The sequence below is a fragment of the Sceloporus occidentalis genome, unplaced genomic scaffold (genome assembly GCF_023333645.1).
Source record: "Sceloporus occidentalis isolate IW3139 unplaced genomic scaffold, rSceOcc1.0.p SCAF_4, whole genome shotgun sequence".
NCBI classification, from domain to species: Eukaryota; Metazoa; Chordata; class Lepidosauria; order Squamata; family Phrynosomatidae; genus Sceloporus; species Sceloporus occidentalis.
Window position 1 is genome coordinate 20363961 of NW_028316984.1, and position 72089 is coordinate 20436049.

Here is a 72089-nt window from a genome sequence, read left to right on the forward strand (position 1 = left end):
TAAAAAATAATAAGGTAGGGTAAATCTTGTATATCTGAGGATGGAAAAGTTTGGTTTTTTAAGACTATGGGTGCATCTACATTGTAGAAATAATGCAGTTTACTACCACTTTAACAGCCCTAACTCTATCCTACAGAATTCTGGGATTTGAAGTTTTGTGAGGCATCAACACTCTTTGACAGAGAGGGCTAAAGAACTTGTAAAACTGCAAATCCCAAGAATGGAGCTACAATACTTAAAGTGGTGGCAAACTGCATTATTTCTACACTGTAGAAAATCCTACATCACAACTCCTGGACCCAAAGCAATCTTGATTTACTTTATAGTTTTCTTATTATAAGTTGTTTCAGGATCCAGAATATGAAACCCAAAACAGAACTGTATATATTGGAAAACCTGTGATCAGCAGAGCTTCAAGCTAAAGGTCTGAGTATATTCCCTTCGTCTCAATTGGGTTTGCTTCTAAAAAAGCTGTCACCATTCTATAGAATGCCTATAATGTGAGTATTAGGAATTGTACTTGTGCAGAAGATATTTGATTTCTCTCTGTATTCAAACAAACTGCATTTGAAATTGCCTTGTGTTTTCATACACTATTTTTTTCACAAGAAGTCTTTTAAACGCAAGCAATTTTTTAAAACAAAAAATATGGTTGCACACAAAGACTTTGAGTGTAACAGTTGCAAATGGTAGACTCGAATACTCCATCTTTATTGTAAGCAAATCTAATTGTAATTATTGCAACAACAAAAAAAAGCTGGTTTTGGACTGTGATTCCTACCAGCCCTAGCCAAGGAGAGATGATAAGAGTTGCAGTTCAGGAACATGGAATGATCAAGTTGGCCATCTTTGCTGTGAAATAATCTAATTCTCATGTTGGATGAAGATCTACTTTGTTTAACTGGTGAAAATATATGAAGGGTCTGTATGACACCCTAAAATATTTGATATATAAAAATAAAAGGGAATGGTGCTTGAGGAGTTGGTTGATCTTCTCCACTTAGCATTAGAAATCCAGTCAGGGTATTAGGCCATTCTTCATGGTCACAGATAGTATTAGGAGCATGGGGTACAAATTTTGATTAACAAAGGAGATGAACATGGGGATTGCTATTATTATTTATGTATGCAGCATTCATATATGTATGAATAATCAGTTGGTCTATATTGTTGGGTTGGATATCTGGAAAAGGATTATTAAGGATGTCAGTTGATTCTTATTCTAGAATTTGTGTTGCTTAGAACCACAAATTTGCTAGTGCCAGCATGGTGTATTGGTTTGAGCATTGGACTCTGGAGACCATGGTTTGATTTTTCCCATTTAGCCATGGAAACCCATTGGGTGACCTCAGGCAAGTCACACACTCTCAGCTACAAAAAACTCCATTATAGGTTTGCCTTAGGGTTGCCATAAATCAGAAAGGACTAGAAGGCACACAACAACAAACACAGAGCAGCAGGTTCTTCTTTCTTGCCGCAGTCAATACTTTTGTTGATACTGTTGTGTGAGCTACCTGAGAAACAAGGATAAATTAATTTCTACCTTGTGAAGTAGATCTTATTACTCACAGGAACCTGATGTTTACTCAGGAGTTTTCTGCATCTTAGGTGGAATAAACAGGACACTGATAACAGAGTGTAACATTGGAACACCTGTGAGTAATGCAAAAGGACGTGGTCTTGGATTGCTCTGGGACCAACCATAAATCTTTCAGCTCCTCAGATATCATTAAGTTATTGTTCATATGAGACAATGTGGTATAGTGGTTTGAGCCTTGGACTATGACTGGAGACTAGAGTTTGAATCCTGGCTCAGCCATGAAAACCCACTGGGCAACCTTGGGTAAGTCACACTCTTTCAGCCTTAGAAGATAGCAATGGCAAATCCCCTCTGAAGAAATTTGCCACAAAAACACCATGCTGAGATTGCCTTAGGGGCGTCATAAATTGGAAATGACTTGAAGGCACACAGCTACAATAATATTTATACAGCACTATGGAGTAGTTAAAGGTCATTTTGAAAATCATTTTACTTTACTTATTTAGTTACAAAATACAACAACAGTATCTATTGTTCATACAATTCTGTTCCTTAATTTGAATAGATATACTCTAGCTACATCGCAGGATGAATCCAGACTGATTAAAATGAGAAGACCCAGATATGTTTTACTGTTCTTTCTGATTTTATTTTGGAGATCTATGTACATTTTGTTTATCCAAGAATATCTTCTGTCAGCTCCCGGTATGACAAGAGATTTCTTATACCGGTTCCTCAGGTCAGTTTATTATAATCCAGTATAAAATTGGAAAGGAACAAAATCTGGAACTTTTCAGTCAGTCTGGATGCACCCTCAGATGGTGCGCGGAAGCAGCTACTTGGGTGTCCAAATCTGAATCCTATGCCTAGCTGGGGAAGGAGTTGAGCAAGAACAGAGTAAAGAAAATAATCTTTAGACAACCAAATCCAACCCTTGATTCTGAATCATGGATTATAGTTCTGGGAAACAACACCTTTCACAAAGATCAAAGAAAGCCTCCAGGGACAACAGTGATGGAGTTTCATCTGGATTTTATTTATCTATTCTGTTGCTATCTGTGATATAAAATGATACTCTTAAGATGACATCACTCCCATCCTCTTGCCACTGTAGTCTTCCAGCTCCCACCCTGGTGTGCCACAAGCTTCTTATGGTGTTCTAAGTAAATGCCCTCATTGTTTTTGCTGTTGTTAACTAACCTTGAGTCAGCCCCAGTTCATGGCAAACCTGTTGATGAGACATCTTCAAAACCCTCTAACAGCAACTGCTCTGCTTAGCATCTCTGGGGCTCGACAGACAGGCAGCTAAAAGCCATTCTTCTTTTCCCCTGATCAGTGCCACAGCAGCCGCACTCTGCGGGACCAGTGCGCTCCCGAAAAGAAGCCATTGGGCACTCTGATGCCTGTGCATCATCATGGTGTGTCCCGTATGGATGGGCGCACACCAAGATGACACACAGGTGCCGATAGTAGGGCTTGGAGCGTGTAAACACTGATCCCTACCTAGCCCTACTTTCGGACCCAGGCCAGCACAAAGTGCACATCTGTACCAGCCCTCTGTGGCCTCCTGAACTGAGTCCAGCCATCTAGCATTTGGTTTTCCTCTCTTTCTACTGCCTTCTATCTTCCCTAGTCTTATTGTCTTTTCTAGTGATTCATGGCCTCGCATGATGTGACCAAAATACAACAGCCACAGTTTCATCATATTGACTTCCAGGAAAGGTTCAGGCTTAATCTGTTCTAGATCCCATTTGTTTGTTTGTTCGTCCACAATACTTGAAGCACTCTTCTCCAGCACCACATCTCAAATGGATTTATTTCCTTTCTGTCAGTTTTCTTTACTGTCCAGCTTTAATATCCATGGTGATGGGAATATAATGGCCTGGACAATTCTGACTTTAATGCTCAATTGTATTTCTTTAAACTTTAGGATCTTGCCTAGTTCTCACATGGCTACCCTTCCTCTTCCTAGTCTTTTTATTTACTTACTTACTTACTTACTTACTTACTTACTTACTGCAGTCTCCGTTCTGATCGGTGGTCAGGAAAAAATGGATATCCTTCTCCCAGCCTTCACTTTCTTTTCCCAAAATAGATTCAGCACCTTGGATAGCTCCTTTAAACCCATCCAATACCCAAAGTGGAGTCACTTCCCTGTTGACACAGGGGGCTTCAACTGCCACTGGATTCTGCTTGAAATGGGAGACATTCTTGATGCTCACTCTATTTATCAACTGCCCAACAGGATCCTTTTGTGCCTCAGATGAAAACAGAGCCATTTTTCTCTATCCCCTTGGACACCCACTTGATCACTTCATCCCAATCCTTATGTACCATTTTCCTGAGCCAAAGCAAAAAAAAAGCACATACATGTTTTGCTAGGTAAGGAAGTTTAGAATAAATTCCCCAGAATGACACAAGAAAAAGGAACAGATATTGGACTGGTTGCTTGGCACTCTTCTGTGATGCAGTTCTTGCACCACTTGTCGGTTAGAATATAAATGCCAGCATAGCATGGAAAATACATTATTCATTCATATATATATATATATATATATATATATATATATAGAGAGAGAGAGAGAGAGAGAGAGAGAGAGAGAGAGAGACTTAGAAGTATTACAGGCCTGCAGAAATTGTCATCTCAGTCACATCTTCAAGCAGATTTAAGTCTTCTAGCTCTTCGGTCCCTTATTAATCAACTCAGAAAACTGGATTAGATTTTTTTTTCCAGAAGCAAGTGTTAAGAACTGTGTACATACACACACATGTCTACTTCAGAGCTAAAGAAAGAACAAATCTTTCCACTTTCAGCCTGTTTATAAATGGAAAAAATGTGTTTGAGATGACTCATTAGACTGAGGTGTGATTTTGCTATATATCACCATCACAAGGCAGGGCTGAATAAATGGACTTTAGATTCTGTCCAAATTCTTTTTCTTTCCTCCCTCGCTCCCTCTCTTCCTTCCTTTTTTCTTTCCTTTTCTTTGGGGTGGGGTGGGGGAGGGGCGGGAGGGTTTGTGGTGTTTGTTTTTTACTATACTGACTGACTAAAAATGTTTTTTTTAACAGTGCTAACCAATTTGGAAGTCATACCTAAATCACAATCCCATACAAAAGATCTACTAGCTGGGAAACAATTGTATATCATAGAATTTGGGTCTTCCTAGCATCCCAATCCATCCCTGAGGGGTTCCCCCAATGGCAGCATACAATCCTTTGTTGGATTCACATATAATTATCGTAGGTGATTTCTTTTCACTTTTGAGGAGGCGGTAGTAGGTTCTAACTCTCTCCTCCCCATATTCTAAACTGTTGAAGTGCCTTAGTAGCTCATAGCATGAGCCATAAATAAAATATTGGGGTTATTTTTGGTCTTCCCCTTTACTTTGCCTAGCACTGCAAATCTCACACACATTGCAGAATAAATCAACATAGTACAGATAATCAAATTTACTAAAGATAAAGATAAATCAGTAGAATTCCAATGAGGTCATTCATATAACAGATACATGGTCCTTTCAGTGGAAGAGTCTAAAACAGATTTGTTCTGTATATTGTTTGCAATGTACACTCAGCCCTTCCTATCCACAGATTCCTCATCAATGGATTCAACCATACATGGCTTGAAAACATTAGAAAAATCTATATAAATTCCAAACTGTGAACCCTGATTTTGTCATTTTATATAAGGGACACTATTTCTAGGCCATTGTATTTAATGGGACTTGAACATCCACTAATTTTGGTATTACAGGGAGTTCTGGATACCGAGGGCCCACTGCATAGTACTGATGAAAAACCATTGCAGAATGAACTACTTTCCATAAATAATGCTTGAATATTGTGTCAAATGGATGCCAGTCTTGACTGAATTACAAAATTGTAAACTACAAACTGTATGTTGCATAATTCAAGTATAATGTTTTATATGTATAGGCGGAACAGAATTCCAACTTTCACAACATAATTTGGTCAGATTTCTATTGTGGAAGTTGGAATTCTGTTCCACCCATACAATGACCCAAAATCCTCCCCAAAAACCCACCTTGTAAGCAATGCAACCACAAAACTTACTTTGTAAGCAGTGCTGCAAGGGCATCATCTGCAAAGACCTTCTGAAGACCCTGCTGATGCTTGTCACAACTTGTGCAGGCTACAGCAAAATAGCTGGATCCATCCCCATTCATCCCCTTTCTTTCTAAAAATATGGAAATAGTCATGTTTTGTGGCCTGTGCTGCTTACAAGGTGAGGTTTTGTGGGCTAGCATCAGCAAAAATGGCTACATGACATATATATGCTTCCTGGTGCAGGATCTGGGCCAACATTAAGAACAGGTGAAGAATCCTACTTCACTATAAATTTCAGTACACTTATCTTAGGGGTTCGACCTGAAAGGGTGGGCTGGAACCACCCATTTTTGCTCTTGAGGGAGGCTGCAGCAGCCAAACCATGTGGCCTCCCTCCACAGCAAAAAGAACCCACTGAAAGTGTGTTCTTTTTGCAGTGCATGGGCCACCGCCATGAGTGCACCATTGGTGTACTGTTGCTTGTCAATGATGCAAGAGTGCCACTGTGACGTAGAGATGCTGCACCACGCTTGCATCATCATAATGGCACCACCGCAGCGCACTAGGATTCAGAAGCGTGTGGATACTGCACACTCCCGAAACCTAATTTTGGCCTGAGACCGACGCATTGCACAAGTCTGTACCGAGCCTTAGTTGTCAGGAGTCTCAAGATTCAAGGGCCCTTGGTATCTGCTGGGGTTTGGTTCTATGACCCCCCTGTGGGTACCAAAATCCGTGGATGCTCAATTCCCATTATATACAAAAGGTTAGTAAAATGGTGTCTGTATATAAAATGGCAAAATCATGATTTGCTTTTTGGATATATTTTTTTGAAATACCTTCAAGCTGTGGATGGTTGTCAGTTTGTGAATATGGATGGCAGACCATACACCAAACATGCCTTAGTCAGCGGTGGGAGGGCATTCAACCATGCATCTTGCACACAAGCATGTTTACATTTGGAAATGAAACAAGCAAAGAAAGGTATTGGTTTTGTCCTAGAAAAAAATAAAATGGTACTGAGCACACAAGACCAAACATGGATATGGGAAAGGAAGGAAGTTTTTGGACCTAGACTGTATAGATGTGCACATCTGTTCTGAGCATAGCTAAATATAGTGTGAATAAATGTATTAAAATAATGATATCCCTCTGAAAGTCTTTTTTGCATCTCTGCCAGAAGCTGCCTCAGATTTGCACATCCAGAATTCCCTCTGAAGATGGATCCAGCTGAGCATGTGTGCTCCAATGCCTTTAGCCCTCCTTTCCTTTTTATTTTTGATATACAAATTGAAGAGTCCCTTATGATTTATTTATACTGCAGTCTTTAACTAAAAAAACTTTCAGTCAAGGCAACAGTTGGATGCATGCTTGAATTCTGAGCTTCCAGTTGGAAAACAGTGATTGTGGGAGGAAACTATTTTCAAATTCAGCATATTCAAATTAACCAATAAAAGTGCTTTTCCAAAAATGTACAAAAATGCATCTTTCCCCAGATTTTCTTCTAACAAATACAGCCTAAATTAGCTTTCCTCAACCTAGTGCACTGAAAATATGGTCCCATGCAACACTTTGGGAGAAATAAATAAAAATAATAAGTAAATAAAATAAAACTGGCCTAGACTAATATGAGTACAATGTTCTTGTGTATGGTTTTTCCCTTTCACCCCCCTTTTCAGCATTTTGTACCTCAAAACCCAGGTCTTAGGGATGCTTATAATGGAATCATGATTGGATATGCCATTGCAACAAATATATTATCCTAAAATGCAAAGCTATACAACTGAGCACATCATTTAGAATCATACAAGCCATTGTTTTTCCTATTACTATGCATGGATGTGAGAGCTGGTCAGTGAAGGAAGCAGATAGGAAGAAAATCAATTTATTTCAGAAGTAGTGCTGGAGAAAAGTGCTGAGGATCCCACAGAAAGCCAAAAAGGCAAACAAATGGGTCTTAAAGCAGATCAAGCCAGAAATCTCACTGGAGGCCAAGATGACAAAACAAGATGAGGCTGTTGTACTTCAGACACATCATGAGAAGGCGCAACTCACTGGACAAAACAATAATGCTAGGAAAGATGGAGGGAAGTAGAAAGAGAGGAAGGCTGCATGCTAGATTGTCCCGTCCCTGTTCCATCCTTCCCACCGATCGCAGAAAGGACTTTCACACATGACAAATATAGCCAAGAAAATTCTGTGATAGCTTCACCTTAAGGTTGCCATAAGTCAAAGGAGGAAGTTTTCACACCAATACACTTTCCACACCAATACACAATTATTCTGATCCAAACTGAGTCCTTCCAAAAAGAGGGGGAGAAAGCAAGTGATCCAAAACTACATGCTTTGCATTTCCTCCTTTTTATGGAAAAGCACCTGTGAATTCATACTCTTCCCATGTTTATTCTGCATTTAAAATAGTTGATACAGTGTGGTGCAGTGGTTTGATCACTGGACTAGGACTCCAGAGACTAAAGTTCAAATCCTGGCTCAGCTATGGAAATTCACTAGGTGATGTTGGGCAAGTTCTCTCAGCCTCAGAGGAAAACAAAGATGAACCTCCTCTGAATAAATCTTGCCAAGAAAACCCCTTGATAGGGTCACCTTAGCATCACCAGAAGTCAGAAATTACTTTAAGGCACACAGCAGGAACAACAACCACGTTCTGTCTTCAGATGTGTGTTCGTAATTTTGAGGGGAGCAGATGAAAAAATCTATAAGTTAGGTGCAGAGAGTTTGCAAATTCTGCAAACAGGTGCTGTGAGGAAATGTCAGATAGATACAAGCAGTGCAGACGGTGTTTGTTGTCCTATTGTTGTGGCTTTTATACAGTGCAGATGGCATGTGGAGATTACCTAAAGAAGGCTAAGCCTCCGGTGATCTCTCTTTTGATATCATCTACAGTCATGGAAGGAAACGTGGGTGTTACCTGAAGCCACGTAATGAAGATGAAGAGGGAGGAGGGAAGCATTTGTATCACACAGACCATGGCAGGGAAGAATAGGCCCAGACATTTTAACTGATTTAAATGGATGATCCTCATCTCTATTGGTCTGCAACACTGGTTAGCCTCGCCAGAGTGAAAAATTGAGATGGCTCCCATACCTTTAATAATTGTGTAGAAGAGGAATTTCAACAGGTGTTGTTTGTTGGGTAATGCTGAAATTCCTTTTTCTACACAACCATTAAAGGTATCAAAAATAAAAATGGTGAACAGTTCCCCATTCCAGGTGATGCTTAGGGTGCATCTATACTATATAAATAATGCAATTTGACATCACTGAAAGTGTTGCAGTTCCATCCTATGGAATCCTGGGGTTTGTACTTTTACAAGGTTTATAGCTTTCTCTGCCAAAGAATGCTGGTGCCTCACAAAACTACAAATCCCCAGGATTCTGTAGGATGGAACCTTGGCAGTTAAAGTGTTATAAAACTATGTTATTTCTACAGTGTAGATGCACCCTTATATATCTAGCATAGGCATATTTTGAATAACCAGTAAATAAACCAATAAATGTGTTGTAGGCCAAGGCTACACTCTGTAGCAAAGCTTACTTGAAGGCATGCTTCACTGTAACCCATTAAGCTTAAATCTGAGTAGACAAATGTACCATTGCTATTGCCTTTTTTATGTGCAAGGAGACAATGTGATTTATTTATTTTGTTTTAAAAAGGAAAGCATTCTTCAGCAACTCTGGGAACTTCTGTTTCCGCTTTGGTGGGCTCTGTGTTTACCACTTTGAAACCTCTGGCCTTAACTGTTTCTACCTCAACAATGTGTTTCCCCCTCAGTTCATTTTTTTAAATGGCTTACAGTGACATGAAGGAAGGGGGAGATGAAACAAGTGGCTTCTCTTACTGCTCACCCCAGAAACCACGTGTGATCTTTTTTTCATTCAACTCTTCAGCAGGATTTGCTGTGGCCTGAATAAGGTTCACAAATTGCTTTGGGTTTGTTGTGGTGGAAGAGGATTACAATTATATTGGTCTCTGAGGCTCAGATCACTGTAGTAGCATTGTTTGAAAAGGCAAATGACCAGTTTAATGGGGCCAACCCCATAAAAACTCTTCCTATCCAGACTCCTTCTATAGGATCGTTCTTTATTTGTAATTTCTTACATGTCTTATAAAACTGTATTTTGTGATTTCTTTCAAACACATGTAATTACCAAAGAGAGAGAGGATGAAGCAGTACAGCAGAAACAGAAAAGTCCTACTTCTGCATTCTTGCATTGATGATGGCATATGGGCACATGCTTCCATCTATTTATGTGGAATCTATATCAAAAATGGTCTCAATTGTATATCATTAGCACCACTAGTTGGAAAATTGCAAGAATTTAGGTGCAAATACATCCTGTCTCCCACCTCTGGGCCTCACTGAGGGTAGAAGGAAGGAGCCACAGAAGGCGGGGATGTACATTGGATTGAGGCTGCAGCATGTGACTGGCCACAAAAGCAAAAACATGTTAGCATAGTATGGGTTGTACAATGACATCATTACTCAGACCTCTTTGGCTTCATGGTAATACTTTTTCTTTTGCAATCCCAGTCTGTGTTTCCTGCTTCTGCTACAATGGGCCCGTGGTTTGGTTCCAGGAGCAGCCATGGATATCAAGTCTCATTATATGCAGCGGCATAGCAAAATAGCATCCTTTATATAAAACAGCAAAATCAAAGTTTGGTTTTTGGATTTTAAAAAAAAATATTTTCAAACCAAGCATAGTTGAATCTGTGGATGTTGAATCCATGGATATGGAGAATCAACTATACAAGCTTCCATTTCAAGTTTTCCATATCATATTTCTTACCTGTATTGGACTGTTTTCCTGTTCCCATCCAAACCCATCTCTGCCATCATTATTTCAGAGCTCAGAAAAGCTTATCCAATTCTACTCCATCTTGGGCCTCCAACACATTTGCACTGCCACCTTATAGGGGGCACATTCTCCCTTCACTTTTGCCCATCTGAAAATCTCCAGATATTGCCTTCTTCTGGGCCACAAAGAAGCCCAACGCAACAGTGTATGTGAAGTGATATGGTCTTTATGTCAGTGTTTTGATTTAATGGGTGAAGCTGTGGGACCATAGTGGCAGGAAGACCTCACAGTCAAGGAATCAGCAATGTGAAATCTACATATTTTTAATATCAGATAAGCAACTGGGCTTTAGACAGAAGTGAAGAAAAGATTCACTTAACTGTTACCTTGTATCCAGGCTTTTTATGTAAATTTCAACGCAGTATTATGTCTGAACTGTTAACTGGTCCTCAGGGTTTAAACCAACAGCAAAAGATTTAAGATGCAACAGATTTAACCTGCAAAGTGGTAGGAAATGTGGCACGTATATTATATACTTTGTCCCTCCTAGCCATGTAAATAATTTTCCCAGTGAAACAAGCCATTCTATCTTTAACCATTTTCCTTTATTTGAACCTGTAAGCATTTGTTGGCAAACAAATAGCTAGACATAAGCCAGCTACATGTCTTTTGGAAAGAAGAGCTTACATTCTCCTCCCCTTACAAACAGCATGTGGACATAACAGACATCAACGAATTCAATTTGCCTTTCCTTGGACAATTGTTTTAAAAAGACAACTCTATTTCAGATTTGGAGCCTCTTCATTCAGCCATGCTTTATGTTTTCTTTGCTTGCCAAGATGTAAGATAGTTTTTCACAGAGCCTACCAGTAATAACATAGCACACTTAAGTAAACCATATTGCTTCTGCTTGTTGTTGTTGTGTGCCTTCAAGTTGTTTCTAACTTACGGTGACCCTAGGGCAAACCTATCATGCTGTTTTCTCAGCAAGATTTGTTCAGATGAGGTTTGTCATTGCCTTTCTCGGAGGCTGAGAGTGTGTAACCTGTCCAAGGTCACCAGTGTGTTTCATGGCCAAGCTGGAAATTGAACCCTGGTCTCCATAGTCATAGTCCAGCACTCAAACGCTACGCTACTCTGGCTTCTGCAGTTCTTGCCTTTTCCTCAAATGGTAAACAATCCTGGCTGCCTTTCACATCATTTGCTTTTACTTTGGAGAACAACAAATTCCAGATTGTCATTCTCTGCCTATTTTTGAAAAAATTAATGCAATCTACTTTGCTTGGAGTTTTATCATTAACATTTACCTAGAATTTGGTTAATAGCCAATAAAAGCCATCAAATTTGACATTAACCAGTTCATTGCCCAAAGCCTACTGCCCTTGGATTTTTTTTTGCAAAATTACATCACAGTTGTTTTGGTCCTTCAAGACTGAGGAATTATAAGGTTATAATTATAAGGTTTATATCAGAAGTAGCAAGAGTTGCCAGAGGAGTGTGTAAGGGAAAGCAAAAGAAAGGGTTTGGTTTTGTTTTTTGTTTTAATCATTTTTTTTTCTGTCAAAGCAGCTGCATATAAAAATAAGAAAGTTAAAAAATAGGACTGAGTACATTTTTGCAGAAGACATTTTTAAAAGCCCCACATAATACAAATGCACAAGAATGGTGGAATGCATAAAATGTAAAACTACATAGCAGGTGAAGAAACTGTTGTAAAATATAGAGGATCTGCACAAAATAAAACCATGGAGGTTGGTGGGGTGGGGGTAATGAATACACAGAGGGTGTCAGTATAACATTGGCAGACACAGAAAACAATATGGCAGTTTTAAATTAAGCAACCCCCTCCCCCCAGTTTTATGTTTTTATCATTTAAGAGAGAGAGAGAGAGAGAGAGAGAGAGAGAGAAGGGTTTTTGGTGGGCTGAGTGAAAAATTGGGTCTTTAAAAATCCATGCAGCTCTTTCCTTCTTTCCAAAGCTAAACATGGGAATGAGGCATGAAATAATGAATGGGATTTTTAACCTTTATTCTGGTAAAATAAACATTAAAATTAACCTAATTGTTAAAAACACCCCTCTTTACTCTTCCAATGTAAATGCAATAAATATAGATTTTTAAAAAAACTTAATATTACCTTGTTAATCTTTTGCCACTAATGTCCCCCTTTCTGCATGTCTCTGAGCAGAATCATGTTTCTAAGAGCAATGAAGTGTACATTCCCTGTGTGCCACATATACAGAAACTGTGTCAACAAATGCTACTGGCATTCCATGTTTAGAGATGTCTACAGTCATGGGCGCCCTGTAAAAGGAGTTGAAATTTGCTGGCCATTTTAGCCAATAAAGATCAATTTCTCCCCCTTCCCACTTGGGGATCTTCCCTAAAAGCCAGTCAAACTGAGCCAATTATATTCTATTATATTCTACATGGATAACAAGGGTACGTTGCTGCCTAAGAGTTGGCTTTTTGTATATTTTTTCACCATACGGCAGTTACCACTTACAACTATTTTTAATACAAAGCTATATGCATGTACATAAAAACAAAAAACAAACTTACAGCATAAAACTTCATCCTAGTATCAGCAATTCAGTAGCACAAAGTAGGGAGAATTATTTACACTCTTAAGTTAATTTGCTTTATATGTCAAAATGGGAGAGGAAACACGTTTCTACTACCTAGATTGAAGGAAAAAGAAAATATGAAATTCAAGACCAAGTAGTGACTGCTTATGCCCAGAGCTGCACAGCTCTGCTGGAAATGAAATTTTGTTCTCAAAGGAAGCAACAAGTAACTTCATCGGTTCTGTCCCTTTGCAAGAAAGTCTTCAAAACCTATGGAGTTTTCATAGACGATTCACATTTTGGGACTTATTCTATACAGAACTGTTTTCACACACACAAAAAAGAGCAGTTTCTGTTTAGAAAATAATATTTTGTGCAGAACTATTATTTACTGTGCAAAACGGTTGTTTCATGTCCAGAAAAGTCTGGTTTGGCGCACACACGCACACACACATAAAATCTCATGGGCCCAATTTTGCACAGAATAAGTCCCAAACTTAAGATTATCATCAGTCCAGGTTTCTTTTCATCAGTATTTCCTGTCACTCAAAAAACATTTTTCAGGAATTTATTTAAATATATATATATATTTCTAAATATCCTTTCCATCCCTACATTCTGCTCAGCGAACAAAAGCAGAATCATTTGTTCAAGAGATAAGGAGAATCTGAAGGATGGACTGCTACATGTTGCGTACATTCCTCCTACTTTCATCACAGATGAATAGGTTTAGCAGGCTTTTAGTACTATTTTAGAAACTTGCAAACCTGTTTAACCAGATGCAACAAAGAAGACAAAACATGTATGTATATAGTGTGCAATATGGGAAACATTTCTCAAGCGCTTTCAAACTAGTGTGCCTGCACTGAGCCAAAAGAATCTGACAAAAGATACATGATGCACTCACTGACATTCAAAGGGGGCATCTGGCTGTCCCCTAACACTAATCTCTGAATGAAACAAACCACATGGCTCTTCCAATATCCACATGGCTACTGTAAATGTCTTAAGAGAGAGCATGCAATTGATAACAGGCTCTGAAAGTGAAGGGAGTCTTGTTGAAAACAGAGAGGAGGGGTGCTGGAAAGCTTTCAAAGAAGATCAAACTCTATTATCAACTGTACACTACTTCCCCACCACATACTGTACACACACACACACACACACACAGAGGGGGAAGTAAATGAAAGTGATGTAAAATAAAGAAAGCCAAGCTGTTCAGGGACATCCTGCAGGGCACTGATCAGGAAACTAATCAGGCAAAGCAAACAGTAAGAACCTACAATATATATGCTACCTAAATAATCAATTAGGCTGTTAGTAATGGAATTGCTATTAAAAGGTTTTTCTCAATACACTAAGAAAAAGATACAGTTGGAGGAGAAAGAAAAGGAAGGCTCATTCTTCATCAGATCAAAGGCTGATCTGGGCCAGCTGTCTAGGCCAGCTTCCAAATATACATACAGTTGGCCCTCCACATTTGCAGCTTCGACTTTTGAAAATTTGATTATTTAAGGTTTTGATTAATATGTTCTCTGTAAGAATCTCTAGGTCCTCCACCATAACTCTGCCAGAAGTTGACAATAGAGTTGTGCTGGAGAACTGAGATGTTCCTAGAAAAACACTTCCCTAGGCATTTGTAGGTCCTCCAGCATGATTTTATGGTCAGCCTCTGGCAGATGTTGACCACAAAGTTGCACTGGAGGACCTGGAAGTTCCTAGAGGGCTGTTATCTTAGGGGAAAAGAATAATGTGTTTTTTCCCTGCAGTTTTCCCACATTTGTGGGAGTCCTTTACCACTAACCCCAGCAAATGTGGAGGGACCACTATACATTTAAATTGGGAGCAATTACAATAGCAACATCTTTCTTCCCCAGGTAGAAGATGTGGCATATACAGTGTTAAAATATTATATTCCCATTAGAAAAGCACTAGCTAGAGCAGGGTGGGCATGTTGCGCCACCCATCTCAATGTTTTTGGAATTCAGTTCCCATCAACATCAGCCACCTTAAATAACACTGAATTGCAATCCAACAACATCCGCCACTGATCTAGCAAAAAGAGGCATGGACAATGTGCCACAGATCCCAAGTGGTACAAGAGAACCCAATTACAATCTTGGCTGGTGGCACCTCACACATGTCTTGTGCTATCTTGTCCTAGCATTGTCCCTGCTGCACCTTCTCCTCCATATCCATGCTGAGTAATGAGTGTTTGATTTCTGCCCAGTATTTTCAAAGGGCTGTGTACAGCGACCAGGTGTTTCAGTGGTCAGTTAGCAAATGTCTTGAGAGAGCATGAGCTAATGAAATTACAAACCAAGACTGGAAAGATAAACAGCCAAATTATATTCATAAACTGCAATTCATTAGCAGAGGTATGGACACTACGTATATCAATAGACGAATCCTCACTACTGTACATATACCTTCTCAGAGAGAGTTTTGAACCCAAGGAAACTGTCTTTTGGTAAGCAGATATATTGTTTTCACACATCAACACTCAACTGGCCACAATAAAGATATGGAAGACCTGGTCAGGTCATCTTCTGCAGCCCTTTGAACATTTAGGACAAGTCATGACTTGAATCTTTCTGGATCCTATTCCCATTCTATCCCACTCTGACAACTGTGTAAATATCCTTTATACCTGAGCATTTATTATCACTCTGCAGTGCATCTACCTGAATATTTATTATCCCTGTGCAGAACTCAAAGAAATGGGTTTATATCCACAAAAGCTCGTGCAAAAATAAAACCAGTTAGTCTTAAAGGTGCTGCCACATTTCTTTTCTCTTTTTCCCCCTCCCCCTTCCTTCCTCCTTTTTATGCTGCAAGAGACTAAGAGGGTTACTTCTTTGAAAACTACTACTCTGTCTGATTTCTCTCTGAAGCATCCCTCTTGGCTGGGTTTGCTGCATTGAGGCTAAGCATGTGGCAACCTGAGTTAGTTCCAGCTTGATAAAGTTGTCCAAATACATGCTATTCTTTCAAAAAAATTGTTCCATCTAACTAATGCATAATAACAATCACAAAAATTAAAAATAATAATAATTTGAAGCTTGAGTTTTTAAAAAATATCTTTATGTCAATATGGATGCAACAGAGCAAAACAGTGCTAGGTTAGATGTAACTGGTCTGGCACAGAAATATAAACGTTGCTTGTTAAGCCTAAATTTTTCTTTGCTCCAGCCATGTGTCTGCCATCATGTCAGTGTCAAGACTGTACCTAATGCCAAGAAACGAAAGTACATCCTGCTCTTATCTTATGCATTTTATTGGGAGTCACTTTGATTGTCAGGGAGTTAATCGCTCTCCTTGCCAGCGACTTCTTGTCTGCCTCTTCGTCTATAACTTTTATCCAAACTTTGATGAAAGTATGTAAATCTCAAGAGTGTTTGCATATGGATGTACATTCCACCCTTACTTTAAGGCTCTTCCAGAAAGACTTACAGATTGATTGTCTTACCAGTGTGGAATTCATTCACCAAGATAGAGAAAATGGTACTTTCTACAGAATTACATGGCAAAGCTATATCATGCTAATCACACATTTTATTTACAATACAAGGAGTTCGTCATAGGGCCAGCTAAGCAGGATGTTTGTGATCTGTTCCACACATGTGTTGAACTCTAAATTCCACATTTCCCCATCGGCATTTAAAAATAAAGGACAGATTTTTACCTCTGAACTTTGGGTGGTAGATTTACCAGAGTCTGGGTACAATTTAAACATCTGCTGTTGAGACAAAAGAAGTCATGAGAGATCTAAAATGCAGATGGAATCATTGCATCAAACAAATGACAGGCTTACATGATTATTTACAATTCGTTTTCAGATTTTCTTCTTTCCTATCATCAATATGAAACTTATTCTTTGTGGTGCTGAGTATCCTTTTTCTTTTGTTGATATCTGTCACACGATATGGTCCAACAGCCCCATACAGCAAACGGTAGAATCTCAACTGTAGGGAAAGGTCATGTGCATCATGCATCATGGCTCCCATGATCGATATGCGGTGTAGTTCCTTACTGGGACACTCAGCTGAGGTTGCCTCTTCTTTGCACCATTAGACTGCCAAGGTGTCATGTTGAAATAATCATTCCGAACAACCTTATTCTTCTTCGCTTTCCGCTACAACAGGGGAAAAGATGGGAAGGAATACTCTATAAGATGAGTAAGATCCACTTAGCATATTACTGGAAGTAGCCAAACAAGGACCCTTGCATTCTCTTTCCATATTACTGGATACCAGAAAGCAGGGGCATCAGTAGGGGTATGCAGACTGCACCAGATGACACCTCAGAGGAGGCTGAACACCCAAAGGGTGGCCATTTCTGTCCACCCAAAGACACACACACCCAGCTACCCTCTATGCCAGGCAGGATGTCTCTGCCACCGACTAGCTACAGTCAGTGGTTGGGATGGGTGCTGCTGCCACCAAACAGCCCCTTCCAGGACTGGTGTGGCTGCTGGGCAAGGGGGAACGTGCATTGCCTCACTTCTTGCTCATCCAGCAGCTATATTAGATCCAGGATGTGCTGCTGAAAGACAGCAACACACACACACACACTGCCCCAGCATCAGCTACAGGTGTGGGATGTGGTGCCTTCTGGGCCTGATGCAGCTGCCGGGTGAGCAAAAAAGGAACATCATTGCACTGATCAGGCATATGGGATTTATAGCTCCCTTCCTAGCTCACCCAGCAGCCATACCAGATCAGGAACGAGCAGCAGCAGCTGCCATCAGTAGACAACAACAGAACTTCATGTTATCAAACCACACAAAGATGGCATAATGTCAAAAGATGGCCTAGACAAGAGCAGCCTTTGCCAACCTGATGCCATTCAGATTGTTGGACTCCAGCTCCCAGAATCCAACATATCTGGTGGGAAATTACTTTTAAAAGTTTGAGCATGAACAGGAGAGAGGAACCTGTAATTCTCCAGAAATTTCTGACCATAAATCCCACACTCCTGAAGAGTGCAACTCTGGTTAACATTGATGGGCATTACAATCCAGCAAGATGTGAAAAGTCACACACACACACGCCATGCACATAGGAAGATGGCCGGATCTTCATGAGGCAGAAGAGGACATAACATGACAAGTCTCTCGGGAGGTTGGGGGTGGGGGGGTGAGAGAGAAAGGATTTGGCCTGCCCTCTGATTAAATTTTGAATGCCCCACAGCATGTAAATGTTGCTAACATGTAGAGAGTAGTGAGAAAAAGTGGTTCCTTACCCAGCAATAGTAACAAGCTGCTGTCACTACTACACCATAGAAAATGAAGATTCCAATCACTGTTATCATCAGCATGTATTCCAGTCTATGTTGGTGGCACTGACATTTGGGGGCTTCAGGCACACCTGCACAAACCATAATCACAACAAAGTAAATTGCATACTGTCTGAGGACCAAATTATAAGTGATATCGCTCACACTTTGTACAGAGCATCCTTAAATCACCCATTTTTCCTTTGAAGGAAAAGGAGGTGCAGAGCCCTAAGTGAAGACTGTGCCACAGAACAGTGGTGAAGCACACTTTTCATTTTGGAACTGGCAGAAGGATCCAAACAGAATCAGGAGCAGAGCTTAGAGATAATGGATTTCTGCCTTGCAACTGCCACAATAAGACAACATGACAAGTGGATTCTGGAAGTCATCAAACAATACATTTTCCAAGCTCTGATGAGGTCCTTGCGAGAATGTTCTGGATTGAGGCTTTAAGCTACTTTTTCTTTAAAATAAAAGGTTCCAGCTTAAGCACATTTTTAAAAATGCATATTTCACCCCTCACTACATCAGGGATCTTGCTTTTCTGAGAGAAGTTTTACGTTTGTACCAGCCAAGGTGTATTAAGAAGGGCCCTGGATGAATCAGATGATCTAGTTGAGAGTGGGCAGCTGTGAAAGGCTAGGGGTACGTTAGCTCTCCAAGGGAGTCTGGAAGGCCACACCCTTCCAATACACTTGCCTACAAAAAATAATAATACTGTATATACTGTTGTATAAGTCTAGAAATTTTAATCAAAAAATTGACCCCAAAAACCTGTGTCATAGGTCAATATAAGTACTGTACTTTAACTCTTATTTTAAAAAGGAACCCATTCCTGGTGAAAGGCAAGAGTGTAATCTGTTCTGGAAGCACTGAAACTCCTCTACTCTCATTCATCCAGCCTTTAGAGTTTGCTCAAACCATTAGTGTCTGCTGTAATTTTGTAAGCTTTCTGGCATTGTTTTCCTTTGCTTCATCCTTTAGACCTTATGTTACATGTCCCTACATTTTAGCCTTGACTTATCCACAGGTCATATCAAAATCCATCATTTTGGCACCGAAACCTGCCCTTGAGCTATACATGAGGTCAACTTATAGTCGAGTATATACAGTAATCAAAAAGTTTATTTTGCTCTCAAATGCCCTCTCGGGCGTACAGGCGTTTTCCTCATGTTTTAACACATAGATCTGGGCCATTTTAAACCCAGGAAAGGCTTTTTTTTAAAAAAAACTATTTCTTTCTTTAGAAAGTGTACAATACACTTCACTGTCAATCCTCTTACTTAAAAAACCCTCTATTACATTATCTATTTTCATTGATGTTAATTTTATCTTATACTAGTCATTTATCCAAAATTTCACCTGATCCAACTGTGGTTTGAATCGACCATTACTGTGACACATATAACTGATAAATGGTTTCCATATGACTTTGAATAAATTTTCTTTTATTTCTCCTCTCTCTACTCTTACTCTATATGTTATTTTTTTTTAGATAAAACTATGACCCATATTCTGTGTAACCAATTCTGTATCGAAAGATTCTGCAGTTTTTTCCATACGTGCAGCACAGACCAAAAATAATGTAAGGTCTTTATTTGGTAAATTCTCATTTTCATTTTTGAATAAACAAATAAAAAGTAATGCCCCTCTAAAGTATAGCAGGAACCTTAGTATCTCCTGGGGTTTGGTTCCAGGCCCCACTGCAGATACCAAAATCCATGGATGTTCAAGTCCCATATAATACAATGGTGTAGTATAAAATGGTGTCCCTTATATAAAATGGCAAAATCAAACAAAATTGAATTTTAGAATTTATGTATATATTTTAATATTTTCAAGTAATGGATGGTTGAATCCGTGGATAAAGAATTTGTACATACAGAGGTCTGACTGAAGACCCTTTCCCTTAATATATAACTTATTCAAGTTGGGGACTCTTCCTAAAATTTTTGTTTCTTTGGACATCTTTGGAAATGTTTTTTTTAAACAACAGGAAGTAAGTTGAAGTCAATTTCTATTTCCTTTGTTGTTGTTTTTTAAAAGCCTCTCCTGGACCAAAAAATGGCTGGGGAGGGAAACACACGGAGAAATGTGTTTGCCTCCCTACAGGGCATTTGGAGGCACTTGGAGGCAAAAATTTACCCTGAGGGTTCCTGGGGGTCACAGAAATAGCATTTTGCACACCCCTGATCTAGCCTACCATCCAGTTTCCTTCAGCAGTCAACCAAATGCCGTCAAACAGGAAATAACAACAGGAATAAACAGGAAATGCAACAGCACTCTACCACTTGTGTTCTCCAGTCTATTAGCTAGTATTGAAAGATCTCTTATCTCTGCCACTGGAAGTAGAAATAACTGTTCTAAGTAGCAACCATTAGTGGACCTTTCTGTGTGTGTCAGCACAATTCAAATGCAGGTGAGGATATGCCCCAATGGGGATATATTCATATAGATAAGGTAAGAGGGAAAGCATTTCCCTTGACAAGATTGTCTAGTCCTGTCTGACTGTAGGGAGTGAGGCTCATCTCCGTTACTAAGCCGAGGGAGCCAGAGTTGTCAGAGACAACTCTGTGGTCATGTGGCCAGCATGACTGCACAGAACGCTGTTACCTTCCTACCCAAGTGGTGCATATTTATCTATGTGCATTTGCATGCTTTCGAACTGCTAGGTTGGCAAAGGCGGTATATAAATGAAGCTGCTATTACTAGAAGCTAGGACTAGTGATGAGAGCTCACCCAATCATGTGGAACTTGGGTCTCGAACTGCTGATCTGCCAGTCTTGCGATCATCATAGTCAGCGTCTTAACCACTAAGCCGCCACTTTAAATAGGACTAATCAGAAACTATGTCTATGTTTTTACCTTTCACATGAATTAAAGTCCCATTAAAGCTTTCACTAGCTTCATGTGGTGGTGGGCGTACAGTCTCAATCTGGCAGACATAAATGTCCGTCTGGTTGACGTGTAGGTTCTGGAGGTAGAATCTTATTCTATTTTCATTTTTGGTGAAGTTCACATGGCAGTTAAATCCCAATTTGTTTTCTGCAGGATGCCAGGTCCCATTCCAGAAAGATGAGCAGACACTGTGTCTCTCCTCCACTCCTTTCAGCAGCTGGATGTTGAATGCCTTTAACTCTTTCTTGGCTGTGTAGTTGCAGAATATCTCTGCGCTTTCGCTCACTGCTACATGCAAAGGAGTTTGTTGCAATGAAATTGTTTTTGCTGGAGAGACTTGAAAAGAGAGGGTTACATTTTTAATAAGCACCAGGAAATGGCAATAGGATACACACACACACACACACACACACACACACACACACACAGAGGTGTGTGAAATGAAGGACCAAAGTAGTTTTGATGGCGCAAATTGAGTTTTACGTATCAATGCTTTCCAAAGACAAACACTGTTTTATTTCACATAAGAACAATAAAGTGCTGTGAAATTAATTACAACATAATAAACAATGTCCAGGATCAGGAGCTATGGTTGCTGACACCCTGCAGAATGAATCCCATTTAACACCACTTTGACTGTTATGGAACCATCCTATGGAATTCTGGGATTTGTAGTTTGTTGTGACACCAGAGCGCTCTGACAGAGAAGGGTAAATATCTTTCAAAACTACAAATCAAAGAATTCCATAGCATTGAGCCATGGCAGTTAAAAACAGTGTGAAACTCACTAGTTCTGCAGTGGCCATACAGACTAGGTGGGGATAAAGTCATGGAGAAAGGAGCACGGAGACGCCACCCCTTTCTGCCCCACATGGAGGCCGCAGCAACCAAACGGCACAGCCTCTGGAATCCCTAAAAAGAACTCGCTCTTGGCGGGTCTTCTTATGGCGCACGCACAGCACCATTGACACCCTTGCGCACAATGATGGCATCCGCACAACACCATGCATACGTCATCATGGTGGTCCCCATGTAGATGGCGGCGAACCATTTTGGCACTGTAGGGCTTGGGAGCGTGTGGACACTCCACTTTCCCAAGACCTAAAATCAGCCCCAGGCTGGCACTTTGCACCAGTTTCTATCGGGCCTATGTCTCCATAGGTATACTTCCCAATACTAACCCTCCAAACCCACCTTAAAAGCAGCACAGTTTTCCTAATATGACCAGTTCCATGCAGTCAGAGCACAGGGGGGTGAGTGAGGTTCGACTTCCATCCAGGTATTTTCCTTTAACTGAATATGTTGCATCAAGCATCTTCAGGGACCTCTGGGAACTCTTGCAGAGTCTCTTCAAATGTTGTTCTTGCAGCATGTCCAGCTACAGGAAAATAGATGCATGCATCCCTTACCTCCAACAACATGAAAATGGCTGTACTGCTAAGAAGGTGGGTTTGAAGGAAGATTTTGGTATGGCTGTAACAGTCTTATGACTGCTTGTTGTTGTTGTGTTGTTGTTGTTGAATGAATTACGGTCAAAGACCAGCATACAAACAATATATTAAAGAACTGTTGAGTAAAAATAATGCATTAATAATAATGCATTAATGTCACATTAAAAGAATGCAATATAATAATGCATAAGTGGAGTAGTATACATAACTAATTGTTTTGCTTTTAAATAGCAGGAGGATAAAATCTGCCCACTGAAAAGATAAAATAGTACAATTCCACAGCAAATAAAATGAATATATCTAAAAATAAGGAACAATTACTGTCAGTTGGACTGAAGTAACTCGGACTCAATGTGCTCTGCTAACTTAGAATTGATTTTGTTTTTTCTACAAGTAATTGCAAGATCACAGACTTGTGCCACTTTACAGGTTATTGTGGTTGTTGTTGTTGTGTGCCTTGTGGCAACCCTATGATAGAATTTTCTTGTCAAGATTTGTGCGGAGGAAGTTTATCATTGCCTTCACCTTAGGTCATTGTCCAAGTTCATCCAGTGGGTTTTACAGCCGCATGGGAATTGAATCCTGGTCTCCAGAGTTGTAGTCCAATACTCAAGCCACTACATCACACTGGCTCCCATTCTGACTTCTACAACTACCAAAAGAATGAGCTGCAGAGTTGTAAATCCAACTTTCATGTTGTAGTAGTTGTTGTTGTTGTTGTTGTTAACTTCCTGTGATTCGACCCTGACTCATGGCAGCCCTGTGGATAAGACATCTCCACAATTCCTTATCCTCTACATAGGTCCTGCAAATTCATGCCCATGACCCCCTTCATGGAGTCTAGCTATCCGATATGTGGCCTTCCTCTCTTCCTACTATCCTCTACGTTTCCTAGCATTATTGTCTTTTCTCCTCATCCATGCCTTCTCATTATGTATGACAAAGTACAACAGACTCAATTTGATAATTTGAACACACTTCAGATGAGTTGATTTTCTTTCTGTCTGCTTTCTTTACTGTCCAGCTCTCACATCTGTACATGGTAATGGGAAATCCAGTGACTTGGACGATTCTGATTTTAGTGCTTAAATGTATATCTTTACTCTTCAGGATTTTTTCCAGTTCTTTCATAGCTGCCCTTTCCATTCCTAGTTTTCTTCTTCTTTCTTGCCTGCAGTCACCATTCTGATCAGTGTTTCAGCCTAGGTACCATAACTCTTTAACTATTTCAATTTCTTCATTTTCTAGGTTGAATTTACATATTCCTTCTGTGGTCATTATTTTTGTTTTCTCAATGCTCAGCATTAAACCTGACTTTGCATTTCATCTTTGACCTTCCTTGTAATTGTTCCAAATCTGTGATGTTTTCCATTAGTATTATAGTGTCATCCAGGTATCGTAGGAGATTATTGCAGCCAGAAATCCCACAAGGATAGTGTGGGATTGAAAAGGCAAGAATGGGTGTTATTGCACACCCAGGCAAGAACAACCCATATGCAGCCCAGACCCCAGCTGCACTTATCCAGTGGCTTTTCAAAAATGGCAAGCTGCTGTTTTTGAAAAGCCATTCAATAAGCATGGCTGGCGACTGGGAGGCATATGGGTTGCACTTGCCCAGCTGCAGATGTGTACAATAACACCTGTGTTTGATTTTTCAATCCCACATCTATCCCAGCGGGATTTCTGGGTGTGATAATCTCCTTAAATAGCTGATGTTCCTTCCTCCAATCTTCACTTGCCCTTCTTCTAAGTCTAACCTTGATTCTCTTATGATGTTTTCTGCATACATGTTGAACAAATAGGATGACAGCATGGAGTCTTGCCTGACTTGGCAGTTGGGAACTAATCGGTTTCTCCAAATTCTGTTGTAATCTATTGTAATCCATTATTACTACCAATATGAGTACCAGCAATAATAACTTGTTATAATAAATGTGTTAGTCTTTGTAATTTTTGCTACAACAGGTTAACATAGCTACTCCTTTGGAGTCTGTACAAAAATGTGTGATTGAACATCTGTATGACAGAAAATCAGCTTTGTTTCATTTTGTGATGGCTTGGAAACTATTATTAAAAATGCATAGTTCCTGGCAAACAAATAATAGCAGGTCTCTGGAGAAGAAGGAAATGAAGCAGAAGCAAAGAAACATGGTGAAGGAGGCCAGAAAGAAACAGAATTCAGTGCTGATCTCAATGAAGAGACTCTGGTGAAAGCACCAATTGCTGCTCCTGAACCAGAGCTCAGAACTGAACCCTCTTTAGATCTTCACTAACTTAGCAGTGTTGAAACATAGCCTGCTCAGAAAGACAGGAGAGAAGATTAAGATCCAGAAAACAGAGATTGTGGAACTAAGGAAGAAGCTGAACAGGTGGAGTGATCTATTATAGAAGAAGAAAGGCAACACTAAGGTGAAAGCAGACAAAGAAGTAAAAAGTGCTCAAAAAAGAACAAGACTCAGACACAGCAGGCACTGCAAGATTACTGTGTTGGATGACACACCTTTTGAGTCATAAACACGTCAAAGTGAAAGAGTATGTGTTCACCTCAGTCTTTTGGAAGAAAACTATTTTGGGCTGGCCATATGGGATACTCCAACCTCCAAGACATGGCAGGATGCTGCCAAAGAGATTAAAAACCAGGTTCATGGAGGCCTATGGAATTTCACCTTTAATGTCAAGTTTTATCCTCCAGATCCCACACAGCTAACAGAGGATATAATTAAGGTACTATTTGTGCCTCTAACTGAAAAAAACAACAAATGATAGAAACCATAGATAACCAAGGATCATATCTGTGTGCTTTGAAAAATAGTTCAGTAAAACCACTAAAGTCATGTGAGTAAGTAAGCAAGCAAGCCAACACATTGCAGCCCTAAGACGGCTATTTTGCAAGACATTCCAGTCTGAGTGATAAAGCTAGAACAGATGTTAGATGTCCCTTGTCTAACCCATATCTGGTTGTTGTGGGGGTTTTTTTTTGGGGGGGGGGCTTCAAGTCACCTATCAACTTATGACAACCCCGAGAATTTATTGAGTTTTCTTGGGCAACAAATATTCAGAGGTGGTTTTGCGAGCTCCTTCCTCTGAAATATAGCCTATGACACCTGGTATTTATTAACCTATTCATGTGGAGGGGGACAAAAGCATGTATGCCTTATCCTTACATACCTAATATGCTAGCACAACCTCCAACATTTCACAAATGAAAAATAGAGCATATGTGGCCAAGCAACATCAAAGTGTGATCAAAATGGCAAAAGCTATTAATGAGAAAGAACACACAAACTGGAAGAGGCTGCAATATGTCATCCCAGGGTTGTGCTATGCCTGCTTCTGTTGTGCAGGGCTGGCATACTTTTCCAGCTGTTCCAGTTTGGCAGGGGCTGTTCCAACTCTTCTACTGCTGTCCCACTTTTCCATGTGCTTTTAAAAGAGTGGCCCCCAAACTGTGCTCTTTAAGAGATTTTGGACTTCAGCTCCCAGAACCCCAGACTATTGGGCCAACATGGCTCAGGCTTCTGGGAGCTGAAGTCCAAAATCTCTTAAAGGGCACAGTTTGGGGACCACTGTTTTAAAATGTCCCAGTTAATCTCTCCTCCTCCCACTATCGCTTTTCGTCCTCAGCTTACTTCGGTTGCTGGAAACTCAGTTCAAAGCGCAAATGCAGTTTGCACGCACTCTACCCATATTTAAAAATATATTTTTTTTATGTCTTATCATCACGGATACATGTTGAAAGTGCTGGCAACTTCTCCAAAAGTACACCCACTCTCAGAAAAGCAAAATACACTCCAGAGTACTACAGAGAGGAACTTCCAGTGACTAGGGGTCCCGGATTTCTTGATGAGGTCCTTTTTTCCCTTCCAAAGCTATCCTCTGGCATCTCTTTCATGCTACATTATTATTGCACTTCTATACGACATTAATCTCCATGGCTGCATCCTATGGAATCCTGGGATTTGTAGTTGATGAGGCCATTGCTGTTACTAGCTTCGGCATCTTCCGGTGCAGTAACCCATAGTGTCACAAACACCCCCATTGACCTCCTCCTTAGTAAGGTTTTTTGAACTAATATTACTCATTAATCATGTACTAATGTTACACAGTAATCATAATTCCTGTATATTACTGAATGCAATGGCAATAGCTGTGGCATAAACAAACAAACAAAATTAAAATTCTTCCTTTAAATTACAAAAATCATACACATAGCCTAAATATATTTACATACGCATAGTTTCATGTGGCTGGAGTAAAAAATTGGTAAAATGTGATGGTTTTAAATATTTTTTTATTTTAATTTAAAAACTTTTTAATTACATTTTTTAAAATTAAAAATTAAAAACCTGGGGCCTCTCCTTTCTCCTCCCAATAAGCCTCACCTCACTCACACTATCTCTTCAACATTTTAAAGGGATGCAGGCAAATGCCACAGTCCATTTCTGCCCAAAGGCAGATGTTTGAGGAGTAGTGGTGTCACCTCCCCTTAAGGTGTCACCTGGTGTGGTCTGCACACACACACACACACACACACACACACACACACACACACACCAAACCTCCAAGTGATGCCACTGGGTGAATCATTACAAATCTCTGGCAGAAACATTTAAATACTGCTGCCAAACTATAAATCATAGGGGTTATTCAGACTGGTTTTCTTTTTAAGCACGTCTATAAGAATAATCTCACTCACCCATTCTGGTTTTGTTCTTCATGCTATTTTTTATAACCATGGCACTTAAAGTGGTATCAAAGCGCTGTGAAAATGTTAATGTGAAAGAGACCAGAATGTAAAATGTATTCAGTGATTTTAGCAACTAGTTTTTGGATTTTGTTTTAATGCTGTAGGCTTTTTCTGTTCTGTTTCTAACACCACCAGGGCAACAGCAATGTACAACACAAAAAAAAGCTTGCTTTTTATTAGCCCATTTAAGGCTTTTTAATGTGTTTCATGGGAACAAAGAAATACATTTGAAAAATGTGGATGTTATTGAATGTTTGTGTTGTATTGTATTTATCTGGCAGTGAGATTAGTGAAATCCTGTTTTGTATGGGGTTTTGTTTTAACAATTCTTTAACTAAGATTAATGGAGTTTCTTTATACTTTGATGTGGAAAGCCTACCAGAATCTTAACTAGTAATACTACTTTGCAAAAAAAAAAAAAAAGTTTGTTTAAAGTTGGTTTTTTCAAGTAACAACTTTAACTTATTTTAAAGGAAGGGGATGGAAAAGCAGGGGGAGAGAGAAAAATCTTGAAAAATATGTGTCATGTTCACTTACACATTACTACAAAAAAGGAAATCTTGGCCCCATACAGACAGGCCAAAATAAAGCTGCTTCAAATCACTTTGGAGGTATGCTGTTTAAATGATGCATGCGTTTTAAGAGGCCGGATGCCATGCCAAAGCCACAATCCAGTCCTAAGGGCCGGAGCACAGCTTTGGCACAGCTTCCGGACTCTTAGGATGCACACATCATTTAAACAGCATACCTCCAAAGTGACCCGAAGCAGCTTTATTTTGGCCTGTCTGTATGGGGTCATAAACATGCATATCCCAAAACAGAGAATGAAAGAAGGAACAGATTTGTATCAAATGTGTACAGGTTAATTTAAATGGGAGGAAAACGGTTAGAAATAACTGCCTGGATTTTCTATCAGCTCTCTCCCACCCTCAGATCTGAAAGAAATCATCATTCACCCGCACTCCAACTGCTAGCAGAATGGATTTCCTTCCCACCATGCAGCGATGGCCAGGGAAGTGGGGGGAGTGAGAGTTACAATCATGACAACAGTGTCAAAATCATGAGTGAGTTGCAACCATGAATATGTAACTAGTAGTAATACTACTACTATTCACAATCACTGTTTAGTCACAATTTTGACACTATTGCCACAATCATAACTCCTCCCTTCAACCTATTTTTCAGGCATCAGCTGTAGGGGAGAAGGTTCATTCTGCCAACAATCAGAACATGGGTGAATGATGATAAGCTTATTTAACTAAGCAGCTGATAGAGAATGTTTGCAACAATGATTGTCATTTAAATAGAAAAACAATACAGTACGACCTCCATATCCACAGGACCGGGACCCACAGTTTCACTGACCCAAGTCCAAAAAAAGATGTCTAGGCATTTTCTAGGTCCTCCAGTGTGATTCTACAGTATGCTTCCCACAGTGGGTGACCATAGAATTGCACTGAAGGACCTAGCAATGTCTAGGGATGTGTTTTTATTAGCTCCTCCAGCATGGCTCTATGGCCAACGTCCTCCAGAAGTCTTTCATTTCAATAAGATTTGCTACTAACTGCATTTTTGCAATTCCATGCTAAGTCAAAAAATGTATCTCCTGTGGATACAAGGGTTGTACGCTACATTTTACCACAGTGTGGGGAAAGACAATAAGCAAGTGATCTATTTTCCTGCTCAGTCTGGTTCTCCAGATGTTGATGAGCAACTTCAAGGCCCTATCAGATCTCCCTTCTTTTGGTGGTTCTTTACCATTAAATCAGACAGGCCTTCAAGCAGAGAAGGCCTTCCTAATATAGGCTTAACCACTAATAAATCTTCCAAAAAGAAGAATTTCCTTTGTAAAGTAGATCACATGGCCACCTTTTGCATTTCTTTTTTTAAAAGGTTATGTGACCATTTGAGTAACTTCTGTGCAAAATTCAGATTTTTTTCCAAAATATGCAAAATATGTAGGAGCTGTATGTTTTTCTGCCATTATTTATTCTCTCCGTTTCATATTTGATTACCAACTTCACATGTGATCACTCAGAAGTTTGTTCCATCCTGTTTTCTCGTTGTTGTTATTGTGTGCCTTCAAGTCATTTCTGACTTATGGCAACCCTCAGGTGAACTTATCATGGGGTTTTCTTGGTATGATTCATTCAGAGGTTTGCCATTGCCTTCCCCTGAGACTGAGAGCAAGTGACTTGTCCATGGTCACCCAATGGGTTTCATGAGTGACCTTGGGAATTGAACCCTGATCTCCAAAGTCATAGTCCAACACACAAACCACCCATTTGTCTGCATTTTTTTAAAAGGTCTACATGAAAATTCATGTTTAAATATCAGTTGTGGATTCAGACATGTCTTTTCTCAAAATACACATTTCTAGGCATATTTTATTTAGGCAGATACATGCCTAAACAGATTTTGGGTTTTTTTATTTTTAGCTGAGAATTGTTCCAGACATCCTGCCCTTGGAAAAATATTACTGTGCGGAGGCTACAATGTTTTTTGTAGTAATCCCCAAAAGAAAACGATTTGGAAAGTGCAAAAGCTGATAAATAAATTAGGTCAGATCCATGTATTTATCAGGCAAATATAGATCAGGTCAATTTGTATCAAGATTCACAAAAATCAAATTCCTTGAGTGAGCATCTTGAATTAAATGTAAAGGAGAAACTGAACACTAGCAATATGCTCAACAGCTGAGCTAGGAAACCTCAGCCGCTGGAGCTAAAGATAGCATACCTTCCAACATGTCACAGATGAAACCCAGGATACCTGTGGCCAAGAATGAAACATCAGAATGTGCTCAAGATGGCAAAAGATATTGCTAAGGAAGAACACCCAAACTAGGGGAGACTGCTGCAAGCTGCTTTGGCCTGAGCCTCCTGGGAAGGGCAAGATTCTGCCCTATCATCTCCCCCCCCCCCCCCCAGTTAAAAGAACACAAATAATTTTAGCACTCTGTACTATATTTGTAGCAATGGAAGAAAGGTGAGGACGAAGATGGGGGAACAGAACGAAGAGAGAAAAACTCAAATATTTTAAAAGCAGTTGGAAAAACTGGAATGACACAAGATTACTTGGGACTGTCTCTGCCAAATCAATACTGTTGGGGGGGGGGTTATAACCTCCTAAGAGGGGTGTTAAGTTCAACAACCCTCCATTCCCAATGACAGCATTGTTTAGCAGACCTCCCGCTTTTGTGTGATTTTTCTTATTCCTCTTCTGACGTTTAGTAACTGGCAGTGAGAGCTTTAAGACCCAAATATACTGGGCCTTACCTACAAGTGGAATGTGTCCAGTGCAGAGTGCAATTAATCTGAAATTGAACTTGGTTTAATAGGCTTCTTGCCCATCCTTGCTCTACAGCAGACATGTGGTCCTCCAAATGTTCTGAGACCACAACTCCCATCAACCCTAGATTGGTGCAAGATGTTGCAGACTACATCAATTACTGACAGAATAACTGGGCAGTGTGGAGCCTGCCAAGGGAAGAGGAGCAACTGGGTGCAAGTTATACTCTATTACTTCCATAGCATCATCTGGGAATAATCTTCAAAAGGGAAAGGCAGGATATAAATAAATATTTTATTATTATTTTATTATAATGCATTCTGCCCTACCCTGTATCCCTCCCCCTAGGATGGGGAAAAGCCTCTACATTGCCATGGTCCTGCTCTTGGGAAAGAGCAAAATAAAACTCCTTTATTTTTGCACTCAGTTAAATAAATGCAGCAATGTAAGGGAAAATTTGAGAATTTTGAAAAACCTTTCTCTTTTGTCTGCAACTATCAAAAGAAGCCCTACAGGAGGGCTAACCATAGTGATGGCGCATGGTTTTACTTTGCAAGGAAGTGGATTCCAGATGGGAGGTTGATTTTTTCATTTCCTTCTCTGTGGGTTTGACTCCTTTGTACGTAAGTGCCTCTTAAATTGAAACTTTTGTCCTAAGAAAAGAGAGGCGCCTCTTTGAAGGTTACAGATTCCATAGAGGTAGCTACATTACTCTGCATTAATATGCAGCAAAAACATTTTATTAACATACAAAACACATACACTGACATACATAAATACACACGTATATACCAATACCAACATACAAAGCAGTCTCCAAATCTCCTTGTCTCCACATAACTTACGTAACTCTTTCTCCTACTTGAACCATATACTCATTTTCTTCATCCTTTTCTCCTTCATTTTTACCATTCTTACTGAAAAGTGACTGTTCTGACTACAGCTCCCAGATTCTCTTGAGGTAGCATGGTTAGCTGCTATGCCAGTTGGGGAATTCTGGCAACTGCAATCCAAAGCAGTAACATTTCCAAGCTATCTGAGCGAAAACAAAGAACATAGTTGTATTCTTATGACTAACCAATATTTAGTGGCAGTACCTTTCTCGGAGTGGAACCTACTGTTCAGACAGCAAGTTTTCACTTATGGAATGACAGATGCTCCTCCATTCCTTCCGAGGGTAGCATCTATGTCCTATCAAATCTGCAGAAGGTACCCCAGCCCTCCAGATTCTGGAAGCACTTGGAGAGGGCAGATCTCCTCAGTGCTCTGACAAAAACTGTTCCATCAGCTGGATGAGCTGTCTGGATTCCACCCTAAGACACTGGAAATGTCCTCCCAAGTTGGCAGTTGGATATTTGGCCAGAGCTAGGAATAATATAGTTCCTCAGATTTTGTAGGACAGCAACTCCCAGTATTCCTCACCATTAGCTATGTTGGTTAGGGCTTCTGAGAATGCTATCTAACAACATTTAGAGGATTGCATGGTTTGCACACATGTATTAGTACAAAGTTTGTAAATATTAGAAACAAGGCTGTTACATAAAATGGGATTTAAATCTGTGATCTGTAGGAAGCAAGAGAGTAACACAATGTTACATCTTCTACTAAAGATCTCTGAAATATCAGAATTTAGTTCTCATGAGAATTTTAACTTTCTTGTTTTATTAAAAAGCAATTCTTTTATGGTATTTAATGAATTTCTGAAAGTACGTGGGCAACAAGTCCAGTTGATAAAATCTGAAAAATCAAAGCCATAGCTGCATAAGAGTCCAGGGATCAGAACATGGCCTTCTGCACTTCTCACAGCATGTCTTTCTTTAATTTGTGAGCAGAAAGCACAAGAAGTATTAATTAAAAATTAATAGAGCAATAATTTTAAAACTGTGGAATTAAGCAAAAATAAAACATTGTATAAAAGCTGTATCATTTGCCCATGTCTGAGAATTCTTCTTTTCTCTTCACAGAATTTAAGTTTTACTGGCACAAAAATGCTTGTTTGACTGGGAGTGTATCTTGCCCCTGTGGTACATTTCTGTATAAAACATGCTAGGGATAAAAATATTCCCCCGAAGATCCTGCCTATATAGCTATCTAAGCTGCCCTACGTTTCTAGGCCAGTTGTGGTTGCCCAAAACATGACTGATAAATACAGGTTGAGTCTCCCATATCTGAAATGCTTGGGATCAGAAGTGTTTTGGATTTTGGTGTTTTTTCCCCCCAGATTTTGGATTATTTGCATATACTTAATGAGATATCTTGGAAATGGGATCCAAGTCTAAACATGAAATTCATTTTTGTTTCATATACACCTTATACACATAGTCTGAAGGTAATTTTATACATAACATTTTTCATAATTTTGTGTATGAAACAAAGTTGAGGTATGCTGAACCATCAGAAAGCAAAGGTCTAAACCACCCATGAAAAAAGTATTGGATTTTGAGTATTTGGGATTTTTGAATTCCAGATAACAGAGACTCAACCTGTACTATATTCACGAACTGGTAATATTTTAAGACACAATGAAGAACATGTAGCTGTAGGTTTTCCCACCGTGTGTGAACACAGCCCAAGGCCTACAACTGCAAAGCAGAAAGGAATCCTTCCTTGAATAGACTACCACTGTATGAATATGAATCAGATGGCTTCTGCACTGATGTCTTTAGTAATTTAGTTGTAGGGCATATAGTAGTAGGGCATTACTTTTCCAGAGTACAATACTACATTACTTTTCAGCACTCCAACAGAAGTGTAATTAAAACTGTAATTCTACATGGAATGTGAAACAGTGATAACATTATCTGGCAACACCTTTCCTCTGGGCCAAGATCCACCTAGCTTTACTCAGTAATAAGCCTTATTCAGAAAACTCTCCTGTCTTGTTAATTAATTGTTGGCTCTTTGCAAGTTCTTATTCTGTCATTGCTTCCTCTTCATTGTGGATGGAGGATTAATTAAGAATCTCTCTTAATTACTTTGTTGCTGTTACTTGTGAGACAGGAGGAGCTTTAATTACTTATTTGTTTGCAGTCTTTCTCCCCAGGATCTATTGCAAAATAGTTATTTTGCAGTTTTAAAAATATAGAGAAAATGATTAATGGAAACTAACCACTGTCCTTCAGGGAACAGAGCCTGAATAATAAAGGAGCAACTAGAAAACATACATCCATAATTTTCCTGCAGCATGAATGGGCTATACATAATAACAGTTGCAAATGCTGCTAAGAGGGAAGCTACTAATGAAATGTACAAAAGCCCTGAAAAGTCTCTGACTGCTTTCAAGACTCCAGAGCTAAGCTTTTCTTTAAAATCTTAAAATAATTCATTCACAGTCGTCTAAACATAGCAATAAATATCATTCTGGCACAGTGAATTGCCTTCCCTCAGCATAATATGTCTGCAGTTATTTTTAGAGGAAAAGCTAGTGGAGCAGCAAAATGTTGAAATCTCCAAGTTAGACACATTGGCACAAAGTATTAGAGGTGGGAAATTGTCATTTCTGCAATTTATACTTGCAAGAATAGGCTGCTGCCTCTCATTCTCTTGAATTCTCTGATCGTGCCATTTCTCCAATGCTTCTCAAACTTGCTGTCTGGCTCCCAGTCATTTCTGATTTATGGTGACTCTGAGGCAACCCTTTGCCTTTCTCTGAGGGTGAGAGAGTGTGACTTGCCCATGGTCATCCTGTGGGTTTCCATGGCTGAGTGGGGATTTCAACCTTTGTCTCAACATTCAAACCATTACACTACGCTAGATATTGTTGTGGTCCAACATTCAAACCACTGCACCATGATACAAATTGTTGAACTGCAATAGCCTGGAGCCTCAGTTAGCATGGATTCAGGATTCTGGGAATTGGAGTATGAAACATCTGGAGGGCCAAAGTTTTAGAACCATTGTTTTTTAAAATATCTATTGCAGCTAAAAGACCTCCAAACATTAAGGCATATCCCTAATAGATATTGAAGGTCATGTAAAATGAAAGTTATCTTTCATCTAGAAGGTAATGCCATAATCACAAAAAAGTCAACATGGGTTTCAGAGAAACAAGTCATGCCAGACAAATCTGATCTCTTTCTTTGATAAAATTACCAGCTTGGTAGATGAAGGGAATGCTCTGGATATAGTATATCTTGATTTCAGTAAAGCCTTTGACAAGGTTGCCCATGACATTCTTGCAAACAAGCTTGTAAAATGTGGGCTAGACAAAGGAACTGTTAAATGGATCTGTAATTGGTTGACCGGCCGAACCCAAAGGGTGCTCAACAATGGCTCCTTTTCATCCTGGAGAGAAGTGACCAGTGGGGTCCCACAGGGCTCTGTCCTGGGCCCAGTGCTATTCAACATCTTTATCAATGACCTGGATGACAGAATTGGGAGCATACTTATCAAATTTGCAGATGACACCAAATTAGGAGGAATAGCTAATACTCCAGAGGACAGGATCAACATTCAAAATGATCTGAATAGACTAGAAAGCTGGGCAATAGCTAACAAAATGAAATTCAACACAGAGAAATGTAAGGTACTGCACTTAGGGTAGAAAAATGAAATGCACAGATATAGGATGGGGAACACCTGGCTGAATGAATCTACATGTGAAAGGGATCTGGGAGTCCAAATAGACCACAAGTTGAACATGAGTCAACAGTGCGATGCGGCAGCTAAAAAGGCCAATGCAATTTTAGGCTGCATCAATAAAAGTATAGTGTCTAGATCAAGAGAAGTAATAGTGCCACTGTATTCTGCTCTGGTCAGGCCCCACCTGGAATACTGTGTCCAGTTCTGGGCACCACAATTCAAAAAGGACATTGAGAAACTGGAGCGTGTCCAGAGGAGGGCGACTAAAATGGTGAAAGGTCTGGAAACCATGTCCTATGAGGAACAACTCAGGGAGCTGGGGATGTTTAGCCTGAAGAAGAGAAGGTTAAGAGGCGATATGATAGCCCTGTTTAAATATTTGAAAGGATGTCATATTGAGGAGGGAGCAAGCTTGTTTTCTGCTGCTCCAGAGAACAGGGCCCGGAACAATGGATGCAAGCTACAGGAAAAGAGATTCTACCTCAACATTAGGAAGAACTTCCTGACAGTAAGGGCTGTTCGACAGTGGAACAAACTCCCTCGGAGTGTAGTGGAGTCTCCTTCCTTGGAGGTCTTTAAGCAGAGGCTAGATGGCCATCTGCTAGGGATGCTTTGATTTGGACTTCCTGCATGGCAAGGGGTTGGACTGGATGGCCCTTGCGGTCTCTTCCAACTCTATGATTCTATGATTCGGGGGCGGGTTATAGACCGCCGCTTTGAGGCGGTCTGCCGCCGCCGCCGTTTGCTCCGTAAGGGAGCCGTCACAGCCACACCGCGTGGCTCCCTTGCGGAGCAAAAAAGAAGCTCCAAAATGGAGCTTCTTTCTGCGGCGCCCTAATGAAGTCGCGAGGCGCCACTGGCGCACTCGCGACGTCATTAGCGCCGCGACACGTTCGGACACACAGCGTCCGATACGTAAAGATGGCGCCGGCCGTGTGGAACGGCCGGCGCCATATTGTATGGACAGAGTCTGTATTAGACCCAGGGGCGTCTAGAAGAGACGCCCCTTTTTTAAAATGGGACGTCCTGTGGACGTCCCAAGTGGCGGTCTATAACCCGCCTATGATTCTATGATTCATGGCACTTCCTTCAAAGGGTTCTAAGTTAATCTTAGGGGCTGAACAGACCGCCCCTAAGGGGTGGCCTGCAGCCACCTCTTTCTTCACTGGATTGAGGCTGCAGTACTACATGCCGCGGCCCTGATCTGGCTGTTCCACAGCGCAAAAAGGAGCTGCAAAAAGTGTCTCCTTTTTGCACCGCAGAAAGTGTGCCATAGACACCAGCACCACAGCTGTTCAGCATTTATTTGGCATGGCATCATCTGGACGCAGCACCAGAGGAGCACCATGACACTGCCTACCATATGGTTGGGTACACCAGGTGGCAGCAGCATCAGGTCAGCGTCAGGGCATGCACCATGTGGACACCATGCCCCCACTCTCCCCCCCAGGCCAGCATTTATCGCCAGTCTATTAAAAGACTTAGTCTCCAAACTCTGGGCTAGCTTTGGGTGAGAGGAAACTGGACAGTAACCCAAGGCACTGAAATGGAGAGAGAGCCAAATTGGTTTTGAGGTTTGGGTTGGGAATTAAATGTACAGTGGGCTCTTAGAATCCACGGGGGTTATTTAAATTTGAATTAAGAGATTATTGCACTCGCTTTTCTCCCGAGCTGGACACAGGCTGGGTATGGGCAAAAAACGCATTAAAGTAGATACTACTGCACACTTCCATGCCCAGCTCCGAGGTATCACATACCTGATCCAGCCTTCTTTGCAAAGCAAACCCCAACGCCTCCTTGATGATTTACTCACGAGAGAAGCATGCGAAGGTGTGAACCCTGATCATGCTTGTTTCACAATTTATGATGATTTCTTGGTGATTTACTTGCAGGTAAGCCTCCCATGTAAAAGAGTCCTTAGACTAGTTACATCAGTCCAACAGAGGATCTACTTGTAGGTAAGGAAGAAGCTCGAGGAGGTGAGCTTGCAGCAGGATCTGTTTGTATGAGCCTGTTCAGCATCATAATTCCATGAGAGTCATCATTGGAAAGCTACCTTCATCACATGGTTTGTATAACTAGAGCAGGAATGCAGTGAAAACAGAGGCAAAAATTTAAAAAGAGCTCACTCTGGACCTTTCTCATAAATGTAGTGGAGGAAAACTGCTTTTCCCCCAGTCCCAAGCAAGCCAGAAAGCTTGGTAACATTGTAAATCTACAAGAGTGTACTTTGGGTCTCCATAAAGCAAGGATTCCTATGCCTCAGTCTGAGGGTATACCATTGGCCCCAACCGTAACCCTGCCAGTTGTCTCCCCAACATTTTTAGTATTTTGTTTTCACTAAATGAGGAAACAGAATATCTGAATGTAAGATGACATTGAATCTCAAACACATAGCCTTTCCCCAGCCACGATGAAGTCAATATTTTACATACTTCTGTTTGAAACATAACAGAAGCTTATTCAAGATAATGCAAGCCTTAAAGTGATTGTTTAAACCACCGATGTGAAATCATTCTGTTAAAGAGCAGGTCATACTTAAGCTGGGTGTAAAGTATATTCCGAGGCAGCTGTATTGGCCATAGAGTAGAGTACAATAACATCCAAAATCTACAAAACAGTGATAATTTTATTTGGCCAACTAAAATGCACAAAATGTAGCTTTAAGAGACTGTGTGGGACCTGCTCATTAGCTATGTGTTTAGCCCTATGGCAAGGAAGTGTAAAGCCATCACATTAAACCAATCTTTAATTTCCATCTGGACAAGACAAGATTGGTCAGGCAGATTTACATAGCCCAGGTCAAGAAGCCTCAGTTTCAGAGTTTTTTATGAGGAGAGGAGAGCCAGAGAAGGTTTTATGGTGGGATTTTCCCTGTACTCCTTTCATCCCAGTCCCACCAGGGAAAGAGTTCAAGGAGGGCTGAGTGCCACCTAAAATAAGGTGCTACTGAAGAGTAATGTTCTATAGCTGTGTAAAAGTGGGTCTGAGGCCAAGCATTAAAGGAGAAATTCTTCCTCCTATGTGGTAGTGGAGAAGGCCACCACCAGACTACAACCAAACAACCTGTAGGACTGAACCCAGGGAGCTTAAAGTGTTGCTATCCCACTCTAACTGCTCTGTCTGCCTCCTGTTGCATTCTGGAGTTTGTAGTTCAGTATCTTGCAACTGGCCATAATTGAAAACAGAAAGCTGGTTGTTTTTTGGTGTTATTCTGAATGATAAGCAGTTTGCATTAGCTTCCCAAAGCTAAGAGGAAGAAAAGGTGCTATGACTGTGGTTTTCGAACTGCTTACCATTAAGAATAACACCAAAAACAACCAGCTTTCTGTTTCCAATAATGGCCAGTGAAAAGTTTGCAAGATACTCACAAACAGGACATGAACTACATATTGTGTCATTTAATTCCATCTGCCATGATGCACCTGGAGTTTGTTGCGTCAGCAAATTGCATAGGGGTATTGATCTCTTGGGGTCACTTTGTCACATTTTGTGCACACAGAGCAACAATGATATGCAAGAAGCCATGCCTCTATGCCCTGCGTGCATTGCAATTCATCTTAAAAATTCCTCCACAATGTGCTAGAAAATGCAAGGGATTCTGGAACATCTTATACAGTACATTGTGATCTGTGTGGCGATATCTAGCCAAACTATTGGACTCTGACATTGTCTTGAGAAATGAGAACCTGCTCTAGAATAGTGCCATAGAAAGATGCTCTGAGCTATCTGCTGCCAACTTCTGGAGAGCTTCCAGGAAAGAAAGAAAGAAAGAAAGAAAGAAAGAAAGAAAGGAAGGTAGCCAATGGGCACAAATATGGCACCAGTCCCTTGCACACGGTGTGTGTGTGGGGGGGGGGGGTCCCATATAAAATAGCTTAAGATGTATCAGTCTTGAACTACATCATTCAGTTGACTAACACAAAAATGTGCCCACTATTTCTCAGTTCCTTGTCAATGAACATCTAGTGGGCCTTCACATGAAATGTTTTTATAATCCAGAAAATCCAATTGTCAGCAGGTTGGAATCCTTGGTTGCTCATCATCTGCTTGACAGTGTCAGGAAACAAACCATTTGGACAAGAAAGATTACTATAGACCAGTAAGACAACCTGAAGTCTGCCCTGCTATTGCTATTGAGTTCATGATAGCTTTCACTCATCTTTACAAAATGAGGTTATTAAATCTGGCACTGTAATTTTTGTCAATGGCAACAAAAAAATTATGTTGCTGGCAGTAATATGTGGTTGTTGTTGTTGCTGCTGCTGCTGTTAATAATAATATTTATTTATTTATTTCTAGTCCATCTTTTTCCTGGATTGGGACTCAAAGTATCTTTCAATGATTAAAAAATTGTTAATAATTCACAATTATACAATTAGAAAAAAATTAAAACTAGATTTACAATATATAATTAAAACACACACAAACATCAGCACAACAATTAGCAATATTCATAGAATAATAGAGTTGGAAGAGACCACAAGGGCCAATGCATTGTGTAAAATGGGCCTTATATAATCACTCATCAAAGGTGATATCCCAGTGGATATCAAGGGACCACTGTACCTGCAAGGAAGGTGGGGAAGAGAGAAAGGCCTCCTCAGAGCACAGACTGGTTCATAAGGGAGAATATGGTACTTCAAATAGTCTGGACCTGAACCATATTCCCAGAATAGTAGCAGTATGAAAATCAGTGACAAGATAGCTATGGGTGCAACTAGTCATCATGACTTCCCAATTGTTTTTTCAACATTTAAAGTTACATCCTTTGATTTAAGTTATTTGCACATCAAAGTGTTCAGAAATATGGCTTATAGCCTTTTCTCAAGTTTCTGCACAATAATGATAAACTATATACTGGGTTTTTTATTATTATTTTGTTACTTCCAAATTCTAAGAAGCCACATTATCATAGCAGTGCATTGCTTGTATGTAGAATCGTATTTCAACTGCTATCTCTGTTTATCATTATATTTTGTGTGTGTACTATGTATAAGTCTAGAAATTTTAGTCAAAAATTGACCCCAAAAAACCTGAGTCAACTTATCCATGGGTCAATATAAGTAGTGTCCTTTAATTCTTATTTTAAAAGGAGCTATCCCCTGGTGAAAGGCAAGAGCATAATCTGTCCTGGGAGCACTGATTCCTCTCTATTATCTCGTCCATCCGGCCTTTAATATAAGCACAGTTATGCCTGCCTACTGGAATTTTGTAAGTTCTTTTGCATAGTTTTCCTTTGCTTCATCTTTTAGATCCTTTGCTAGATGCCTATAAGTTTCACCCTCAACTTATCCACGGGCCATAACAAAACCCATCATTTTGATCCTAAAACCTGACCTCAACATATACATGAGGTTGACTTATAGTGCAGTATATATGGTAGGTATCCACATATGTGTTAATTTTGTTTTGCTTTGTTTTGCTTTTCAGATTGCAAAACAGTCTTGCTTGAAACTGCTTTTTCACCCTTTAAAAAAAATGAGGCAGTTCATTCTATAAATCTGCTCAAAGTTACCCGGAGGGTTTCCATGGCTCGACAAGGATTTGAACTCTTGTCTCCCAGAGTCCTAATCCAACACTCAAACCACTATAGCAGAGTGGCTTACCTATTCATATTTATTATATTTTAAATGGAAATACCTTTCACCACAGTGGTGAATATTGTGACCAGGTGATCTGCATACTTGCTCAGTCTGCTGCCCAGATGCCAGCTGCGGGAGGGCAGTTTGAAGTCCCCTGCTCTCCTTTATTTTCAAAGAGTTTGAGCAAACAACTCTTAAAACCAAGGAAGTCTTTAAAAGTCTGAGTGACTTCTGATAGCCCTTCCAATAGAGCATGAGACATGGCCACCCCAAACCATGCACAAGATGTGAATTGCACCAGATCATTCACATGGAACTGCTACTCTGTTGGGAGCCAGCATGGCATAGTGGTTCGAGTATTGGACTAGGACTTTGGAGACCAAGGTTCAATCCCCACTCAGCCATGAAACCCATTGGATGACCTTGGGCAAGTCACATGCTCTTAGTCTCAGGAAAAGGCAATAGCAAACCTTCTCTGAACAAATCTTGCTAAGAAAACCCATGGTAGGGTCACCTTAGGGTCACCACAAGTCAGAAATAACTTGAAGGCACACAATAACAACAACACCTGAGGAAGTAGATCTAAATCTATGAATGTTCATGCTACCAACGTCTTACTTTCAGTTAGTCTCAAAGGTGCTACAAGATCTCTCTACATACTGACTCTACAGACTAACACGGCTATATCTTTGAATTCTAACATTTATCCGATTTGAGGAGTTTTAAGAAACATAGTTCTCTTCCCCCTCCAAAATTAGTAAGCCAGCAAAAAGCACCAGTATTCATTCAACGTAACATATTTGTAATAGTTGAGAGATATTTATTTTCAATAGACAGCTTGAGACCATGGGCAGGAATCATGCAGCCTCTCGACGTAGTTGGACTGCAACTCCCAGAGCCATAGTGGGAAATTGTGGAAAAGCCATAGTGGAAAAAATTTTTCCACTAGCAATTACAGTGCTGGGACTTGTCATCCAACAACATCTGGAGAGCCACTTCATTCCCATCACTGCCATAACATAACATTTGGAGGTGGTACATTTTCCTTTAAAAGTAACCCAGGGATATTGGGTTTTCAATTGATTTTGCCCAAGAACTGTTGTTCTGCAAAGGAAGCACAGAGACCAGGTTTGCAAAGGACATCACAGAACAAATGCATTACTGGAACAGGATTTGAGCTCAAACTCAAGATTCACTGACTTAATTTACTGGCATTTTAAGAGCCTGATTTGACCTACAGTAGTTAGTCAATATTTTCATTATTATTTATCACTATTATTTTTTACTGTAGGAAGCCATTTAAAGTTTGCTTTTGCTTTTCTGAGGCACTGCCATCTTTTTATAGTATCTCAGCTCTCCTGCTCTCTTTGTTAGAGCAAGCTGAGAATTATTATTCTGGCTCAGATGTAAGAAGTACAAAGATATGATATCTTTTAAAAATACTGATGAACAACCATAAATGTTATACACCCAAAACATTAAGCAAGCAGGCAAGGAATGGAAAGGGGATTAAAGGTGCCAAAAGTTGCCAGTATAGTGGATAATAACTTTTAAAGAGCTTTCAATGCAGACGATGGATGGGATGGATGGATGGACAGATAGGCAGACATTTGTTTTTGCCTCACAATATTTATGATAACCAGCATGGTGTCATGGTTTAGGTGTTAGACTATAACTGTAGAGACCAGAGTTTAAATCTCTGCTTTGCTATGGAAACACACTGATTGACCTGGGGCACGTCACACACTCTCAGCCACAGAGGAAGACAAAGGCAAACCTCTTCTGAACAAATCATGTCAGGAAACCTTCATGATTTTACTTGAGGGTCATAATAAGTCAGAAACGACTTGAAGGCACACAACAGCAACCAATTTACATTGTGCTGCCATTGCAGATGACACTTGGAAGTTAAATTCACACACTCAAGATTTCAGAAACAAAAATTGAGGTAGTCATAGCCATTTTTGTCATATCCTTGTATTTTAAAGTGTCTTCAGAAATGATGTGGAGATTACAGCCTTAACAAAAGGCAAATTCATGAGGTGATAACAAGAAAAAAGAATTAGCTAAGAATTAAACATTCAAAATCAGAAAGATGTCTTAAATTCACAGGCCATTTTTCTTGCTTTGAATTAGAATTAATATGACATTTCTTTTAGATAGTTTGCATGCAGTAAAAATGAGTACCACCCTGAAAACTGGTGATCATATCACAAAAGGACTATGAACATGTGTTAATTCTCAGTTTAGCCAAACTGTAAGCTTCCAGTGGAAAGAGACATCAGTTTAGCAAATATTTTATGTAATCTCAACATTGGTTACATTACATAGCATATAAAACCAAAATAGAAGAGCTAAAATTAAGTGCGTAGCAGTCCTTCAATGTTGAAGGAATACATTCTCATTTTTGGATGGCATAGCCCAGCTCTAAGAAAATCTTCAAGTAAAACCACCTTGAGATCTGTGCGCTATTAATTTATGAATGTCTTTTTTCCACTTGAGAACAGCCATACCAGGTCACATAAAAGGGTTGTCTAGTTGAGCATTTTGTTAACCTGATGCCTCTGGGAGCCCAAAAAGAGAAGAGAAGGCACCCATGCCCTGCTCCTCATGTACCCCAGCAACTGTACTGAGAGAGACACCTCCTTTGATACTGAAGGTCATATTTAGCCATCATAACTAGGGATTATTGATAGTATTACCCTCCATTAATTTCTCCATTTACCTTTTAATCTGTCCAAATAAGTAGACATCATTACATTTTGTAGTTGTTGTTGTTGTTGTGGGCCTTCAAGTTGTTTCCAATTTATGGCAACCCAACTTATGACTACTTATGGCAAGCCTATCATGGGGTTTTCTTGGCAAGATTTGTTCAGAAGGGTTTGTCATCGCTTTCGCCTGAGGCTGAGAGCATGTGACTTGCCCAACATCACCCAGTGGATTTAATGGCTGGACTGGGAATCGAACTCTGGTCTCCAAAGTGACAATCCAACATTCAAACCACTATGCCACAGTGGTTCTCATTTTGTAAGTTACACATTCCACAGTTCATCAATATGATGGATGAAGAAATTCTTCTGTTTCTCTGCCCTGAATCGCCCACTCTTTAGCATTATTGGATGACCTTAGCTTCCAGAGGGAGAGGTCCATCTCCTTTCCCCACATTATTAGTAAGTTATACACCAGGCAATGGCAAAGCTCCTCTGAATACATCTTGCCAAGGAAACATTATGATAGAGTCACCATAAGTAAGTGTCAATCTGAAGGCATATAACAACAAATCATGTGCCCCTTGCTCACCTTTTATATCAGTACAAAATAGCTCCAAATATGTAACCTTTTCTCATAAAGGAATTACTCCTGTCCCTTCATAATTTTGATTGCTTCATCCTAAACCTTTTCTGGCAATTCTGAGATGTGATGCCCGGAACTAAACCAGCATTTCAAGTGTGTTCATACCATAGATTTGTATAAACCCATTATGATATTATCAGTTGTATTTTTGAAATTAATATTCTGGTCTGTCTTCAACAAACTAAGGGCATCTTAATGTTGGTTTCCAGCTAATTTTTCCTCCTTTTTATCCGGGCAGTTTGTAGGCCAAGGCCTAATTTATTTTAACAGCATTTTAAAGGAAAAACAAAAGACCACAGTCTAAAAATATGCAATGGTGATTACAGCAAGCTGAAGTATTAATGGTATCTAAGCATGGCAATTATTATTTAAAGCCTTTATTTTGCACAAAGGCAGTCCAATCATTGCTGTTCAGAAGTCCCTAGACACTGCACTGATGCAGTTTATACCCAAGGATGTGGGCATAGGACAGTCTTAAATAAAAACCGTTTCAAAGATTTCCCACTCAGGAAAATCAGAGAGAGAAAAAGAGAGAGAGAGAGAGATTTACCTGTTGTACAGGCGATGTGAATAATGATGAGTGTTGTAAAAAGCATCCTGAAGATCATGTTGTTACAGGATGGTCTGGACATCTGCACCCCACACATACAGAGCAGCAGACCACAATGGGGCAAAAGTAAATCAACCTCTTCGGTCAAGAGTCAACCATCACAGATTTAGTTCTCATCTTCAATAACATACAACATGTAGAAGCATGAAACCACTCTCTCACAAACAGGAAACTGAGCTCTTTGATGACTTTACCATTTTATCTTTGTTTATTCATCTTTTCTTCTACACCTTGACTTCCTTGCTCATATCCAGATCAGTTAGCTCACTTGTAACCTACAATCTGAGCTGAACACTCCAGGAAGAAAATGCCAGAACTCCCTCACCTTCTAATCACAATGAACGAGAGTGGGTTTAGATGCTACATGGACTATAACACCAGGACCTAAGCAGTAGGAGATCTAGTGCCTTTAGGGTAACACTTGGATGGAAGACCACCAATGAACATCAGATGTAGGCTATATTTCAGAAGAAGAAACTGGCAAAACTACCTCTGTGTATTCCTTGCCTCAGAAAACCCTGTGAGATTCATGTGGTTGCCATAAGTTGAAAGGCGACTAGAAGTCGTGCGCACACACAAGTGGACAACTAAGGTAATTTAGATCTGAAACCTAAAAATGCCAGCCAGTTGTGGACCAAAACCCTGAGGCAAGCCAGGTGTCATCCTTCTTCTTTTCATTCCCCTCCCTCACCAGTAGCAGCAGGTGTTATCTTGGAAAGCAGAGCAAAAGAGTTGAATTCAAGTGCTGTCAACTCACAACACTTACATAGTCTTCCTGTAAGACCCTGCTTGAAATGGGTGCAGCCAGTGTTTGGTTCACCTCCCACAGTTCATGCTGAGTTTGTAAAGCCAAAAGGTGAAATTCAAACCCAGCTAACTACTGCTAATGCTTCATAGGCACTCATTCTTCCCACAGTGTTAGACCACAATGTGTGTGAAAATCTTAGCTGCAATTGTGTGACTGTCCCTGGATAATGCCTTTTGAATCCCCTGATTTCCCCCGTGTGATAAAGTCCTTATAAGAGTTGTTGTTGTTGTTGTTGTTGTTGTTGTTGTTGTTGTTGTTGTGTGCCTTCAAGTCATTTCTGACTTATGGCGAGCCTAAGGCAAACCTATCAGAGGGTTTTCTTGGCAAGACTTGTTCTGAGGAGGTTTGCCATGGCCACCCTCTGAAGCTGAGAGAGTTTGAATTGCCTGAGATCACCCAGTGGGTTTCCATGGCTGAGCCAGGATTCGAACCCTGGTCTCCAGAAACCACTACACTACAATACACCACACTGGATCTCACACCACACTGGCTCTTAAGAGTTGTCCAAGAGAGTAGGATAGACATATTTTAAAAATCCCTGGTGATGACAGGGTGGTGGCTGGCAAATCCAACCATGACTGCATTCCCTTTTCTTCATACTTGTTAAGGATATTGAATGTGTAGGCAGAGCTGAAGAGAGGGGAAGGAAGCCAGTGCAAATTAATGATGTCCAGTAGTCAAGAAGGGGGCCCAGGTTCTGACTATGGTCTAATCTGCACTGCAGAAATAATGCAGTTTGACACTGCTTTAACTGTCATGGCTCAATGCTATGGAATACTGGGATTTGTAGTTTTCTGAGATATTTAGCCTCCTCCGTCAGAGACCTCTGGTGCCACAACAAACTACAGTTCCCAGGATTCCATAGCATTGGACCATGGCAGTTAAAGCAATGTCATTATTTCTGCAGTGCAGAATTATTCTGCAGTGCAGATGCAGTTTAAATTGCAGATGTTTTTGCTTTGAAGACAAAGCAGCCCCAAATCCCATATTTTTGATCTGGGGAGAGTAGGAGGAACAGGGCTCAGCTGCATTCACAATATAGACCCCAAGCATTTGGGTATGCAGCAAAATAGTGTCAAATTTCATACGAAATGCAGAAGTGGTCCATCTGTTGCAAGTTTAGCTGATGCCAATTCTTTGGGCTCTCAGCTGTACAGGTGACTGAGGTGAGTAATATGTGAGGTAGGTCTGTGTAAAGCCCATCTCAAGTCACATGAAAGGAGGTCTTCTTGCAGGAATTCCAGGCATCTGTAAGATCTCTAATCTTCCTACTACTCCATTCCTCTCCCAAGTAGCATCCAAAATCCACATACATCTCTCCCTATGTGATATGTGTGTTTTCACTCCAGCCCCACATTTTCCTTGGTCCCCCTTTCTTTGACTCCATCCTGTAACTACCTTTTATCTTTTAGGCCCCTAAATTCATCCTGTTGTTGAATCTATGCCGCTTCTGTTAGTTACCCCGACATTTAGGCACTCCTTTCTCTGTCCAGGACTTCCATTTGAGCCACTTCCTGCTATCAGCATATATGCTTTCCTAACTTTAACAATTTTCGTATTTTGATTTTCTGAACTACTAATATATTCCACTGTGAATAGTTATTTTTTAAAAGAAACGAAAATAACATTTCCTTCATTAGTCACATAAGCTTCATTAATACTGGAAACTCATGACTTGGCATTTGGCAGTTAAGACAGATTCAACAGCTGTTGTTGCGAAATGTATGTTTTAGCTGCAGGGTGACAAATACTGGGTGTTAACTTGTACAACTAGCTCAAAGACTGAGAGATCATCCTGTTTGGGACTACAGCTCTCATCAGCCATGATCAGTGGTCATGTTGAACAAGGCTTATGACCACTGTAGTCCAAAACATTTGGAGTGTACCTTACTCTGACAGAGACCACATGAAAGCCAAGCTGTTGATAGCAAAGAAGAATCAGTTCTTGTATGATGTATTTAGTGGAAGAACAGAGCCTGCAGAATGCCTGCCTTTTGTTTTACCTCCTTGTGTATTTCTTTGGTCTATGTAGTCGAGTTTTTTGCTTCCTTCCTTCCTGCTGAGATCAGTCTCTTTGTTGCCTTTGTCTGGGAAGGAGTATCCATGGGGCTCCAACCCCAATAGTGTCTGCTAGTTTACCCTCCCACCTGAGAACTAACCTTTTAGGAGCTTTTGCACCAAATACAGGCCAGCTTCTTTTGTCTCTCCTTTTCTATCCAAAAATGGATTTCCTAACACAGTAAACATAGGGCTTCTTTCTTTTTACCTTTACAAGAGTACTCTAATTACTTCTGTTTGTACCACATGTTCTAGTTATACTAGCCCTGCTAACTCTACTTAACATAGGACCTGTACAGACAGGCCAAAATAAAGCTGCTTTAGTTCACTTTAGGGGTATGCTGTTTAAATGATGCATGTGTCCTAAGAGTCCAGAAGCTGCACCAAAGCCATGCTCCAGTTGTTTAAATGATGCATGTGTCCTAGGAGTCCAGAAGCTGCACCAAAGCCATCCTTCAGTCCTTAGGACTGGAGCATGGCTTTGGTGCAGCTTCTGGACTCTTAGTACACATGCATCATTTAAACAGCTTACCTCCAAAGTGACCCAAAGCAGCTTTATTTTGGTCTGTCTGTAGATATCAAATATTCCTACAACAAGAGTCACTTGATGGCATAGGGCTCTTTCACCGGCAGAGTAAATCCCATCCATCAGCCCATTTTCTACCTGCTTCACAACTATATTGTTTGCCCAGTGCCAGAAGGAAGAAAATATATAGTTATGAATAAACACCGGAATACTTAAAGGGAGTCACATGTAAATTTCAATTATAACATATGACTACTAGCTTCCACAATCCTACCCAAATCCAGCTGAGAGCCAATTTCAACATTCTTCCTCTTGAAAGTCACCAATTTTTTCTAGTTTTCTATGCTAGGCAGTTTGGTCATGATCAAATGCTACAGGGAGCAAATGTTTTAAACTACAGAGCAAAAATATATTTAAAACTTTTACTTCTTCTACACTGGGATTTGAAAACACTGTTAAAATGTACAAAGAACAGCTTTAAATATTTTCACAGTGAGTTCAGCTGAAAATCCAATTTGTGAACATTAATAAAAATAGACCATAGCGATTTGGTCTAAATCTTTCTAAAGAGGAACTGGTGTTTATTTTATCATGTTTGCTCTTTCCCATTAATTCATTTAAAGCAGGGGAGGTACTTTCTTAATTTTCCCTATAATGGGACATGAACAGCAGAGATTCAGGCATTTTATGGATTATTAAATTAATTAACATAAGTAAATTAATGGGGGTGTGGTTTAACCCCAGAAGTTAAAAACCTATTGGCTTAATCTGTTGGGGAGTTCTCCTATGCTAGATATATAAAAGCTTTCTGACTTCTAAAAAATGTTGGTGGAGCACAGCTGGGACCCAGGCTGATGGAAGCCAGCAATTTTGCAGCAATTTAGTGTGCGATGATCCCCACCTCCATCCCACATCCTGGCTGCAGCCCGGGAGGCTGGAGACAATTTAAAACACCACGTGATACGTTCCTAAGATGGTTGATGTTCCTTCCTCTTATCTTCACTTCTCCTTCTTTTAGATCTAATCCTGCTGTTTGTATGGTATTTTCTGCATACAAGTTGAACAGATAGGATGATAAAATGCAGCCTTACCTGAACCCTGCTATCCACTGTTTCTTCTCTTTCTTTTTGGTCACAGATAGTGTTTTTCTGCATTCATCCTTGATTATTGCCAATTGGATACCATTCTGTTTCTCTGTTATCAGAATTATGGCTAGTGACTATGCTATCTGCAAGATAGTTTTTAGTTTAAATAACACTTTTAAACTTCTGCTTCATTCAGATCTACTTCATCTTCCCAAATTCTGTGTTCATTTATCTTCTTTATCTTAGCAGATAAAGATAAAGAAGAGAAATGAACACAGAATTTGGGAAGATGAAGTACTGAATGAAGCAGAAGTTTGAAAGTGTTATTTAAACATTCAAAACCAAAGAAAGAGAGGGTGAAAGCAAGTCAACATACTGTCCAACTGTCTCGATTTGGATCGATCCTCTGTTGCTGCCATTTTTTAGCTATTTTTAAAATGTCCCAGTTTCTGTCTCTTTCTTCCACTTTCTCCCTTTACACTCATCTTATTTCAATTGCTGCAAAATGAGTTCAAAGTGCAAAAGTAGTTTGCACTCAATTAATCCAGTATATGTGGGAGAAGAATGAAGGGGAGGGAGAATCCTGCCCTTCTGAGTAGGGTCAAGCTAAAGCAATTTGCTACAGTCTCTCCTATCTTGTGTGTCCGTCCTCAATAATGACTTTTGCCATCTTGATCATGCTCTGATATTATTTGGCCACATGTGTCCTGGTTTTAATGTGCAAAATGTTGGAGGGTATGGGACAGAATCCATTTGATATACCCTACCTATAGAACAGAATTGAGCAGTTATTTTCCACCTCTATAAACTGCTCCTAGCATATACATATAACATAATTAGAAGTTGTATAATTATTCATGATGATATTTCTGATTCAGCTCCCCCATATTTACTCATTGTTTTAAGACAATGAATAAATACAATTTAATTTTCTTAATCCAGTTTTTAAAAAAATTAACCAATTTTATTTAAAAAACAAGCAAACATATTCATCTTTATCAACCCTGGAAGTCAGGCAGGTGTCTATTAAAAAGAGGGTGTTTTCATGCTGGCACCCCAACTGAAGAAGATCAGTTGGCACCTTTGATGCTTTTGGAGGGGGCACACCATTTAATTCTCACAGATCTCTTAAATACTCTTTGGCATTCCATGATTTAGATTGCTGCCACAACCCCTACAAATATGAAGGGACAACTGCAAGTAATAAAATATTAAATACACCTCCACTTCAGAAGCTCTGCTAGCCTTTGTTTGCTATGTCCTGAATGTTATTTTAAAAAAGAAAAGGTGACGCTCACCAAGCTTGTCAGACTAGTCTCACCTTCCAAATCCAGTTTTTCCTAAACCGTGGAGTAAAAATGCAGGGGTAGTTGTGCTGGTCATTTAGCAAATTCAAACAAATATCGATCAAACAGCGATACCTTTATTGGCCAACCAAAATGGACAATATACTTGTTGCAAGAAGCTCCGCTGGCTTCTTCATCAGGCAAGATGTTACAAACCAAACAGAAGAAAAATTAGAGATGTTAGTAAGATGCCGGCATTCTGTTGCTTTTGTCCTTAGTTAAGATGGTATGGGTAGGGCATCTTTTGCAGGTTGGCTCCTCTTCCTTCTGGCCATGTGGGAGTAAAAAGTGAGTTTTTAACATCTGTATTAACACCTTAAAGAAGAGCTTTCACTGTGAAACTGGGCATATGCCATGCATTCCTACAGAACTGAAAACCAAATGTGTATGGTTTTTTTTTCTAGCTGTGTAGACAACCCCACTGTTGGAGGGCAAGTTGTGAGGCAATACTTTTATTATTTGTCATTTGACATTATAGCATTTTGTATTTTTGTCCTTATATTTTATCTCTATTGTGTTGCATTATATCAGTACTCTGTTGCATTATATCTTGCTAGAAAATATTTGCTGGTAGGCAGCCTTGTAAATTTAAGAAATCAAATCCATGCACTGAAAAAAACATCCTCTAACAAAAGACCTCTTTCTTTACTTTTACCTTTATTTTGACTTCACTGCCATTCAGTTCAACAATTCCTTCCCCGGATCAAAAGGAGATTATCTATGACCTGCAGATTCTCAGTCACATAGCCCTTGAGAATGAATGAGAATGATAAAGGAATTTCAGTCTGAATAGTATTTGAGTCTTTGCTATTTGAATCTAACCTGAAACTAACTGAAACGGTGGTGTTGTGTAAATTATCTCCAGATGCAAGCATACATACCCTCCAACATTTCACAGATGAAAACTGGGACACATATGACCAAGCAACATCAGATTGTGTTCAGGATGGTGAAAATTATGGAAGATATGTCACATGAACTTAGCATCTTAGAGGCCATGGACATGGATGCACTTGAATGACACTATTCTCGGTACGACTTTTAATCCATGTCAAATGTTTTATCCTTTACATATACTTGTTGGTGTTTGATCCAGGCTAGATTTGCAAGAGCACCTGGTATGAACAGCATCATCTCCCTGAACCCTCATTTGACAAAGTTAGAACTGTTGATACATATTTACAAATCTTTCTTATTCTCAAAGAACTATCAAACATTATCTTCATTGCTTCATGCTAGACTTTTGTAGATCTCATTGATTTGTCATTAGATATATTAAACCTAAATCCATCATAACTTTCTCCATATTAGAATAAAAGGTCCATTCAAAACTCTGATGCTTAGTCTAGTTCAATATGATAGTTCATGATATGAGCTTAGCTAAGGTCATGTGGCATGGCCTCCTCTGTAACTTCACACCCAAGTGGTTCATCCATCTGACAGGCAGAAGGGTCCTAGGAGAGAAAGAGCTTAATGCTTTCTCCTATTATTTTCTTAGCACTTCTGCTTTCTCCTATTATTTTCTTAGCACTTCTACCATTCTCTCCCTCCCTCCCTCTCTCTCTCATATACTGAGAGAAATGAGGAAATCGTGAGTTGGATTTCTTAGCAGCTTTTGCATTCTGGTTTAATTGTTATCTACTGTAGTTGGATGTGGGGGTAACAACAACAACACTTCAGTGTGTTTCTATCTCTGGGTTGACTAGTTCTAGTCTTTTCCATTTGAAAGGGCAGCTCTGAAATATTTTAAAATGAAGAATATATTATTCATGCAGAACCATGAGAATGAAATGATTTCAGGTCAGTGAAGGCCCATAGTTTGAGGAGAATTGGCAAGCCCTGTTTCTCATATTCATCCACTCCCTCCTACGCTGTCAAGGCTGTGGCAGGTCTTCCAAAAACAGAAATCCAAGGGTGATTCAGAAGAAGGCAAAAGCAAACAACGATCCTGCAGATTCTTACAGTAAAGGTTCTGCATCTTTACTCAGCATCATGCTCACTGGCAGTACATTTGTAAGCTTTTAGCACACCCTATCAGAAAGGTCTATTGTCTCAAAGATCTCTCAGTCAGTCTGTTCTCTTCAGGAATGGAGATGTTTTAGACAAGATTTTTTAAAAAGATTTTTACAGGACCTATGGAAGGTTTGCCCTACCCACAAATTTGCAGGACAGGTATGTGCGTGAGAGGGACAAATGTGGATTCTGATCCCTCTTATTTCGTTTCCTAGTTAAATGCCTATGAATCTCCAAGTTTGAGACACCATGTCACAGAGCGAGCCATTGGCATCAGTTAACCAAGAAAAAACTTCAAGGATCAGGCCAAGGAAGCACCAAGAAGTGCTTCTCCATCACAAAAGTAGGAATACAGCAGAGAATGAGATCTGTAGTCCATTATTTAGAACATCAGAATGAATGAATGAATGAATGAATGAATATGTTTTATTCAGTCAATGACCAGCAAAATTTAAAACGATGCAAAGAATAATACAAAGTGTAACAATAAACTTCAAGTGATACACAATAAAATAAAATATAATAAAATAGAGTAATATAAAAATACACTCTCCTGTGATTTTATACATTTCATAATTACATTATTTGTACAAGAATTTAAAAGATTTCAAAGCCCAGTACATAAGTACAACCGTGGATTTTGAAATGATTCAGTACAATAGAGTACCATAAAGTAAAATAAATTAAAATAAAGTACAAATTTTGTATTTCCCCTGAAATTTTTTCTTTAAAACTTTAAAATTAAAGTGATAATATTAAAATAAAATACAAATGTATTTAAGATAGGAAGATTTTTTTTTTAATCTGGATTTGTCTTATTTTCATTGCAGCAACACAAAATTTAGCAGTGCTATACGTAATATGAGGATTTAAGTCCTGAAGTAGATATTTTTACATAAAAATTATCTGGATACCCCAGCCATTTTTCTACGAAAGGTGCAATATATATTGACCTGATATCCTCATAAAATTTACAACATAACGGAACATGTGAAATAGTTTCTATTTCTACTTCTCTGCATGGACAAGTGTGCTCAGTTATGGGAACTTTACTAAATCTGCCTTGGAGTAGTGCAGATGGGAGGATGTTAAATCTGGCTTTGAAAAAAGCAGTTCTCAATCTGGGAAACGTTAACTTTTGTAGGTAACTTGCAGGTTCCCATGGCCCAGATGGGGGCAATCATTTGTCTCTTATGATCTGCTCCTGCAGCACGGAGGTAACTATCCTTCTCCTTAGAATTTAATCTGTCATTAGGGCAGGAGAAACATTTTCTGATTCTGAGTTACTCTTCCACCAGCCAGGGAAGTCCTCTGTAAAACACGCAGCAGTAGCTCTTTACAAGAACACTATACACTGTAGTAGTAAGTGTAGCTTCAAATTTAACAGCCTCTGGCTTCAGTTCTTGTTAGACCTCATTAACATACATCTAAATTTACTTCAGTAAGGGTGATCCCTGGATGTCTTTGACAAAAAAGAGATAAAGGCTTCAACCTCCTCCAAAAGAATCCTGCCCCCTGGTGAGCAACACCAAAGATAACAATGGTGTGTTTGAGATTCTCAAAACATGGAAGGGACTCTAATTCAACCTTTGAAGAATACAATCAATGACATATATATGTAAATGGAATGCCTGAGTCTTGGAAAGAAGCGTTTATCGTCTTAATTCCAAAAAATGACAGTAATAAAGGAGACACTGGAAACTATAGACCGATCTCATTGACAAACACAGATTACAAGATCTATGCTAAAATAATTGCAGAAAGACTAAAAATATATATATATTGATAAACCATATCTATGAAAATCAGTGTGGATTTCTTCCCAAGCATCAAATAAAAGCTAACTTGAGAATAGTATTGGATGTAATAGATTACTTTGAATGACATGATGATATGAAATTGGCTCTGTTATTAGATGAAGAAAAAACATATTGCCTCATTGAAAACAAGAGAACAACTGGAGATGGAAGAGGTTAAAACTGATTGGTACCTATACTTACAGCTAGCAGAAAGGTTCAGAGCTGACAGAAGGAATTACAAATGAGAGAACATCTTGGATAATATTATTGAAGACAAAGAGAAAAAAACCATCTATCTAAATATTATAAGATTCTGAAATACAGGGATTTGGAAGATGAGCCCATTAAACATTCAATGATAAGGTGGGCCCAAGTTTATGAAAAGTTAGAAAATTGGGAAAGATCTTGGAGAGAAACAAAAAAAATTACATAGTTTTTTGTGGTTTTTTTGGGCTATGTGGCCATGTTCTAGAAGAGTTTCTTCCTGACGTTTCGCCAGCATCTGTGGCTGGCATCTTCAGAGAGAAAAAAATTACACTCTGCCAAAATTACAAAGAAAACTACACAAAAATGTTGTTTAGGTGGTATATGACTCCAATAAAAATCAACAAGATATATAACACAGGTAGCACTAAGTGTTGGAAGTGTTTGAAACAGGGCGGGACATTCTTCCATCTATGGTGAAAATGTGAAAAGGCTTCATAATTTTGGAGAAATATCCACAAACGTATGAAATAAATTTTGAATGTGGATATTCCATTTGATCCTTTAATTTTTGTTTGTTAAACATGATGAGTAAAATAGAAAAAAAAGTGGCACAAAAGCATTCTCGGTTAATTTTATATATGGTTACTTTAGCAAGAATTTTATATGCTCAGTATTGGAAAAATGTCTCAATACCAAAGGAAGATGAATTGCTAATTAAGTTAAGGGAAGCCAAAAGACTTGATAGATTGACATCAATTATGAGAGAAAGTGTGACTGATAAGACTAAAGAGGAATGGCAATGTCTGGAGCTTTACTGTGGAACAAAAACGCTATAAGATGTTTGGAAATATTCAAGAATGAGTATGAGAGGTGTGTGTGTGTGTGTGTGTGTGTGTGTGTGTGTGTGTGTGTATGAATTCTCCATCCCTGATTCACTGACTGATCTTCACAGTCACTTATTGCACATTAATATTGCAGTGAATCAGTGTCCTCTGATTGGAATGAACACATTGTTTCTTGTTGAATCCAGATGTGCTATCCATAGTTTTTGAATGATGAATGAGCAGCATGCATGAGATGGAGATCAAGGACAATATTTGTTTGAGCAGACTGTTAAATTTCATGTTTTAGAACAGAGTTCACCAATCTGGTATTTTCCAGGTGCACTGAAATACAACTTTTTTCCATCCTCAGATTGTACAATGTGTCATCCAACACATCTGGAACATGCCAAGCTGAGGAAGGTGGCATTAAAGTGACCAAAAAAAGCAGTTTTGAGGGAGCCAATAACTACATATACCACTAGAGGGCGATTATGAAAACCAAACAGTCCATTGGTAAATTGCATAGTCTTTTAAAGGCATTTAACAATTGACAAGAACACCATGCATTAAATTTCACTTTTCCAACATTAAGAACAATAAATTAATGCTTACATTTCTAACTATCAGAATTAATGAATAAATTTTTAAAACTAACATTCTAGGTTCTGGTCATCATTGTCTACTTTGGGAGATGTAATGGTAATTCTTCAATTTTTAAACACATTTTGTGTGGCGCACTGGTGAGAACATTGGACTAAGATCTGGGAGGTTCAAATTAAAATCCCCAGTCAGAAAACTGAATGAGTAACCCTTGAGGCAGTGGCTAGCATTTTAATCTCATCCACTCCACCAGGTTGTTGGTAAGAAAAAGGAAATATTAGGATGGGACTCCTGTATATTACTCTTAACTATTTGGAGAAGAGCCACATCAACACTGCTCCATCCTTTGAAATCTTTCTCAGTAGCAGATGCAAAGAGATCAGCAAGCCTGTGAAGAACTGCACACCTCTCATAAGACCTCACTAGTAGACAACCCAGGAAGCTCACCTCTTAATCCCATCTTGCTTTTTGTCTTGCTAATGGAATTTAAAGTTTATTTCCTGGACTGAATCTCCCAGTACCCACATGGCCAGAAGAAGGAAGGCCCGCCTGTGTGAAAACCCTTCCATACCATCCAAACTGAGGACAACAACCACAACATCTTGACCAAATGCAGGTCTATGACTAACATAATTTTCCCCCTCCTGTACGATTTTAACACTTTTGCCAAATGAAGAAGCTGGTGGAGCTTCAAAAGCTTGCAAAATGTTATGGGATTTAGACACAAACTGGAATCTACAGTTTAAGGCCTCCAGTTAAGAGGCGCTTTTAAAGAGAACAATACTGATGAGCAATATTGGGGGACCTCTTAAACCTGGCATAACCTAGGCTCTTGACATGCATTAATCTTGGCTTTACATTTTATTACAAAATGAACATGAGATGACTTTAAGATTCAATCATTTTATTTCCCTTCCACACATACACGACTTCTCCTGCCTGCTTTTTGTACCAGTGTGACATGATGAAGAATTTATGAAGACCTCACTTTTTGTGCCTTTTTGGTTGGCCAATTACAGGTATTCCCATGGTATGGATTATGGAATTTGCAAGCGTTCATTTGGCTCTATATTGACTAAACTGCTCAAATGATCTCTTATAAAAGTGCGGAAATTAAGTTTAAGATGTGGTGATTAAGACACACTAGCTACTAGATGGAATACTTTGTCCTCAACTAAACCAGGATTCAAACTTGGAATTAGTGTCGTTATATTTGCAGTCTACTACTCAATGAAGTCTTCTTTAAGATATCTTCAGCAACACATTGCAGAGGGAGGCTGACTCAATGTTAATATAATGATGTAATAATGTGTATACTAGGCTGTCCAACTTCCCTATCATTTTAATAGAAAAAAATTATCTCCATTCCACATGAATGAGGCAGTCATATAAGTAAACAAATGTAGCTGTTTCTGTCATTCATAGTCTGGCCCTGAATGATGTCTCTTTGTCCTCCTCCTTAACTCTTCTTGATCTTATCTATTCCACTTACAATTAGTAGTTTAGGTAAATAAATGATCTCCACAATTCTCTTGTTGTTTCCTTAGCTTTGCTACCATCCCTTGAGGAAAAGAAATTTTATGTTCAATGTCTGGAATTAATTCTGCCTTATATGTTAATTTTATGTGTGTGACTGAATCATGCAAAATAATAAATAGTCTTAAGGATTAACTCTGTGCACCTCCTTATTGCCATAAAAGCCCTTTGTATTGTTTTACTTATTTCTATGTGGAAAGAGCAGGTTATTGCTGAGAAAATATTTCACATACTGCATGAAGGATAGTTATCGTTCCCATTTTGACTTATTATAAATTATTGCCAGTGTAATTTTGGCATCCAAATCCTATTACAGATGGTATTTACCAGATGATCACCACCCTCAGGCAGGGAGACAATTCACAATGCCATTGATATAATGAACTAATCCAGGAGAACACATATCTTCTGAACTAAAAATGAGGATTTCCTGCTTCCTTTGGTAGGTTGCCTGTTAATTTAAATTTATCCCATTTTCTCCTAAAGGCATGAGATACACTGCAGCATTTTAAAACCCTGATTCTCGGTTGCTTCCAAATGAGCTTTTTATGATGATGATGCCCAGCCTCATTCACAGGATTTTACAAAGATTCCAGATGATGTTGTCCATCCTTCCACTGGTAGCCCGACTGTTTTCTTGCTGGTTTCAATCCCATCCCAAAGAAGGAAATAATAGAATAACTGCTCAAAGTGTGTTTTCTGAGTACTAGGGAAACACTTTGGTTGAACTTAGAAAGCAGAGATTTTTCAGTAAGCAAATGGTTTAAACTGAATGTCTGTCACTGTTGATGTTGTATCTCCTCTCCCACCTTTTGTGATAAGAGCCAAAGCAACTGCTCTGAAATAATAAAAATATAAACAGGCCCTTCTAAATAGGCATCTGCAGCAGGGGGCCTAGGGTGGGCATTTTGGATTCCTGCTCCTAGACCACCCTAATCTATGCCCTAGTCAGAGTTAAAAAATATATTATGTAGAATCAGGATGTAAAGAGATCTTGTAGCACCTTTGAGACTTAAGGAGTTTTTCACACAGCTAAAAAATCTGACTTAAAACACTGAATTTAAATAACTGCAGCCTTCCATTGTCTTCATTATGCAGTCAGATGATTCTGTGTTGGACCTGGTCCCATCATCACTCTTACTGTCCCAAAGGTGACAATCTAACCTATTAGAGGAGCACATTCATGTGAAGCATATTTGTGACAGGAGCTGGACTTGTGTTCCCTTTCAGGTCTAAGATACTACGATTCTATGATACCAATTTTTTAAAAAATGGCAGAAGGACAGAAATTAGACTGAAGAACTCTTTCCAAACAATATTGAATTTAGACAAAAGCAAACAGGAGGTAATAAGATGCTTTTGTAAATTTAATGGAGTTCTCAGTCTCAGTATTCTCCAAAGACAGAGATAGCATTGTCCCATGCAGGAGTGCAAAACGTTAAATGGTCCAGGGGCCAGGCTTTGACTCTCTAGGACCCCATTGAAGACCACATGAGGCTCAGAAATATCCCTCATCAGAAATGAACATGATCTGATGTCTACTTCCATTTCTGTGTGTGTGTTTTTAAGTTTGGGAAATTTCTGGTTTCTGGTTAAGTTTCTGGAGCTTGGGGAGGCCCATCCTTCGGTAACACAAAACTCCTCAATCCTGAAGAATCCAAGAGTGGGAGATATATTTTAATGGTTTTTCAGAAGTGGGGAGCATTGGGGAGGTTTTGGGGGGTTGTAGGCCACAAAAGTGATCTTGAAGCCATGTGTACACACCACAGGCCATTTACTTTTTGTACTTCATCACTGCTTTGTCCCAAGCTCACTTCTAACTGTTGCCCATGGTCTCACTCTGGCAGGTCTACATACTCATATAGTCTTTCTCAAATTAGAAAACATATCCAAAGAAAGCATCAACACCTCCTTGGGAGGGAAAATCATTTAGCAGTGATAGGTATTGATAGGTATTGAAAACCAGGGACTGTCCCCCTTATATAGGGCACATTGGCACATATAGGCTGCATTCACACAGCAGAAATAATCCAGTTTGACACCACTTTAACTGACATGGATCAATGCTGCAGAACTCTGAGAATTGTAATTCTTTGTCAGAAAGCAAATCCCAGAATTCCAAAACACTGAGCCAGGGCAGTCAGAGTGGTGTCAAACTGGATTATTTCTGCAGTGCAGATGCAGCCATAGCAAACCTCTGTTGCCCTTCTATATATCTATTGTCAGCCACCATCTGTACACCATCAGCTTCACTTCTTAAATAAGACTTTTCAACAAATAATTGGCTCATGCTAGCCAGTACATTTTTTATTCATCTAAAATATTAATGGAATTTTTTGAACTGGCTTGAAACTTGTTGCTGACATGACAGATTCTCAGAACTACGGAAGTTGTTGTTTAGCGTTTCTTAGCAAGGGAAGGACTCAGGCACTGGGGGAGAGGCTGATAGGGGTCAATACAGTTTGTCACATGGGTCCAAACACATACCAGAATCCCATCCTATACTTAACCATTTCATGAGCCATGGAAGTGTTCCCTTTAATTTTGAAATTATATTTTCTGTCAGTGTTCCTTCTCTGCAATCTACTGCTCATCAAACAGCATATGTTATGGCTGAGGCACTATCACAAGGCTATTCTATGTCTGCATGTACAGAGAAAGAGCGCATCTATGAGCAATGATTGCCACATGTATATCTCATCACTATAAATAGGGGATGTTTTGAATTGTTTGTGTTCTGAAATATTTAAAGGAAGAAGTATGAGGTTGTGGTTTAAGCTCCTAGCAGAGATTCAAGGGGTCTGGATTCTATTTCCAGTCCTGCCACAGGCTTCCTGTACATCTTGCACTAGTCAAAGAAGCTTTCTTCATTTCTGTTCCCTATCTTTAAATGGGGATAATTGTCATCTATCATGTGCCTGTCCTGCAAGCAATGCTCGCTGGGTTTTGTTTTTAATTGCTGAAATGGGAGCTGGGGATAAGGCATTTCCTGTTTAGCAGACCTGTAAATAATGGAATGAAGAAAATTAAAGCAGGGCAGCAGTTGGGAAAGGTTTCTGTTCATTTAAAGCCTAGTTTGCAAGCCAGAGATGAAACCATGAAAGTTTGCGATGACAAATCAATGCTGCAAGCCTCTTCTCACTTATTAGAGAGTAAGCCTCCCCAACTTACTTCTGAGCAGACATAGGATCATGCTATTAATTTTCTATAGAAAATAAATTAATGAGTGCACATATAATTTCAGGACTGGATGGCCTGAAAGAATCACATTAACTCTTTGAAAGCAATAACAACACATTTCTAAAATGCTTTGTCTATATCAAATCAAAATCTTTCTGTTGTCATGTGCCTTCAAGTCATTTTCAGCTTATGGTAAACCTAAGGTAAACCTATCATGGGGTTTTCTTGGTGAAATCTGTTCAGAGGAGGCTTGCTTTTGTCTTCCTCTAAGGCTGAAAGAGTGTAACTCACCCAAGTTCACCCAGAGGGTCTCCATATCTGAGCAGGAATTTGACCTCATTTCCAAAGTCATGGTCCAACACTCAGACCATTACACCATGCTGGCTCTACCCACATCTTAACAATAAAAATGACAATAATACAAAACTATATCTGGTTGTATGAAAATATCCTAACATTCAGAAACCAAAGGAAGCATTTCCAACAGCTGTGATTGTCCAGAGGGATGTTCTGTAAATAATGTGCAAGTTTTAGTCCCACTGCCAAGGGGACTGCCAAGGGAACCAGGTGACTTCGCCAAAGGATCAGCAGGAACAAAGGATGGAATTATAGCAAAACTAAGGTGCTTCCAGTCCTCTGGATATTGTTGGACTCAAGTTCCCATCATTCTTCACCAGTGTGGCCAGTGTTGAAGGATACTGGAAACAGGAGATCTCCAAGTTGCAGAAGTTCACAAGTGCTCTAAAACAAGAGTGGAGAAAGTGTGGATCTTGAGACACATGCAGCCCCTCCAGGATGCTTTTGCAACCCCCAACTCTCCAGACTCACCAGGACTACCCTTCTTCTGGTCAAAAACAATAGCTGAATTTATCCTTCTCCTGGAAGCTTCCTCCCAAAACATACCAGTAGTTCCTTTATTGTCAGACGGTGAGTCCACTCTCAGTTTTATTGACAAGATTCCTCCAGAGTTTAGCAACTTCTCCAGGTGTCACAGGAGCTATCCAAATACTGAACCCTATCCACAGCAATAACAGGGCCACTCCTGTCCTGTCTATTCATCTTCTAAATTAGTCCCAGGTTTCTCCTTATTGTTTCCTCTCCCACACCTGCAAAAAACAAATCCATTTGTCAAAACTGGAAGGGAACTTTTGGCCACTCCTGTTTTCTTCATTTATGGCAGTTTGTGTAGCACCTTAACTACAACAGCACAGAAAACTGACCTTTGGGCTCGTAGAGCTGTTCATTTTCACAGCATCTTTTCTATTTCCAGATAATATTCCTGCGAGATTTAAAGGATGTTGCACTTCAGCTAATACTAAGCATGACATACTTTCTGGCATTATGAGAAAGTAGTGATATTGATTTTAAAAAATGTGTACTCTTTCTACACAGCTAGATATTTTATCACACTGAGCTGTCATGAAGCACATAACAGGGCAGTTAATCTGATATAAACAAGCAAAAACATTCCAGCATCCAGTTAATGCTTGTGGGACATTTCCTGCCTTACTCCCATATGTTTCCCAAGCAACAGAAGTCAATGTTCTGTTTGAGAATGAACTGGAGGGCGATGGGTGCTTAAGTCTTCTCACCCAGATTTGAGCCATGGACATTCAAGCCTCCATCCCTGTGAAAACAGTAGAACTGCAGTTTGTTTGTTTTTGATAAAAAGCTTTCCAAAATTAGCAAATTCCTTCATAAACAGGATGGAAAGAACTTGAATTTTTAAAAAAACTGAATGTGGGAGAAAACAAAACTGACAGATTCACTCCTCCAGGCCCAGGCAAAGAGCTTAGAGTGATAAGTGATTTGTTCTTTAAAAGATCTGCCCTTAATTCTCCATGAATTAAACCATGTTTGTGAGGCTGAATTAAGCTTGCCATTTCGTTTGTGTGTGTGCAGAGGTCTGTTCATCTTTAATAACTACATGGTAGATAGAGGGGGAAATGATATTCTAAATGAGAGGAATGGTTTGCCTATTGATTCTGGCCAATGCAGATCAGGGACAATATCTACGATTTATAGAAACTCACAAATTTCTTCATAAACACTTTGGAAAGAACTATAGCATGTTAAAAATCAAGATGTAGAACAAGTGAAACTGGCAATTTGTCTAACCTTATTCATGGGTCTTCCTGATGGGCTCATTTTGAGTGATTGTATCACAGCATTTAATATGACTTCTTGATGCTTCTTGTGCCCCCCCCCCCCCCCAAATGCTCTCATTATTTTTTAAGTGGATACATTTTGGTTCACATTGTGGACATCACTAATATCATGATGTGGATCATGATATTAGATATAGGTATGTGTCTAATTATCTATTACCATGTGTGAATGCAAAAGCTGGACAGTTTTAAAAAGTGGATGGGAAGAAAATCAATTTGTTTGAGATGAGATGCTGGAAAAGAGTGCTAAGGATTCTGTAGACAGCCAAAAAGACAAACAAATGTGTCCTAGAATAGATCAAGCCAGAAATCCCCCTGGAAGCCAAGATGAATAAACTGAGGCTATCATACTTTGGTCACATCATGAAAAGTCATGACTCGTTGGAAAAAACAATAATGCTAGGAAAGGTGGAGGGAAGTAGAAAGAGAGGATGGATTCTATTAAGGAGACCGCGAGTATAAATTTACAGGAACTAAGCAGAGCAGTGGAAGTTAAGGCATCTTGGAGATGTCTCATCCACAGTGTTGCCATGAGTCGAGATCAACTTGAGGGCATTTAACAACAACAACAACCACAACAATGTGTCTAATTCCATTGCCAGCTGTTGTTATTTGGACAGAAACCCACTACTTAGCGCAACACATTTAGCCCATCTGGATGAGACCCACAGTGATCTGATTCTCACTGAGATGTAAACATGCTTGGGGCTGTTGGACAGTAGGTGGGGCTGGAAGCTCACATAGCTGATCACTTCTTCTCAGAACAAACAATACCCAGGCAACATGTGGATTGCAACTCCCATAATCCTTTACTACTAGCTATGATGACTTCTGGGAGATGTAGAGCAAAATCACCTGCAAAGCCAGTTGGGCACACTGATCTTGCTTAGCCAAAAAAAAAAGCTAGCTTGTCACTTCATCCTGATACTATGATACACCCTGATACACACTGACATTTCAGAAACAGGTTCATCCCCTTCATCTAGGACATTGTGGGTGGAGGTCATGAGCTAAAAGGCAGATGGAGGGAGGGGAGGTTGAAAGGGTATAGTGTAGTGATTTGAGTGCTGGACTCCAGGAGACCATGATTCAAATCGCTGTTCAGCTGTGACCTTGATCAAGATATACTCTCTCAGCCTCAGAAGAAGGCAATGGCAAAGCACCTTTGAACAAATCTTGCCAAGAAAACTCCATTACAGATTTGCCTTAGGATCACCATAAGTCAGAAATGATGTGAAGGCACAAAACTACAACAATAATGAGAGGGCAGATGTGGCATAATTTTGCATGCAGAACATTTATGCCATGTCTCTGCAATAGAGGCTCACAGCCAAGATTTTCCTAATACAGTCACCCCTCCTAACTCACGGATCTAGGATCCGTGCCCTCGATTACCTACGGAAGGGCGATCTCCGCTGTCTCCAATGGTGCGCACGCCCAGGGGCGCACCCCATTCAAGCTTATGATACTTGAATATGTGCGAGCCTCCATTTGTGGGGGGGGGGGGGGTCCGGAATGGATCCTCTACGAAAACAGAGGGTCAACTGTAGTAGGATTGTGGCAGGAGGGCATCTTCCTGCTTTTTTTTGTAGTACCTCCTTGCTGGGTGTATCCATTGCCTTATATCTTTGCTAGGTGCTGCATTGTACATCCTTGCTTCATCATCTACATTCTTCTTGAGTGCATTCATTGCCTTTCAAAACAGGAGATAAGTTGTCTTTTACTGGAGCAATGTTTGTTAGTACAAGAAGTCTTTCAAGACACACAGCACTGGTGATATGTGCTTCCACAAACTGTCTAAACAGGAATCGGGAGGCAGGGGTGGAACACACAAATTTACTTCACATTGTATAGCTCTTGCAATGACTTTCATAATGGCTGATGCTCTCGTAGAAGTTTATCAGACTAGCGAGATCCCATGGGCAAACGGGATTTAAATGCGATATAATGCGAAGGAAACCCAGAAATGCCCAAAGTTTTTCACACAACATCGCAGTTAATGGAAAATAATGCAAATTTAATCCGCAGTTAAAGTGGAGGAAACCAGCAGCTTTTTAAATTCGGTTGAGTTCCGAATTTGAAAAGCTGCTGGTTTCCTCCACTTTAACTGCGGATTAACTTCACATTATTGCACATTGCGTTATTTTGCTGTGAAAAACTATCTGAATTTACAAGTCTTCTTTAAATTCGAAATGTAGTTTAACTCCCATTTAACTCCTGTTTCCCGCAGAAACTCGCTACTGTGATAAAGCTCCTAGTGTTTCTTAAAAAGCACATGTTAGAAGTAGCAATTTAGCTACTTGTCAAAGTTACTTAGAAATGTTTTAACAGGATTTTTTCACCTTTTCACCTGTTCTCTTACCAATCCTGAAGTATCCCACCACAGAAAAAAGTACTGAAAAGCAGCAAAAAAAGTAATAAGCAACTTTTTTAAAAAGCACTCTAACTGAGTAATGACAATTTCTTTTAATCGCTGTAATGAGTAAGTGAGATGAATCACTTTTTAAAATTTACTTTCCCAACTCTTTTTAGAACTTCTAATCTCCACATCCCCTTTCTTGGAACAATTTGGTTCCTGCTATCACCACAGAGCTCTTTATCAACTCAAGGGAGTCAAATGTTAGTAATCCAAAGATCAAGACAAAGGATTCATTCAATTCATGGTAATAACAATGTTATCTGTAAACTTCTGGTTTCCATACTAGGAGGACATTTTTGTTTCTTACAACTCTTTGGGGGTCAGGAAGTCCAGCAAGTGACTTGCTGCCTCTTCTAATCATAAGAGATATGATACTTGCTTCCTCAGTTCAGCTCTGCAAAATATGAATACTGCAGGGTCTTAAAGGATCGCTTGCAGAGCACAGTACATAGCCAGTTCCTCTTCCTTTCATACCTTTGCCATGTAGGCCTCTGTCTTTTCATCCCTCCTTCCCAGCATCTCAGCTAAAAAGACAGGGCAGAAAAGGCTTTTGCTTGAAATCCTGGAGATGCACTGCCTATCAAACTAGATAGTGTCTGGCATCTTGTTCATTAGTTACAAGATTGTAAATTTGACTTATGATCTCATAACTTTGAGGATTCACATTCGCAGCTCTTTAATTTTTTTAAGTATACAGTTGAATCACTCTCAACTGATGTATTTTGTGAATTTTTAATATTTTTCTAAGCTGCTGTAAGCCACCTTGAATCCCAAACTGGGGGGAAAGGTGGGACAACAACCACCTCTGAAAATTACCCCAAACTCCACCTTTTCAGTCAAGCAGCACCTCAGCCAAATAGTTTCCAATGCACTGCAGACCAAAGCACTTGGAAATGATGTCTGTAGCACCCTCCTTCTTGTGAGGCACATTGAGAGAAGCAGTCATGACAGAACCTTGAGGGGGTCTCTTCTGAACATGTCCTGCAACTGGGAGAGTGCTGCAGACATCATTTCCAAGTGCCCTGATCTGCAGCACCTTTGAAACCTTTAACTTGTACATGGCTGAAAAGATGGGGGTGATATTGTCAGATGTACCGGTTCATTGTCATAATTATGTCTGACGATGCTGGATCTCAATCGATATTTTTAAATTTATTTAATCCAAGGTGAAGAACTTCTGGCCCTCTAGATGTTGCAGCTTTGCAAGTTTCATCAACCCAAGCTACCATGTCCAGTGGTTGGGGATACCTGGACTTAGAACTGAGCACCATCTTGAGGGATACACATTCCTCATCCTATGTCTTACCCATCTCCCAAGATCACATCCTTCTCAAGGTGGCTTGCAACTAGACATTCAAAATGTCCAACCCAGATTGTTTCTGTACTCCCATTCAGTTAAAATATGGTGTATATTTTGAGACTTTCAGCCAAGAAACACTTACATTCATTACAGGGCAGTGAATGGGAATAAAGTCACAGTAACATTACATAACGTACAAATTTCATTCAGGTTGAGTCTCCCTTATCTGAAATGCTAGGGACAAGAAGTGTTTTGGATTTTGGGTTTTTATATTTTTTATTGTTATTTTGGAAAAGTTTTATTTACATTTATATAAAAGAAAACAGACATACTCAGATATAAATGACAATAACATGAGACAAATAGATAGTACATACAACACATAACATAAAGCTATCTCATAAAGATTCTCTAAGTCATATTTGTCACTTCCTGGTTTCTTTATGCTTTACCTATTTAAAGAAAAATAGAATAAGAATTCCTCAAGATTCTTCGCATAAGATTGTGATTTTTAATTAAGAAAAATATTACATTCAAAAGACCAGAGTTATAGTCACAGATCACAAATTTGATCTTTTAAAATCTACAATAATAATAAGAGTAATAAAAAAGCAACAAATAAGAGAAAGGCAAAACCAAACTAAAAGAACACATGTTTGTAGCATTAAATATGAGTACTAACCATGTATAAAGGATCATATTCTACTGGTTGTCTCTGTATTTCTGTACATAGAGCCACACTTCTTCTATTTCCTTGGACTTTCTTTCTTTCATTAGCACTGTTAAAATGTCCATCTGCATGGCTTCGTTAAGATTGTTAATCATTCTTCTTTTGTTGGGAGATGATCACTCTTCCAATATTTGGCATATAAACTGGCATATTATGTTTCCGATACAATTGGATCTTGTTATCCATGGGGGATCCGAGGATATGAAGAAACACAGGACCTCAAGTCCCATTGTAATAATAGTGGCATGACCTGTGTGCAGCCACTAGCACGCCCCACCATTGGGGACAGTGGGGCTTGCTGTCGGCAAATGCTTAAAATTGCTGGTGGCAAGCCCACAGACACTGAGGCCCCACTGTACAACCTATATACATAGCCGGAAGGTAATTTCATACAATATTTTCCACAATTTTCTGCATGAAACCAGGTTGGTGTGCACTGAACCATCAGAAAGCAACGCTGTCACTATCTCAGCCACTCATGAAAAAAGTTTTAGTTTCAGGAGTATTTTGGATTTTTGAATTCCAGGTAAGGGAGACTCAACCTGCATATGTTTTTGTTCATTCCTTCCCCACAGCTAACACATGATCAGCAGCTGTAATAATCTTTGGAAGTACATTGCCACACAGCATTCACGTGAGTGGCACAGTCAGTGTTGCATGCAGTGCATCTGACCACATGTTGTAATCCTTATCCCCAGGAAGAGAAAGATGGGGGAGGCCAAATTGAAGGAGGGATGACATCATTCTCTATCACCAGAATCCTGCAGCAGGCCAGCTTCTCCTGCAAACTGCCATGGAAATTACAATAATGTATTGCACATGCCAAATGCTCTTTGCATGTGGAGTTCCACAAGGCACCACAGGGCAGAAAGGAAAAGCAGCTTCATAGTCTGGCTGGATTCTCAAGGAAGCATGCTCTTGCTGCTGCTAAGGAACACATGGCTTCATTTCTGTCAGGAAAGCCAGTGGAATTCACAGATGTTCCCACATGCATTTCCTCATATGAAAAAAAGAAAGGCTTCAACATCCATCCCTTGGATTGAAATATTTCTCTGAGTCTTTAAAAATAAAGGATGATACTCGGACATCTTATCTGTTTCTGTTGACTGGGGATATGTGGCTTTTCGTCTCCCTATGTGTATGCATATGTGCATGTGTGTTTGTGTGTGTGTGTGTGTGCATAAGTCCCTGTGATATACATTCTGTTGAATATTGGGGGGGCCCTCCCATTCCCCACACTATAAGCATTGACTAAATGTTTTAGCAATTGGAGTCCGTTCATTGTTTCAGAATTTCTTTCAGTTGCTATAGCAACATTTTTGTGCTTTTTCATGCCTTCTGCAAACACTACTGCCTTGTGATATCCAAATACTGCATGTGCTTAAAGGTCTAGACAGCACTGGGCAATAAAACATTTGAAAAAGTAAACCTTCCTCAAAAATAATAACCCATTTTTTGTTGACGTTTAGCATGCTGTCCAACTGGATATGGCATGGGTCTTCTTGATAGACAGCAGACCACAAGCAAACCTTATAAGGAAAAATTCTACAGCTCTAATATTAAATAAATTCACTGATAGTTCATACTGATAACAAATACAAGGATGTTATAATGAATATCCAACATTTGGTCACTGTTGACATTTACATCTGAGCACTGACAATTCCATGCCAATTTGCGCTTGTCTGATAGAGAGGCAGCAGCAAATGTTGGAATAATTATGATTAGTCATGTCCATTGGTGTATATCCATAAAAATTAGGCAATACAAACATTTTTTATATTTTTGGACATTAATAGAATCAATCTGGGATTGTTTATTGTCACATGTCAGTGCCAACATTTGCCAAATATTGGTCATTTACAATAAAACATATGTGATCTATGTGGTTTACTCTACACTGTCAGCAAACATTTTCCTTACTCCAAAATTGTATAATCTCATATTTAAGCCTTAGTCTGTGAACACCAGGCAAGTAAATTTCCTCATAAATGATCATGTCAGAAGCCTAAAGATTAACCCCTTACATATCGGAGAAAAAAATGTTTCATTATACAACCGGGCGAATTTTGACTGGTTTGGAATATTATCTCATGCGTAGAGGTTAACATATAATAGATTTGTCTTAAAACAGAGGTGGGAAGCATGCAATCCTTCAGAAATTGTTGGACGACAACTTCCCTCAGCCCTCACCAAGATAGCCATTGATGGGAGTTAAAGTCCAACCACATTTGGAAGACCCAACTTGCTCACCACAGAATAAAGCAACAGGTAAACACTGGACTTTAGGCTATGAACTCTGAAAGCACCTTTGCAGCACAGGTTTCTCTACAGAGTGTGGCTTGTTACAGACTGCCAAAATAAAGCTGCTTCGGGTCTCTTTGGAGGTATGCTATTTAAATGATGCCTGGGTCCTAAGAGTCCGGAGGTCGCGCCAAAGCCACACTCCATTCCTAAGCACTGGAGTGCAGCTTTGGTGCAGCTTCAGGATTCTTAGGATGCATGCATCGTTTAAACAGCATACCTCCAAAGAGACCCGAAGCAGCTTTATTTTGGCAGTCTGTAACAGGCCTGAAAGAGGGGTAATAGATTGGCTGTTTTCAAAGGAGTGTTTATGTCCTTTGTGCTATGTTCTATGCACGTATCTGTAAATAAATGTTACAGAAACGCTTTACTTCTGGAACTTTACACCAACCAGGGGAATGAGAAGCACATAAACCTGCATAATTCTGCATGCGGAATCCTTGCTACTCTTTGAAGCATGCATAACAGTACACAATACAGGGGAAATCATTTTGTTGTTGTTATTGTTGTTGTGTGCCTCCAAGTCATTTCCAATGTACAGTGACCCTACGACAAAAATATCATGGGGTTTTCTTGGGCAGATTGTTGATGGGAGCGGTTGCCATTGCTTACTTCTGAGGCTGAGAGAGTATGGTCCTTATCACATGCCAGAATAAAGTGGCTTACCCTTACCAGGATACAGACACTTACGGGATGTAATTGGGAATTATCGCATGAAAAATGTCACCAATGCCAATGGGCAACTAAAATAAACACTTTAACTGCCATAGCTCGCTATGGAATTCTGGGAAATGTTGTTTGTTGTGGCGCCAGAGCTCTTGGACAAAGATTAAATCGCTCACAAAACTACAATTCCCTTAATTCCATAGCACTGATCCGTGGCAGTTAAAGTGGTTTCAAATTGGATTACTGTATTTCTTTAGTGTGGTTGCAAAATTCCCACTTTGCCATGGAAACCCATTGAGTACTTTGGACAAGTTATGCTCTCTCAGCCTTTGAGCAAAGCAACAGCAAACACCCTTTGAAGAAACCTTGCCCAGAATATTCAAAGCATTATAAATTCCAAAAAGCAAACCTAGATTTTGCCATTTTATATAAGAGACACCATTTTACTACTCCATTGTATATAATGGGACATAAGGATACATGGATTTCAATATCTACAGGTAGTTCTGGAACCAAACCCCAGTGAATATCAAAGGCCTGTATAGATCTGTGCAGAAACAAGCCTCATTGGGTCTAATGGGATCTACACCTGGATAAGATAGATAGCAGAGGTGGATATTCCTGTGGCCCTCTAGATCTGATTAGATTGCTTCAAAACATCAAAAACCATTGTGTTTCATAAGTCTGCAGAAGTTGTTCCCCCCCCCCCAAAAAAAAAAAGACCCTGATACCACAATAGCACTCTCTCGGGAGTCAATGTTACTCTCTGCACCACATGCAATGGAGGCATTCAGAGGAAGTGTGCCATTTTCCCCGAGCAAAGTGGCAGCTTTGGAGAAGTGGCTGCCATGGAACATCTGCTTTCATCGAAGCCCAGCAGAGTATCTCCAGCGGGATGTGAGTAAGGAGGGAAAGACAGCTTCTCCTCAAAATAAAACCAAAAAAGCAAGTATTCCTTGAGTTGGTACTGGGTAAGAAATTTTATCTGATTGAATCAGGATTGTTTTTTAAAAGCATTTCAGTAAAATCTTTATGAGCAGCAAGACTATTGAATGTTCTTTTCTTTCACAGAGAAATATTTCTCTAGAAAGATGCTTCTCGGAATCTCTCTCTAATCTTTATTTAAGCAATTGTTGCCTTGTTAATATGATAAATCCTCATTTTCTCCCTCATATGAAACCTATCATTCCTTTCTCTCCTTCTCCTCATCTTCATAGCCGAATTCACTAAACATTTCTCCAGCTATCACTACCAAACCATCGTCATAATTTTTTCCTCCATCAAATTTGTTAATGGCCATGGGAGAAGCTAATTGGTTTATATTAAATGCAAAGATAATTAAAAATGTAACATTTGCTACTGTTTTAAGCCTTCGTATAGGCTCTTGTTCTGCTTCAGAATGTAAAGGGAGAGATGGGGCAATCCATACAATACAGTTCACTGAAAAGATTTGCTGGCCATATTTCCCTCCACTCTCATTGACTTATTTTCTTTACTATCCTGCAGTTATAATACTCTCTCTCTCTCTCTCTCTCTCTCTCTCTCTCTCTCTCTCTCTCTCTCTCTCTCTAACACACAAACACACAAACACACAATTGGAGGTAACATGATATAGCACTTCCATTGGCAAAGTGGCTTTTTATGGCTCTGGGCTCCCAAAAGAGTGTTACAGATGTTGATGTCATCATGCTACATAGATTTTGGTTCCCCTGGATTCTGTAATTTGAAC

At 39.6% G+C, this 72089-nt stretch overlaps 1 protein-coding gene across 1 annotated transcript; it reads right to left on the bottom strand.

Annotated features, from left to right (window-relative positions):
* Nucleotides 1-16689: 16689 nt before the first annotated feature.
* On the bottom strand, nt 16690-44789 carry CD28 (CD28 molecule). Its single transcript, XM_089523012.1, has 4 exons — nt 44732-44789; nt 21140-21508; nt 18242-18366; nt 16690-17132 (listed from the first exon to the last, which is right to left on the bottom strand). Exons 1-4 carry the CDS (start codon nt 44787-44789, stop codon nt 16992-16994), a joined length of 693 nt encoding a protein of 230 aa, XP_089379138.1. The 3' UTR covers nt 16690-16991.
* Between the last annotated feature and the right edge of the window lie 27300 nt (nt 44790-72089).

What these genes read in the sequence shown, in the direction of transcription:
- CD28 (XM_089523012.1), bottom strand. Translation starts at nt 44,789, where the DNA reads ATGATCTTCAGGATGCTTTTTACAACACTCATCATTATTCACATCGCC. An exon ending in TCACATCGCCTGTACAACAG is followed by an intron (nt 21,509 to 44,731) that starts GTAAATCTCTCT and finishes TCTCTTTTCAAG; the next exon opens with TCTCTCCAGCAAAAACAATT. An exon ending in CAGCTTGTTACTATTGCTGG is followed by an intron (nt 17,133 to 18,241) that starts GTAAGGAACCAC and finishes CCCCTGTTGTAG; the next exon opens with CGGAAAGCGAAGAAGAATAA.